Source organism: Cetorhinus maximus, chromosome 5 (genome assembly GCF_964194155.1).
Source record: "Cetorhinus maximus chromosome 5, sCetMax3.hap1.1, whole genome shotgun sequence".
In the NCBI taxonomy this organism is placed as follows: Eukaryota; Metazoa; Chordata; class Chondrichthyes; order Lamniformes; family Cetorhinidae; genus Cetorhinus; species Cetorhinus maximus.
Window position 1 is genome coordinate 157,692,622 of NC_135883.1, and position 72,089 is coordinate 157,764,710.

General features: G+C 45.2%; 1 protein-coding gene across 1 annotated transcript; it reads right to left on the reverse strand.

Moving 5' to 3' along the window:
* Window positions 1-11,033: 11,033 nt before the first annotated feature.
* Window positions 11,034-49,127, reverse strand: LOC144680386 (heme-binding protein 2-like). The gene is made up of 4 exons (XM_078541353.1): window positions 49,005-49,127; window positions 35,243-35,372; window positions 18,409-18,583; window positions 11,034-11,211 (listed from the first exon to the last, which is right to left on the reverse strand). The coding sequence occupies exons 1-4, from the start codon at window positions 49,125-49,127 to the stop codon at window positions 11,040-11,042; spliced, it is 600 nt and encodes a 199-aa protein (XP_078397479.1). The 3' UTR covers window positions 11,034-11,039.
* Window positions 49,128-72,089: the final 22,962 nt, after the last annotated feature.

Consider the following 72,089-nt stretch of genomic DNA (forward strand, 5'->3'; position numbering starts at 1 on the left):
AGGGTGGATGTGGAGGTTAAGTTTCCTCTTGTGGGAGAATCTAGAATAAGCGTCACTATTTAAAAATAAAGTGTCATCCATTTAAAATGGAGATGGGGTGACATTTTTCCTTTCAGATGGTCGTGAGCTTTTGGAACTCTCTTCCTGAAAAGGCAGTGGAAGCAGAGGCTTTGAATATTTTTAAGGCTTATGTGGATGGTTCTTGATAAGCAAGGTGGATGATAGGTTATCGGGAGTAGGCGAGATGCAGATTTGAGGTTATTATCAGCTCAGCTGTGATCTTTTTGAATGGCAGAGCAGGCTCAAGGGGCTGAATGGCCTACTCCTGCTCCTTGTTCAGATGCTCGTATGTAACATTGTGCAATCATCAGGGAACATCCCCACTTCTGACCTCATGATGAAAGAAAGGTCATTGGTGAAGCAGCTGAAGATGGCCAAGGACACGACTCTGATGAACTCCTGCAGTGATGTCCTGGGACACAGGTGATAGACCTCCAACAATCACAACATTTTTCATTTGTGCTAGGTATGACTCCAACCATTGGAGAGTTTTCCCCCGATTCCCATTGCCTCCAGTCTTGCTCGGGCTCCTTGATGCCATACTCAGTCAAATGCTGCCTTGATGTTAATGTCAGTCACTGTTGCCTCACATCTGGAGTTCAGCTCTTTTATCCATGCTTGAACAAAGTCTCTAATGAAGTCAGAAGCTGAGTGAAACTGCTGGAAAGCAACCTGAGCATCAGTGAGTAGGTTATTGCTAAGCATGACCCACTTGGTAACACTGTTAATGACCCCTTCCATCACTTTACTGATGATCGACAGTTGACTGATGGGACTGTAATTGCTCAGGTTGGATTGGCCCTGATTTTTATGTACAGGATATGTCTGGGAAATTTTCCACATTACCGGGCAGATGCCAGTGTTGTAGCCGCACTGGAACAGCTTGGCTAGGGGAGTGGCAATTTCTGGAGCACAATTCTTCAGTCCTACTGCCAGAATATTGTCAGGACCCACAGCCTTTGCAGTGTCCAGTACATTCAGCTGTATTGTGATATCAGGTGACATGAATCGACTTGGCTGATGACTAACATCTGTGATGCTGGGGAATCCATAGGGGTCCGAGATGGATCATCCACTCGGCTCTTCTGGCTGAAGATTGTTGCAATGTCTTCAGCCTTGTCTTTTGCACTGATGTGCTGGGCTCCCCCAACATTGAGGATGGGGATATTTGTGGAGCCTCCTCCTCCAGTGAGTTGTTTAATTGTCCACCACCATAGAACTATAGAACCATAGAACACTACAGCACAGAAAACAGGCCATTCGGCCCTTCTAGTCTGTGCCGAAATATTATTCCGCTAGTCCCATTGACCTGCACTTAGTCCATAACCCTCCAGACCTCTCCCATCTATGTATCTATCTAATTTATTCTTAAAACGTAAGAGTGAGCCCGCATTTACCACGTCAGATGGTAGCTCGTTCCACACTCTCACCACTCTCTGAGTGAAGAAGTTCCCCCTAATGTTCCCCCTAAACCTTTCCCCTTTCACCCTAAAGCCATGTCCTCTCGTGTTTATTTCTCCTAATCTAATTCACGACTGAATGTGGCAGGACTGCAGAGCTTCTGATCTGTTGGTAATGGAAGCACTTCGCTCTGTAAATCACTTGCTGCTTCTGCTGTTTGCCAATCAAATAGTCCTGTGTTGTAGCTTCATGAGGCTGCCGGGGACATTTTCAGGATGGCAACCTGTATCTACCAGAGTGTCACAGGGATCAGTGCTGGGGCCACAGTTATTTACAATATATGTTCATGACTTGGGTGAGGGAAATGAATGTACTGTTATGACCGATGCAGTTGTTAAAGTGTAGTTATTTAAAAATCCCAGAGGGAAACTTGAAACAACTGTGATAACCGATAATTTAAGTGTTATGTTTAAGATGCAACTCTAAATTCAGGAATCAGACCACAAGTTCTTGAGGTTTTACATTAAACTAAATGAACATTTTATTAATCAACACAGTTTAATATATATATATATATACACATGGCTTCAAATTACTACTAACATAACTTTTAACAAATTCCCAAACTAATCTCCATCAAGGCAACAGCAACCCATAGACTAAACCAAACACCAGGCAAAGCATTTTCATCTTACAAATTCAAAATGAGGTTATTTTCACGTTAGTTCCAGTGGAGACAGTTGGAGTCTGACAGCTGCCGTGTGATCTCACGTTGCCTCTGCCATGCACACCCGAAAACTGCTAAAGTTGTACCTAGCACTGCCCATTTAAAGTTAATTCTCATTGTATCAACAACCTCTGAACTAAACCTCTCTAACAATAAAACCTCTTTCATCATACCAATTTTATTAGCATTATAAACATATGGCTTGGTATCCGCTGGATCGGTATCATTTTTCACCCCACTTCTTGAATGCTCTATTCAAAAAATGCAAATGCACGCTCTCTCTTACATATCAAAACCAGTACACATCAAAGCACCCAGACTAGCTGGCTTTAATCCAATTAAGACTCACCCACAAACTAAAGCTCTATTTTAAAAGAAAAATCTTTTCCAATAATATTACAGACATTAATAGCTTCATGATCATTGCAATAAATATTAATGAATGTGAAGAGAGTGCTAACTGGTTAGCAAGTGGAATCTGATTGGTAGAGGCATTACCATGGAGAATGCATCGGTAAAGATGACTGACAGTTAACTGCCACGCATTGTTTGAAATTTAAACCATTTAAGTTATCTTGAGCCTGATTGGTTGAAGCATTATCCTGAGGAATGAGTCAGCGAATAGCGTCACTTATCTTGTTTAGATGAAACAGGTGCAATGTGTGTACATGCTCTTTCTGTCTGCAAAGGACAGGGCCTTTAATATTAATATCTGTAGCTTCCAGCACACACAAATGCTCCATACTGTGAGCCCGACTGACAACCTTAAATTGGTTGTCAGTGTAATTCTTAGCACACAGAGGATTAATTAACAAATGTTGTCCAATCGCGGAATCACATCTAATGTTGGACACGGTGTCTTGAATTTTACAAGCACGGGCTGGTCGGGTACGGTCTGGACTTTGCCCGTTCTAAGCAGCGTCTGGGACAGACTGTTTGATACGATCTGACAGCCTTTGGCATGTACGGCCCACATACCTTGCATCACACTGGCACTGAAATTCACAGACCACATTACTGGTTTGTGTGATAGGCAGAATGACTTTTTGGCTTGATGCCAGCATCCTGCTACTAGTGAATACCACTCTTGTTGCTGCTGCACAAATGATTGGGGTACTTTGCCCTTCCAGGGTAATCAGAGGTAGACTGGGCACTTTCCAGGGATGTAAGCGACAACCTTAGCACCATTCATCACTTTGCGTGATGAACTGATCTGATCAGGGTAGCCATTCTCCTGCAGGATATCTTTGATACGCCCTATTTCAGCATCAAGCTTGCATGGGGAGCAAATGACTCGGGCCCTATTAAGAAGGTTGCAGATAAGATCAATCTTATAGCGTATGGAACTGTAAGAATCCCAACGCTGTAACTGACCAGTGCAGGTAGGCTTGTGGTAGATCTTGGTAGAGAAACTCATGGCAGATTTCTGATCTGGCACATCAAGGAAGGGGAGTGAATTTGACTGCTCCATTTCTCAAGTGAATTTGAGGAAAGGATGGAGCCTATTAAGAAATGTTAGGAAATTATTACATGCAGCTAAGGACTTAAATGTAGCAAACAGGCCATCCACATATCAGGAAATTGCAATGGTGTTATGGCACAGCGGACGGTAAATGCTGAGCTGTTCAAATCCCAGAGGGAAACTTGAAACAACTGCCACAACTATTTTACAATTTCTATTTATTTCAAGCTGTGTGATTTAAATTCAATACTTATAGGACCACCAAGTTTTATAGGTTCCTTGTACATCCAAATTAAACCTTTCTTTTTAAAAATGATTTTAAGCACATATATCGGTTTACAAATTGCTACTATGAAAGCTCCAGGATCCGTTGGTTAATCAAACTCCCAGTTACACTTCCATTAAGGCAACAGTAAAACACAGAGATTTTAAGTGACCCAGGCAAAGTAACATGATGCCCTGAACAGTCGAATTCAAAGTGAGTTTTCTTCACTTCAGTTCATATAGAAGCAACTTGAGGCTAAGAGGCTGGAGGCTTTTCACACTTGTTAGATCTTAGAATGCCTTCCTCTTACACAGAACCGCATCTCCTCTGTACAGGTTTCTCCCATTTTAATGAAAATCCCATTGTCCCAATATGCCTTTCAACTCTATTTTACTAATAAAAATATTTTTTAAAGATCTTTCACAGTTCCTATTTTATCAGTAAGCTTTGGGGAAAATAAACACACTGTTTGGCTTCTTCTGGTTAAGTATAACATTTTAACGCCAATTTTGAAATTCAAACTACTCTGGTTTATCTAAAAATGCAAATTTCCCTTTACACATCACATTCTAAAACTTCAGCCATGTTTAACTATTTATAATTTCAAACCCAGTTTTTCTTCAGTTACATCAAATCCTTCAGACCAGCTATCTTTAATTCAATTAAGTCCTACCTTACAATAAATTGCGATACCAAACAAAAAATTATTATAACAAAAACAAAATACTGTGGATGCTGGAAATCTGAAACAAAAACAGAAATAGCTTTAAAAACTCAGCAGGTCTGGCAGCATCTGTGGAGAGGAATACAGTTAATGTTTCGAGTCTATATGACTCTTCATCAGTTAAAATTATTATATTTTCCTAACAAGGGGTAGGAGGCTCAGTGTCACTCCATCAAAGACACGTTTCTCATGGAAACCAAAAAAGATGTTTGAGAGAGCTGGGCCTTGAGTTGACCCCATGGCAACACCATCTATTTGGGCTTACATGATGTCATCAAAGCTGAACTCAACTGCGCGAGTTGTCACGGTCATAAGTTCAATGAAAACTGATTCACGTCTTGGCAACGCCTCTAACAGTCAGAGTCCACTTGCCAATCAATCAGCACTCTCTTCTCATACAGTATAAATTATTGTTTTCCCCTTATATTGCTATTCTTGAGAAGAGTCCTGATGAGTATAAAATGAAAAACTTTGACATGTCTCTGTTTTCAGCAATAATCATGTTCCCTACTACCAATATTGTAATACTAATAAGACTGCATTTTCTATTAGAGACAAGATTATACTAAGTTTCCTCGAACTGTCAATGTTGTGATTGATTTACCATAAAAATGAATTGCATGCTCAGTTCCTGAATAAACATTTATATAATTAAGAAAGTATATTGTCTCATATCAACTTCTATATCCAAACCCGGAAACACATCTCTGTACAGCCTTCAGTGGAGAGTTATATTGTTGAGGAGAGATGCACGAACCTCAATAATATCTGGGCTGTTATAATCGAGTTTAAACTTGTTAAAAAGGCTATCTGGAGGACAGCAATATTCTCTGGTAGTTCCTTTCACTCAGGGAGAGTTAGATCAGCTCTAAATATCTGTGAGGCCTCATTCTCTTAACCTGATGTGAAAGTAATCATCTGAGGAGTGTGTCTGATCTGGAACAGCCTAAAGAGGGTCGAGGATTATAATCCACTTCATCCTGATCCAGTTTTGACCCTGATGGAGGCTACACTCAAAACACAATGTCAGAACCCTAGCTCCCAATCTCTGGGATTCATCCTTCAATTCAGTGATTGCTTCCTGGGAATGATCATCATGGAGCAGAATATCCGGCTGCTTCATGGATATGCTGCTGTCCCTGCCTGGAATTCCAGGATCAGGACGATTGGAATATATTGGGGCTGTGGCTGTGATTTCCTCACTAACTGGTGTGTCTGTCTGAGTGGGGTTTGGAGGGATATCACTGTGTGATCTTGCTGCTATGTAAGTGGGGCCTCTTCCCTGGAACAAAGACCCTTAAAAAAATAACAACACTTGATTTTAAATGTTCTGTTTTTGCAGCAGGGAAAGTGTCCTTTAGATGGAAAGCAGGTCTCACTCCAGCCAGGATCAGGCCCTGGAATGCTAGTCTCCCAGTTTCCTACAGGGAGAAGCAGCTTTCACACGATGGAAGTGGAACTGACAGAATTCCCAATTGATGAGATTCTCCCATCAGTTCAACATCTTCCTGTGACCCCTGCAATGGAAAGTGTGGAGGGAAGGAGTTCCGGACCCTTCTTGGGTGGAAATTTGAACATGTGAGGAAAGGGGAATGAGACCCGGATTAACCAGGTCCCTCCCCAGAATCCCCCCTTACCTGCCCAGATTGGGAGAGTTTCCAAGCGAGATGAATTTCACAACACCCGACCGATGATTGATCCATGAATTGTTGTGTGTCGGACTCTGTCTATCCTGGGAGTTTATCAGTGAAATCCCATTGAGAGAGTTTTGAACCCTGTTCAGAGTGGAGTTTGACAGGTTGAAGTGTCAGGCTGCACGGGGTCTGAGCTGTCACCTGGAGAATATGGAGCTCACTCTCCAAGTGTCACATCTCTCAAGAAATTACTCTCTGTCTCTTCATCCCTTCTCATTCTTTCCTCGTACACCTTAATAGTTTGACAGAATCATTTCACTGAAATGTGGAGAGTTTATCTAAGATTTTTATTTAATCTTTTTTGGGATTTGGGTGTTCACAGAGTCACTGAATCACACAGTGCAGAAGAGGCCCTTCGGCCCATCAAGTCTGCACCGACATGTGAGAAACACTTCATAAAGCTACCCAATCCCATTTATCAGCATTTGGCCCATAGCCTTGCATGTTATGACGTGCCAAGTGCTCATCCAGGTACTTTTTAAAGGGTGTGAGGCAACCCGCCTCCACCACCCTCCCAGACAGCGCATTCCAAACCGTCACCACCCTCTGGGTAAAAAAGTTTTTCCTCACATCCCCCCTAAACATCCTGCCCCTCACCTTTAACTTATGCCCCCTTGTGAGTGATCCTTCATCTAAGGGGAACAGCTGCTCCATATCCACCCTCTCCATGCTTCTCATAATCTTGTCCACCTTGATCAGGTCGCCCCTCAGTCTTCTCTGCTCCAACAAAAACATAACTTAAATGTTTCATCCCAGGCAACATCCTGGTGAATCTCCATCTGCACCCCCCACAGTACAATTACATCCTTCCTATAGTTTGGCAACCAGAACTGCACACAGTGCTCCAGCTGTGGCCTCACCAAGGTTCTATACAACTCCAACATGACCTCCTTACTTTTTTAATCTATGCCTCCTTTTATAAAGGCAAGTGTCCCATATGCCTTTTTCACCACCCCACTAACATGCCTCTCCGCCTTCAGAGATCTATGGACACACACACCGAGGTCCCTTTGTTCCTCGGAACTTCCTAGTGTCATGCCGTTCATTGCATACTTCCTTGTCAAATTACTCCTTCCAAAGTGTATCGCCTCACGCTTTTCTGGTTAAATTCCATCTGCCGCTTAGCTGTCCATTTGACCATCCCGTCTATATCATCCTGCAGCTCAAGACACTCAACCTCACTATTAACCATACGGCCAATCTTTGTGTCATCTGCAAACTTACTAATCCTACCCCCACAAGGTCACCTATGTCGTTTATATAAATGACAAATAATAGTGGACTCAGCATAGATCCCTGTGGCATGACACTGGGCACTGGCTTCCAGTCACGGAAGCATCCTTGTGTCATTGCCCTTTGTCTCCTAGAACTAAGCCAATCTTAGTTTGAATCCACCTTATCAAATTACCCTGTATCCCATGTGCATTCTAAATCTCCCATGTGGGACCTTGTCAAAGGCTTTGCTGAAATCCATATAAACTGCATCAACTACACTGCCCTCATCTACACGCCTGGTCACCTCCTCAAAAAATGCAATCAACTTTGTTAGGCATGACCTCCCTCTGATAAAGCCATGCTGACTATCCCTGATCAAATCTTACCTCTCCAAGTGGAGATAGATTATCTCCTTCAGAATTTTCTCCAATAGTTTCCGTACAACTGATGTGAGACTCACTGGCCTGTAGATCCCTGGCTTATCTCTACTGTTGCTGGCAAGGCTCACATATTGTTGCCCATCCCTAATTGCCCTTGATCTAAGAGGCTTGCTCAGCCATTTGAAAGGGCAGTAAAGAGCCAACCACATTGCTGTAGATGTAGACCAAACCAGGTAAGGGCATTAGTGAAGCAGATGGGTTTTTGCAACAATCAATGTTAGTTTCAGAGTCACTATTACTGAGAGAAGAGCAGTACTTCTTCAACACAGGCATTCCTGGAAGAGAAGTGGCACTGAATTAAACACTAAGATAAAAGCAAAACACTGCGGATGCTGGAAATCTGAAATAAAAACAGAAAATGCTGGAAAAATTCACCAGGTCTACCAGAGAGAGAAACAGAGTTAATGCTTCCCATCCATATGATCTTTAAAGAAGGGGTGACAGGTGCTGTCAGACCTGCAGATATTTTCCAGCATTTTCTGTTTATATTACAAGCATCTGCAGAATTTTGCTTTTATCACTATTAAAAGCTTTCAATTCCAGATTTTATTAACTGAATTTAAAGTTCAGAAGCTGTTATGGTGAGATTTAAACATGTGCTCCCATAGCATTAACCTGGGTCTCTGTATTATTAGTTCAGTGATATTACCACGACACCACTATCTCCTCAAAAATAATAAATGAGTGACCCAGACTTATTTTTGAGTAAGAATCTAACATGAGACCAAATGTTGAAATGCATCACCCTCTTTATTTCACAGTGAGAATACATTCCCAGCAGTTTGAAAAACAAAAGACAAACAGAGGCAAGATGACAATGGCTAATTTACTCCATGAGAGAAGCCTGTGAATGGGTCACCTGTTAACAGGGGTAATATCTGAATAGATCATGTTCTCAATCACTGGTTCAGACTGTCGATGTTCCGAATGTGACCTCCCAGAATGGGTGTGAGGAGATGGGAATCTGACCTTTTTTCCATGTTCAGTCTCTGGATTCTAATTTTAGATTGGGATTCTTTCTCAGTTTTATGCTGCTTCAAACCAGAGTCGTCAAATCTTCACCTTCAGTTTCCTCATGATTCTAATGAAAATGGTGTGCATAAGAGACGTGTGTGACCATGCTGCGGGGAAGCTTTTCAGTGGTGAATACTGTTGTCAGCTGACAAGGCAGCAGGTACAGGCGGGTTATAAAAGAGTCTCCTGGACAAAAAGGGAGGATCTTCATCATGACCACAACATTCCCGCCCAACTCTATTGTTACTAACAGGAGATTTATTGAGAGCAGAAAGGTGGGCTGCGTGTTTTTCAAATTTAAACTTCACTTGTAAGTATTTCACATTACATTGGTTTCTCTTTATTCATGACGGCACCATCGTTATTTGTTGAGGCTAATTTAATCAGAAAGCTCAATGTCCTGGCACAGCTCATAGTTGGCACACCTTGATGGTTACAGAAGAATTAGGGAGACACAATATTATCTCTTCCACAATAAAGGTGTTTTTTGGTCCACTCTTTATTGAATGTTTATGTTAGTGTCCAGTGTTGCACTCACCGCTCTGTGGAACATGGCTGAAGTTGCTGGCTCAGCTGGGTCTCCCTTCTATGCATTGTAAAGGAGATTGTCTGAGATCACTCTCAGCAGGGGTAATTGGAATGTTGTAGGTGAACTCAAGGGGCTGAATATTTTGCCTGTCGTGCGGGCGGGACCGACCCAATCTCCAGCAGGCAGGGAGCCAATCCCCACCGGAGAAGAGGGTCCCAAATAATTTGGAATTGAAGGAGGAACCTAATTATAAACAATATGAAAAGCAACAAGAGCAGTCAGGACTCCTCTGTCAGGGACAGTCAGATCTGCCAGGGCTGGATCCTCATGTCTAGTTAACGTGGGGGTAGAAGACCATGTGGTTTCTCCAAATTTGGTTGGTTAAGTGAATGGGTAAGAATGTGGCAGATGGAATCTTATTTGGGGATGTGTGAAGTCAGCCAAATATAGGAAAAATATAAAAGTGGAATCTTTTGCATGGGTGAGTGACTGGAAAATGTTGGTATTCAGAGGGACTTGGGTGTCTTTACACATGAAGCCTAGGAAGGTAATATGCAGTTACAACAAGCAATTAGGAAAACAAATGGTATCTTAGCCTTTATTACAAAGAGAGTTAAGAGAAAATAAATTTTGCTTCAATTATATAGGTGACACCACACCTGTAGTTTTGGCCTCCTTACCTAAGGGCGGATGAACTTTCCTTAAAGGGACTGCAATGCCTGTTTATTAGACAGATTACACACTCGAGGGATAGTGTGGGAAGGTGGAATTGAGGTAGAAGATCAGCCATGATCTTACTGAATGGTGGAGCAGGATTGAAGAGCCTCTGTTTTATTTGACTTTGGGAAAGACAAGGAGGGACAGCCCCTGGTGAGAACCATGATCTGTCTGTCACTGGATAGTGTGGGAGACATTGAGCTGGACACCCGGAAAGAGCCATTGTTTAGACAGTGGAGTTAAGGTAGACGATCAGCTCTGATCTTTATGAATGGTGGAACAAGGTTGAAGTGCCCCTGTTTTTCGTCAAATTTGGTGAGAAACAAGATCTGTCTGTCACAGGACAATGTGGAGAGACATTGAACTGGACACCAGGAAAGAGCCGTTGTTTAGAATCACTGAACAAAACAACTAAAGGGACCAGTTTATGTAAATGGGGAAGGAATGCTCACTGTTGATGCTAACGTGTTGGTATAATTTTGAATGAAGATTAAATGCAGCAGTGTGTGTGGGAGTCAGAGTTATCTGTCAGTAGAGGGCAATATTCTAAACAGGGTCCCAGTGCTGAATGTGTCCCAATACCAATCCCAATCCCAGCACATATATGTAATCTGTCTAATGAACAGTCATTGCATTCCCTCTAAGGTAAATATATCCTGCCTTAGGAAAGGAGACCAGAACTTTGCACAGTACTCCAGCTTAAACCCAAAGTGTAATTAGTGGAAGGTTCAGTCAGATTAAGAATAGAGTTAAGCACATCTCACTGTTGATGTCTACAGAGATAACCAAACCTACCCGAGAGGATGTACTATCTTTCTAAAAGCGATATGCATGAGCCCATGTGTGTTATAAAAAGAAATGTGAAATCTTGGACCAAAGTTTTGATTGTCTTGTTCCAAGTCCTTCAGGAATTCAGTCACAAGTTTTTCATATTGTTGCCCATCAAGTTTCTGGTCAAAAGCTCTGCAACAGAATTAAGAATATATAATTTTCATTTTTGTTCCTCCTGACAAAGCCCTTATGGAAGCCAAATGGATTGTCAGGACATTCAGTACACTGAGGACCCTCCACCATCCAGTTCATCCACAGCTGTAGTAACATGATAGATAAGCTAGCCCAATGGGCAGACAAGTGGCAGATTGGATTTAATACAGAGAAATGACATTCAATGGCATTACCATCACTGAATCCCCTACTATCAACTTCCTGTGGGTTACCGTTGACCAGAAACTGAACTGGATTAGCCATATAAATACTGTGTCTACAAGAGAAGGTCAGAGGTTGGAAATCCTGTGGTGAATAACTTACCTCCTGACTCCCCAAAGACTGTCCACCAATTACAAGAATGTGATGGAAGACTCTCCGCTTGCCTGGATGAGTGCTGCTCCATCAACACTTGAGCAGTTTGACATTATCCAGGAGAAAGCAACGCACTTGATTGGCTTCCCATCCACAAACATTCACTCCCTCCACCACTGGTGCACAGCGGCAGCAGTGTGTATCATCTAAAAGATGCACTGCAGGAACTCACCAAGTCTCCTTAGACAGCATCTTCCAAACCCACAATCGCTACCATCTAGGTACAGTGATAATCATGGGTAATTTTAATCTACATATAAATTGGATGAATCAGGTTGGCAAGCTGTTCTCATCAAGTGTTTTTGGGACAGTATCTTAGAGCAGCACATTCTACAGCCAACCAGAGAGCAGACAATGCTACATCTGGTCATGGGCAGCAAGACAGGATTATTTAATGGTACGTAACAGTAAAGGCACATCTAGGCAGCAGTGACCATAATATGATTGAATTTTGCTTTCAGTTTGAGGCAGAGAACTTGGGCCAGAACATCCGAGAATTGACAACGACTATTTGATTGCCACTCTGATCCTTTTTCCGACCTTACTCAGCAGCTGCACCTTCCTCTCCCGACCTTTCACCTCGGGCCAGGTGAGAAATGTACAGTGCAGCGTGTTCCCGAGGCCTTCAGTCGAGGGCAGCAGAATCATTCGAGAGGAGGCCAGACCCCTTTTTATGGCAGCAGCTGCTATAAAGCAGGTAAGATTAAAGTATAATGAGCTGAAGAGGCTGAGCTGCAAAATACATTCAAGGCTGAGATAGACAGATTTTTAATCAGTAAGGGGATCAAGGATTATGTGGAAAAAGCACAAAAGTGGAGTTGAGGAGTATCAGGTCAGCCATGATCTCGTTGAATAGCTGTGCAAGCTTGATGGGCCAAATGGCCGACTTCTGCTCCTACATCTTATGAAGTTTTGGACCCAGCCATTTTGAGAAGCCAGAGAGAAGGTAAGTGTGCAAGGTAAGTGGGTAGGATCGGGGGAGGTCTGGTGGTCAGTGGGGATGGTGGGATTGTAGGGTGAGCCTGGGGCAGGCACGGGAATGGGAGTTTATCCGGGGAGGATGGGAGTTGGTCATGGGAAGGGGAGGGTTCTACCAGTTGCTGGGTGAGTAGTTGGGGGTGGGTAGGGAGTAGTTGAGAGATTAGGAGAGTAGCGGGAAGGTGGTAGGGGTTTGTCAGGGGGGTCGGAAGGGTGTCTGGGGGTGGGGGAGGGGGTTGTTAGAGGATTAGTTGGTGGGTTGGGATTGTAGTCAGTGTACTGCCGTTTTGTCGGGGGTTTGAGATTGTAGTCAGTGTGCTGCCGTTTTGTCGGGGGTTTGAGAGTGTAGTCAGTGTGCTGCCGTTTTGTCGGGGGTTAGAGAGTGTAGTCAGTGTGCTGCCGTTTTGTCGGGGGTTAGTGAGTGTAGTCAGTGTGCTGCCGTTTTGTCGGTGGTTAGTGAGTGCAGTCAGTGTGCTGCCGTTTTGTCGGGGGTTAGTGAGTGTAGTCAGTGTCCTGCCGTTTTGTCGGGGGTTAGTGAGTGTAGTCAGTGTGCTGCCGTTTTGTCGGGGGTTAGTGAGTGTAGTCAGTGTGCTGCCGTTTTGTCGGGGGTTAGAGAGTGTAGTCAGTGTGCTGCCGTTTTGTCGGGGGTTAGTGAGTGTAGTCAGTGTGCTGCCGTTTTGTCGGGGGTTAGAGAGTGTAGTCAGTGTGCTGCCGTTTTGTCGGGGGTTAGTGAGTGTAGTCAGTGTCCTGCCGTTTTGTCGGGGGTTAGAGAGTGTAGTCAGTGTGCTGCCGTTTTGTCGGGGGTTAGTGAGTGTAGTCAGTGTGCTGCCGTTTTGTCGGGGGTTAGAGAGTGTAGTCAGTGTGCTGCCGTTTTGTCGGGGTTAGAGAGTGTAGTCAGTGTGCTGCCGTTTTGTCGGGGGTTAAAGAGTGTAGTCAGTGTGCTGCCGTTTTGTCGGGGTTAGTGAGTGTAGTCAGTGTGTTGCCGTTTTGTCGGGGGTTAGTGAGTGTAGTCAGTGTGCTGCCGTTTTGTCAGGGGTTAGAGAGTGTAGTCAGTGTGCTGCCGTTTTGTCGGGGGTTAGTGAGTGTAGTTAGTGTGCTGCCGTTTTTTCGGGGGTTAGTGAGTGTAGTCAGTGTGCTGCCGTTTTGTCGGGGGTTAGAGAGTGTAGTCAGTGTGCTGCCGTTTTGTAGGGGGTTAGTGAGTGTAGTCAGGGAAGTGGTGTGTGGTCGGCGGGTCTGGAGTGCAGTCGGGGCAATGGATGGGACCTCGGTAATTGGTTGGGGAGTAGTCAGGAGTCTGGGGACAATCAGGAGATTCAGGGGGTAGTTGTGGGTTGTGGGTGACAAGGGCAGCCCCTGGCTGTTTCTGGGCAGGGAGGAGAATGTTAGTACGATAGTTAGCCAGGATTTAGATGTGGTTTTAATTATTCTAACTTTTCCTGAGTAACTATCCTGCTGAGAGAGTTGGAACCATCCAAAGTCTCTCAATTAAATTGGAGTATATGATGTTTCCCAGTGCAGGGTAATTGCCAATGGGAAGTTTGAACTTGAATACAATGTTTGATTGGGGACTTCCGCTGGATGCCCCAGTGCATCTTCTGGGCTATCTCCTGGGTTTGACGCCCCGGAGAACAGAAGTTATGTGCCAGAGGGTCTAAGACTGATGCTTTAAACTCAAATAAGGGCAATTATGAGGGTATGACGACAGAGCTGGTTAATGTGAACTGGGGAAATAGGTTTAGAGATAGGTCAATGGAGATCAGTGGCAGATATTTAAGAAGATTTTTTATAACACTCAGCAAAGATACATTCCAGTGAGCAAGAAAGATTCTAGGGGAGGAACATACCATCCATGGCCATCTAAAGAAGTTAAAGATAGGATCAAATTGTAAGCAAGAGCATAGAAGTCCACGAAGATCAGAAAATTGGACTGAGTATGAAATCAACAAAGAATGACTCAAAGAACAATGAAAATAATAATAAGAATAATAATAAAGAGAAATTTGAATATGAGAGAAAATTTGCTGCAAGCATAAAAATGAATAATAAGCATTTCTACAATTATTTTAAAAGTATTAGAATAACTAGGGTGAATGTTTGTCCTCTATAGAGTGAATGTGGAATTAATAACGGAAAATAAGGACATGGCATGTGAATTTAACAGATATTTTCCATCCACCTGAGTTGTAGAGGAAAACATAATATCCCAGGGATAATTGTGAACCAAGACATGAAAGTGGGGGAGCAACTTAAAACAATTACAATCACCAGGGAAAGATTACTGAGGAAATTATTGTAAGTAAAGGCAAACAAGCCCCCAGGCCCTGATGGACTTCATCCTACAGTCTTAGAAGCGGCTGCTGCGATAATAGATGCATTAGTTTTGAGTTTCCAAAATTCCCTGGATTCTAGAAGGGTCCCATCAGATTGGAAAATAGTGAATGTAATTCCTCTTGCCCATTTTGGTACTTGTCCACTTTGGCAGGAAGAATGGAAAAGCAGCAGATTGTTTAAATGGAGAGAGATTGCGGACTTTGAGGTGCAGAGGGATCTGGGTGTCCGGGTGGATGTATCAGAAGAAGCTAGTATACAGATATAGCAAGTGATTAGAAAAGGGAAATGGTATCGTTATTAGAATATAAAAGGAGGGATCCTTTGCTACATTTCTACAGGGCACTGGCAAGACCACATCTAGAGTACTGTGGACAGTTGTGGTCTCCTAAATTAGGAAAGGACATAATTGACTTAGAAGCAGTTCAGAGAAGATTCACTCTAATGATTCCTGGGATGAGTTATCTTATGAGGAAAGCTTGGGCATGTTGGGCCATTTGGAGTTTCGAAGAATGAGGTGATCTTATTGAAACATAAAAGATGCTGAGGGGGCTTGACAGAGTGGATGCTGAGAGGATGTTTCCCCTTGTTGGAGAGACCTGAACCTGAGAGCAAAGTTTAAAAATAAGAGCTCTCCTATTGAAAATGGAGATGAAGTGAACTTTTTTTCTCTCAGAGGGTCTTGAGTTAGTGGAACTCTCATCCCCAGAGAGCAGAAGAGGGTCATTCAATAGTTTTAAGGTAGAGGGAGATAGATTCTTGACTGTTAAGGGAGTGAAAGGTACAGGGGGTAGGCAGGAAAGTGACATTGAGGCCGCAATCAGATCAGACATGATCTTAGTGGATGGCAGAGAAGGCTCCAGGGGCTGATGGCCTACTCCTGCTCCTAATTTGTATGTTTGTATGATCTTGCTGTGCACAAATTGCCTGCAGCATTTCCTGCTCTCTACAACTCTACCACATACTGCCAACCCATATAAAGGATGACCCACACCCAGCTGATATCTCAGAAACTCCTCCCACCCCAACTTTTCCTCTTTGAAGGGAACACTACCATTTTCTTTGATTGTTTAAAATATGAGGACAGAATCTGTGATCGGGAATTCCTGGAGTGAATTGTTGTTCACAGGGGTCACTGGTTGGGAATTCATAGGCCCCAAGTCTGACTTTCTATCAATAATTTAAACAGAGTGAAAACTAGGCCGTAATTTTACCAAATAGCAATCTCTGTGATCACAACTGCTCACTGTAAAAGCTCAATGTGCAAACACTACAGATGACAAAATAGCATCACTGTCCATTGCAGCAGGAGGACAATGTCTACATTGGAGATCGTCCTGTGTAGTGACCCTCACTGATAGTGTGAATTAGTGAATGTTGAGTGAGGAAAGGACTGAGCCCAGCTTGATCCTCTCTGAGATCAGCAAATCACACCGACATTCATCATCCAGACACATATTAGGAAAATGTCCCCTCCAAAGGGTATGGGAGGGAAGCCAGTAACATTGCAACTGTGCCATTTATGACTAAGCACAGAAAGAGCAGATAAAGAGACATTTAAATTAATTAGAATAGAACATCAGATATCTCAATGAGATGATGAAATGAAATGGTTTTGTGTGAGGCACTGATTAACCATAGAACCATAGAAAAGTTACGGTGAAGAAACAGGCCATTCAGCCCATCATTTCTGTGCCAACCAAAAAAGAGGAAAACAAAACTAACCGCTCATTTTAATCCCACTTTCCAGCAATAGGTCCGTAGCCTTGCAGGTTACAGCGCTTCAGATGCAGGTCCAGGTACCATTTAAAAGAGTTGAGCTTTTCAGCCTCAACCATCAACTTAAGCAGTGAATCCCAAAGATTTTCCACATGTCCCCTCTCATACTCCTACCAATCACCTTAAATCTATGTCCTCTGCTAATTGACCCCTCAGCCAGGGGAATCAAGTCTTTCCTGTTTACCCATTCTAGGCCCCACATAACTTTGTAAACCTCAATTAGGTCACTCCTTAGCCTCCTCTGTTCTAAGGAAAACTACCTGAGCCGATCCAATCTCTCCTCATAGCTGCAATTTTGAAGCCCTGGCAACATTCTTGTAAATCTCCTCTGCACTCTCTCCTGAGCAATTATGTCCTTCCTGTAATGTGGTGTCCAGAACTGTGCACAGAATTCCAGCTGTGGCCTCATCGGCATTTTATAAAGTTCCATTCCTGCTTTTATATTAAATAGCTCGTCCAGTAAAGTTAACCACATTGTCTACCTGTCCTACCTTCAAGGACCTGTGGTCATGCACTCCAAAGTCTCACTTCCTCAACCCTTCTCAATAACTTCCCGTTTATTGAATATTCCCTTGCTTCTTTTGCCCTCCCCAAATCCATTACCTCACACTTTTCCGGATTGAATTCCATTTGCCATTTCTCCACCTACTCAATGAAACCATTGATATAGTTCTGGAGTCAACAGCTGTCCGCTTCATTATCATCTGCACTGCCAATTTCTGTGTCATTTACAAATCTCCTCATTATGCCTCCCACATTTACATCTAAATCATTAATAAATACAACATACAGCAAGGTCCCAACACTGAGCCCAGTGGAAAACCACTGGAAACCCTTTGTTTCCTTTCACTGAGCCAATTTGGGATCAAACCAGCCACCGTCCCCTGTATCCAATGGGCTCTCACTTTTCTGAACAGTCTTCCACGTGGGACCTTGTCAAATGCCTCACTAAAATCCATATAGACAACATCCACCGCACTACTCTCGTCAATCCTCCTTGTTGCTTCCTCAAAAATTTAATTAAGCCAACAAGACACAATATTCCCTGACAAAACCATGCTGACTATCCAAGATCGATCTGCCCCTTTCTAAGTGACAGTTTATCCTGTCTCTCAGAGTTGTCTCCAATAATTTGCCCACCACCAAAGTCAGACTGACTGGCCTGTAATTTTCTGGCATATACCTCACAACTTTTAAAAAAAATGGTACGACATTTGCAAGCCAACAATCTTCTGTGAGCTCGCCTGTGTCTAGTGAGGATTGGAAAGTGATCCTCAGAGCATCTGCGATTTCTTCCCTGTCTTCGTTCAACAGCCTGGATACAATTCATCCGGCTCTGGTGATTTATCCACCTTCAAGAATGCCAGTCCCTCCAATACTTCCTCTCCCACTATGCTTATTGTATCTATATATAACAAGGATGTGAATTTGTTCTTCCAAAAATGCACAAGGTGGTGGATGTGAGAATGTCGGAAAAACAGGAGCCAACTCCATATGAACCTGACTAATGTGAATGGGGAGGTCTCGCTGTGTTCTCAGAAGAAGGAACTGCAGATTGTGAGATATGAATCACTCCATTATACAATTAATATTGACCAATGTTCCTATGTACCCGGATAAGCCCATTTATCACAGTCCGACTCTAGGTTGAGTGATGTTGACACGAAAGCTGAGTTAAAGCAATATCAAACACAATGTATCAGTAACTGAATTCACCTGACATAGTACCAATCAGAAGATCCACTCCATAGTTGAACTGTTTGATCTGTTGGTTCTGGTGGACTGATGACTTCAGCAACTATCAAAACAGATATAACGAATGTCTGTTCCATTGTGCCATTTTCCATGGATCCAGAAACTGTCCAAGGTGCAGAGATGGGAACAATTGTACCTGTAGACAAAGAAACACAATGTTACAGCATTGCTAATAAGAACATAAGAACAAGGAGCAGGAGTAGGCAATTCAGCCCCTCGAGCCTGCCCTGCCATTCATTACGATCATGGCTGATCTCATTTTGGCCTCAAATCCAATTTCCCACCATCTCCCCATAACCCATTACTAATTAAAAATCTGTCTATCTCCTCCTTAAATTTATTCAGCATCCCGGCATCCACTGCACTCTGAGGTCGTGAATTCCATAGATTCATGACCCTTTGAGAAAAGTAAATCAAAGTAATCTCTGATTTAAATCTACCACCCCTTAGCATAAAACTATGGCCTCTCCTTCTAGAAAGCCCCAGAAGGGGAAACATCCGCTGCACGTCTACTTTGTCGGTCCCCTTTAGCATCTTATATACCTCAATTAGATCTCCTCTCATCCTACCAAACTCTAGTGAGTATAGGCCTAAACTGCTCTATCTCTTCTCATAAGACAAGCCCCGCATCTCTGGAATCAATCTAGTGAACCTCCTCTGAACTGCCTCTAGTACAACTACTTCCTTCCTCAAGTTAGGGGACCAAAACTGTGCACAGTACTCGAGGTGCGGCCTCACCAATGCTTTGTACAGCTGCAACAACACTTCCCTATTTTTATACGCTATTCCTTCAGCAATAAATGCCAAAATTCCATTTGCCTTCCTTATTACCTGCTGCAGCTGCATACTAGCTTTCAGCGATTCATGCATGAGGACAACCAGATCCCTCTGCACTGAAGCATTCTGAAGTTTCTCTCCATTTAAATAATAAGTCGCCTTTTTATTCTTCTGACCAAAATGGATAACCTCACACTTATCCACGTTAAACTCCATCTGCCAAATTTTGGCCCATTCACTGAACCTGTCCATGTCCATTTGTAAATTCCTTATTTCATCATTGCAACTTACTTTCCCACCTATTTTGGTGTCATCTGCAAATTTAGCTATAGTACCTTCTAACCCTGAATCCAAGTCATTAATAAGGATTGTAAATAGTTGGGTCCCAAGGACCGAACCCTGTGGCACCCCACGAGTTACAGCTTGCCATCCAGAAAAAGACACATTTATCCCGACTCTCTGTTTTCTATTGGTTAGCCAATCCTCTATCCAAGATAATATATTACCCCTAGCTCAGTGTGATCTTATCTTGTGTATTAATCTTTTGTGCAGCACCTTATCAAAGGCCTTCTGGAAGTCCAGATATCCTACATCTACAGGATCCCCATTATCCACTTTGCCTGTCACATTGTCAAAGAACTCTAGCAAATTAGTCAAACACAATTTATTCTTCGTAAAACCACGCTGACTCTGCTGGATTGCATTTTGGTTTTCCCAATGCCCCATTGTTACTTCCTTAATAATGCATTCCAACAATTTCTCAACAACAGACGTTAAACTAACTCGTCTATAGTTTCCTACTTTCTGCTTCCCGCCCTTTTTGAATAAGGGCGTTATATTAGCATTTGTCCAATCCACGGGACCTTTCTAGAATCCAGGGCATTTTGGAATATTATAGCCAATGTATCTACTATCTCCGCTGCCACTTCCTTTAAGACCCTGGGATGTCGGCCATCAGGTCCTGGGGACTTGTCAACCTTTAATCCCAATAGTTTGCTCAGTACTTTTTCTCCAGTGATGGTGATTGTTCTAAGTTCCTCCTTCTCTATATCCTCTGCACTACCTGTTCCTATTGGGGTGGTACTAGTGTCCTCCACTGTGAAAACTGAGGCAAAATATTGCTAATGGTGAGTCAGGGAAACTTTGCTGAGATGTGGAAAACACTGATGTGGTTACATTGAATCATAGACACACAGAATGATACAGCTTCCAGGCAGGCTGCTCCTGTGTTGTTTGGTAGACATATCCCACTAATCACCCTGACCTCCTCTTTTCCCACAGACACACAAAAATGTTTCCCATTATCTCAAGAATTGTCTTTTGAATTTTACTCTTGAATTTGCTTCACCACCAGTTCAGGCAGTGCTCTCCAGATCACAGTGACTCATTGTTTAAATAAATGTTGCACCTGATCCTTTTGCCAATCGTCTTAATTTTATGCACTCCGGTTATCGACCGCTCTACCACTGGAAACAGTTTCTCCTTATTTACTCTGTCAAAACCCTTCCTGGCTCTGCAAACCTCTCTCAAATCACCCGGCAACTTTCTCTGCTCTAGTGAAATGATCTCCAACCTCTCCAGCCTCTCCTTGTAACTGAGGCCCATCCACACTCCTATCATTCTCGTAAATCTCTTCTGCACCCTCTCCAAGGCCTTGATTTCCTTCCTATTGTAAAGAAACAAAGATGTGCCTGGAGGAGGTGTGATTGACAGAATCTGAACAGCTACCGCCTGAAACCTTTGACTCCCTTGTTGGTCACAAATTTACTTATTTCTGCCTTAAAAATATTCAATGACCTGCCTCTACCCATCTCAGGGGAAGTGGGTTAGACAGACACACAACCTCTGAGAAAAAAAAAAATTCTTCTCATCTCTCTTAAATGGGAAACCCATTAATTTTAAACTGTGTCCCCCAATTCTGGTCTCTCCAAAAAGGGAAAATATCCTCTCAACATCCACCCTGTCCAGCCTCCTCCGGGTCTTATATGTTTCAATAAAATCACCTCCATCTTCCAAACTTCAATGGATACAGTCCCAACCTGCCCAACCTTTCCTCATACGATAATCTGCTCAGCCCAGGAATCAGTCGTGTGAACCTTCTCTGAACTGATTTTTACGCAACTATGTCCTTTCTTAAAAAAGGAGACCAGAACTGTACACAGTTTCCTCGATGTGGTCTCACCAATGCCCTGTAAAGCTACATGAAAAACATCCCTACTTTTATATTCCATTCCATTCCTCAAGGAGAGTCTGCGGAGGAGGAGTGGGCCTGGGCATGCTGGAGTTTGAAATTAAATAGGAGAGAAAAAAATAAACCAAAATGTCACATCACTGGAAAGTATGAATTGATTGGCTTGTGACTACTGTAGCTTGTTTCCCTGTCTCCAAATTTAAGGAGACAGTTTAAGCAGCTGGGAAATTAAAAACTGAAAAAAAAAATTGAGGCCATTGACAGGGTCAATTAAGTAATTAATGGACCTGCCCGTCCAACCTTAAGGTTGGCGATCAGGCCAGGAGCCCCAGCGGGAACTAGAAATAACATGAAACCTCAACCACGGACGGGATGAAGTTTCATGTAGGTTTTAAAAAAAATTAATAAAGTTTTTGTAAAAATTATGGACATGTTCCAACTCATGTAACATTGTCACATGAGGGGACATGTTAGGGATATTTTATTTTTCTATTTTTATCTTTTTTCCATTTACAACTGATCTCCCTGAGGCTGCACTTAGCCTCAGGGAGATGAGTGCGCTCTTTTGTGCGCGTGCGCCAAAGAGCGCACTCTCGAATTTGGGATATGCCCCCGCACAGGGAGCAGATAGACACGTAAAATGGCGGTGCGTCTCCGATCAGGGACGCTGATCGGAAGGGCGCCTCTACACACCTGCCCTTCAACTTCACCCCCCCCCTGAAAGGGGGGAAGATTCAGCCCATGGAGTGTGCTTAATAAGATTGGTGAGTTACAGGTGGAGATAGCCTCATGGTAATGTGACATTGTGGCTATAACAGAGACCTGGCTCAAGGGAGGGCAGAAGTGGGTATTAAATATTCCTGGATACATGGTGTTCAGGAAAGATAGGAAAGGGGGAGGGCTGGCAGCATTGTTTAAGCAGAACATTGCAAAGCTGGATGGGAGTGTGTCCCAGAGGGGTCAAGGACAGAATCTATCTGGCTAAAGCTAAGGAAGAAAAAGTCTTGTGATTTCCATTGTTTGATGTAGTCTAAAGGCCACCAACTAGTGGAGAACATGTACATTTTGCAAGGAGATTATAGAGAGGTGTCAGAATTACAGAGTATTTATAATAGGGATCTTTATCAGAATATAGACTGGGATAGTAGGAGTGGAAAGGACAGTGAGGGGCAAGAATTCCTAGATTGTCTTCAGGAGAATTTTCATCAGTCGTAAGTTTCTAGTCCAAAGAGAAAGGAGGAAATGCTAGATCTGGTTCTTGGGAATGCGGTGGGTCCAGTGGGTCAGAAGGGGAACATTTAGGAGACAGTAATCATTGGGAATAGGTTGATGATGGAAAAAGACAAAGAACAATCCATAGTCAGAATAATTACAGGGGGAAGCCAACTTCAGTGGGGTAAGAATGGATCTGGCCCAGAAAACCTGGAGTCACAAGTTAGCAGGTGATTGAACAACAGGCTGCCTTTAGAGAAGAGAGCGTTCAGTCACCATCAAGGTATATTCCCACAGAAGGGAAAGTTAGAGCTAACAAATCCAGAGCTCCTTGGATGATAAAATGGATAGAGATTAAGCTGAAAAAGAAAAAGTGTACACATGACAGGTGTCAGGTTGGTAATGCAGCTGTGAACCAGGCTGAATATAGAAGGTTCAGAGGGGAATTGAAAAAGGAAATGAAAGAAGCAAAGGGAGAGAATGAGATGAGGCTGCCAGCTAACATAAAATGGAATCCAAAAGCCTTCTGTAGGCATATAAATAGTAAAGGAGTGGTAACAGGAGGAGTGGAGCCAATTAGGGATCAAATGGGAATGAATGCGTGGAGGTAGAGGGCAGGGTTGAGGTATTACATGAATAGTTTGCATCTGTCTTTTCCAAAGAAGAAGTTTCTGACCAGGTCATAGTGAAAAAGGAGGTAATTCAGACACTTGGAAGCTTTAAAATTGATAATGAGGAGGTGTTGAATAGATTGCCTGTATTTATAGTTGATCAGGCAACAGGACTAGATGAGATGCACCCAAGAAGACAGAGGGGAGTTAGGGAGAAAATTGCAGACGCAATGGCCATAATTATCCAGCCGACCTTAGACTCAGGGGTGGTGCCAGATTACTGGAGAATTGCAAATGTTACACTATTGTTCAAATTAGAATATCAAGATAAATACGACTACAGGCTAAACTCGGAGGTGAGGAAACTTCCAGAAACAATAAATTGCGACAAAATTAATGGCCAATTCGGCAAACGTGGGTTAATGAAGGAAAACCAGCCCAGACCTCTTAAGCACTAAACGTGTTTAACTAACTTGCTTGAGTTAATTGACGAGGTAACAGAAAGTGTTGATGAGGTTAATGCTTTTGATGTGGGTGTACATGGACTTCCAACAGACTTGTGAGCAAGGATTTATCTCGTGGAATATAAGGGGCAGTAGCAACATGGATACAAAATTGGCTGAGTGACAGGAAACAGAAACAGCCTGTTCTTCGGACTGGAGGAAGGTGCATAGTGGAGTTCCCCAGTGGAGGTTTTTGCTACCTGTGTGGATGAGGAGAAGGGTTGCAAGTTGGATGAGCAAATTGACCATGGCACCGTGGTGAGGGATGTCATTCAAGTGGGTGAGCAGAGAGGAATGTGGTGGTGATAGGAGACAGTATCGTCAGGGGGATAGTTACAGTTCTCTGCAGTTGAGAACATGAATCCAGGCAGCTGTGTTGCCTGCCTGGTGCCAGGGTTCAGACTTTCTGCTCTGGGCTGGAGAGGAACTTGCAGTGGGAGGGAGAGAATTCAGTGGTTGTGATCCATGTAGGTACCAATGACATAGATAAGAGGTTCTACATTTTTGTTCATACTCATTCGTGGGATGAGGGCATCGCTGGCTAAGCCAGAATTTATTGCCCATCCCTAATTGTCCTTATTCTGAGGGCATTTAAGAGTCAACCACATTGCTGTGGGCCTGGAGTCACATATAGGCCAGACCAGGTAAGGATGGCAGATTTCCTTCCCTAAAGGATATTAGTGAACTAGATGGGTTTTTACAACAATCGACAATGGTTTCTTGGTCATGATCTGTGTTTTAATTCCAGATTCATTCTGAATTCAAATTTCACCATCTGCTGTGGTGGGGTTCGAATCCTGGTCCCCAGAGCATTACCCTGGGTCTCTGTAATACCAGACAATAACACTATGCCACCCCCTCCTCCCTCCTCATGGATTATGAGCAGCTGGGGGCTAAATTAAAATGCAGAACATCAAGTTAACAATCTCTGGATTATTACCTGAGCCACGAGCAAATTGGTGCAGGGTAATTGCGATTAGAGATATGAATTCATGGCTCAAAGAATTGGTGTGTGAGAAATGGGTTTTGATTCATGGGGTGCAGGCAGCGGGAGACGTACCATTGTGATGGTTTACACTTGAACCGTGCTGGGGCCAGTGTTCTAGTGAATCATATAACTAAGGTGGTAGAGAGAGAGCGTTAAACTGAATAGTGAGGGGAAGGGGTCATATGTAAGGATATACAGTAAAGTAAAGGGAAACAACAATGCAATGGAGCAGGGCAGAAATTTGGGGAATGAGTTCCAGAGTGTGGCAGGAAGGGACAGAAAATGCAATCATAAGAGTGCACCAGCAGATGAAGCAGAAAATGGGAAGGAAAGCAGAGTTTCAGGCCTAGCATCTGAACGCACGCAGCATTTGTAGCAAAAGAGATGAATTGTTAGCACAACTAGAGATAAATATGTATGACCTGATAGGGCTTACAGAAACATAGTTGAAACGGGTCCAAGGCTGGGGCCTGAATGGTGAAGCACGTTTGATAAATCGGAATGAGAGGAAGCTAAGAAAAGGTGGTGGTGTATCCCTGTAAATTAAATAGGGCAATAGTTCAATACTGAGAGAAGAGCTTAGCTTGAAAAGGCAAGATGTAGAATCAGTTTGGGGAGAGATAAAAAATAGTAAAGGCAAGAGGTCACTTGTGGGAGGAGTTTATAGGCCCCCTCACATAATGATACTGTAGGACAAAGCACACAGGAAGAAATAAATGGGGTGTGTAAAAAAGATACTGCAATAATCGTGGATGTCTTTAATCTACACTTATATTTGGAAAATCAGGTTGGCAAATGTAGCCTGGAACCAAGAGTTTTCGGGACAATTTCTCTGAGCAGTACATTCTCGAGGCAACCAGGGAACAGGTAAAATCTGGTAATGTGCAGTGACACAGGGTTTACCGCATGGTAAAGGAGCCTCTAGGGACAGGGATCATTTGATAGAATTTCATGTTCAGTTTAAAATGGAGAAGTGTTGGTCCATGCCTAGTGTTTTACACCCAAATAAAGGTGAGTGTGAAGGCAGAATTGGCTTAGGTGAACTTGAAAACTAAAACTTAATGCAGTAAAGTTGCAGTAACAAAATTTAAGGGAATATTAAAATGATAGTTTCAAATTGAAAGAAACACTGTAGAAATCTGCAAGATTAGTGGTAGGCCAGAGGAATGGACATATTTTAACAACCAGCAAAGAATGACTTAAACGAAAATAAATTGGCAGAAAGCAGAGTATGAGAGAAAGCTCGCTAGTAATCTAAAAACAGTTAGCAAAAATAACTAAATCTAGAGAGTGATTGTGAGGAATCAGTAACAGAAAGCAAAGAAATGGTGGAGACGTTGAACAGGTATTTTGTGTCTGTTTTCAGAGTAGAGGACTTAGAAAACTTTCCAAGGAGTCTTGAGAATCAAGAAATGATAGGGAGGGATGAACATAATACAATCACCATCACCTGGGAAAGGGTGCTAGGAGAACTATTCGGCCTGAAATAACAAGGGAAAATGCTAGAATAACTCAGCAGGTCTGGCAGTGTCTGTGGTGAGGGAAACAGAGTTAACCTTTTGAATCTGTACAATTCTTTCTCAGAGCTGAATCATGTGGACTCGAAATGTCAACTGTGTTTCTCTCTCCACAGATGCAGCTAGACCTGATGAATTTTTAAAGCATTCTCTGTTTATATTTCAGATTTCCAGCATACATAATATTTTGCTTTTAAACTATTAGACTATGATGATAGGAGTACATTTTTATATTCCTGTGTTTATGTGTATATTCTGTGTAGGTAAGGGTAACTTGTGTCTGTCTGTGTCCAGAGTTAATCAATGTGAGATTGTTGGAGTCAGATTCTCTGTAGAGTCTAAGGCACAAAAGACTAAGGGTGTTATCTTCTTGCATTTCGTAAAGAGGCCTTATAGTGAGTGTTAAATTACAAGGAAACAGAGTTGGTCTGAAATGAGCATTTGGGGATAAGTTTTGAAATTGATTTGAAGTTGCTGCATTTCATACGAGGCTCAAAGATACAAGAACATTTGCATTTTACAGGAGATTTGTGAGTAAACAGGGGCAGGCATTTTAAATTTTATGGATCCAAAATAGAGGTAAAATAGGAACATGCAAGGTTTTGATATTTGGGAGCCTGAGTTTTCAAGGAGATAATTAAAGACAATGGAGAACTATGAAGAAAGGGATGAAAAGGTATTTATACAAATGGGTTTTCAGCTGTAGCAGTTGCTGTGGGGGACGTCCCACCGAAGGCCAATCCCAGTGTTTTGGAGTGTGCAGAAAAGCTCTGAAAACCTTTTAATTGAGGAAAGCAGCTCAGTTTTGGGCCAGGAGAATATGTGTCCTTAGAAACAATTTGTTCGAACTCTCCCTTTGGAAGAACCACAGAAGCATGGATTTGTTATGGGAAGTCATGGATTGTACTTCTGTTTAAAGCAAAAGCAATTTTTCGGTTTGGGGAATATTTCCTGGTTTTAATGGTTAAGAATCTATAAGAGTTGTTGCGGAAAAATAGTTTTTTTGTGTAACTTTGATCAAGCATTTTGGGTGTCATTTTGTACAATTTATTTTCTTACTGTAACTTTTACCTTGTGTGTTTAAGTTTTACTTTATCTTTTTTTTCAATAAACATGTTAATTTTTAAAATTTTAAAAGTAATAACTGAAGTCCTGTACTTTTGTGTTCTGCAGCTTTCCCTCCTCATTTCTACAATACAGAAAAAGAAAATTACAATCAGCCGAGATGGGTTTCAATCTGAGATCTGGCTTGCTGAGCATTAACATCAGCTGCAGCTGAAACAAGACCTAAAGGCTGAGAAGCCCCCAGTACCGGATGGCCTGCACCCGAGGGTCTTAAAAGAAGCGGTGGCATAGATTAGAGATGCATTGGTTATAATCTTGTAAAATTCTTTAGATTCTGAAAAGGATCCAACGGACTGGAAAATAACTAAAGTAACACATTAATGCAAGAAAAGAGGATGACAGAAAGCAGGGAACTATGGGACATTTAGCCAAATATCAGTCAAAGGGAAAGTGCGAGAATTCATTATTAAGGAGGCAACTGCAGGATACTTGATCAGGCAGAACCAACATGGCTTTGTGAAAGGGAAATCGTTTTTAACAAATCTGTTCGAATTTTATGACAAAGCAACGCTCAAGGCAGATGAAGGGGAACCTGTGGATGTGGTGCACTTGGATTTCCAAAAGGGATTTGATAAGGGACCACATCAAAGGTTACGACACCAGATAAGAGCACATGGTTTAGTGGGTAACATATTAACATGGATAAAAGATTGATTGGCTAACATGAAACAGGGGGTGTGGATAAATGGATCGTTTTCCATTTGGCAAGCTGAAACTAGTGGAGTGCCAGAGAGTTCAGTGCTGGGACCTCTACTGTTTACAATCTATATCAATGACTTGTATGAAGGGAGTGAATGCAAATCCATTTCTCTCACTGTGGCTGGGTCAAAATCCTGGAACTCCCTCCATAACAGCACTTTGGGTGTATCTACACCACAGGAACTGCAGCAGTTCAAGAAGGCAGCTCACCACTACCTTCTCAAGGGCAATTAAGGATGGGCAATAAATGCTGGCCTAGCCAGCGATGCCCACATCCCTTGAATGCTTTTTTAGAAATGTATGTCAGCTAAATTTGCCAAGGTCACCAAGGTATGTAGGAAAGTAAGTTGTCAAGAGGAGGTAATAAGTCTGCAAAGGGATATAAACAGATTAAATGAGTGGGAAAAATTACTGCAGATTGAGTGTAACATGGACAAATGTGAGCTTGTTCACTTTGGCAGGAAGAATAGTATTATACAGTATACTATTTAATTGGAAAGAGATTGCATAACCCGATCCTACAGAGGGATCTAGGTGTCCTCATACATAGATCACAAAAGGTTAGTGTGCAGGTACAGCAAGTGATTAGGAAGGCAAATGGAATGTTGGTGTTTATTGCAAGAGGAATGGAATATAAAAGTCAGAAAGTTTTACTACAGCTGTACTGGGCCTTGGTGAGGCCATATCTGTAGAACTGGGCAGTTTTGATCTCCCTTTTTAAAATAAGGCATAAGTGTTTTAGAAGCAGTTCAGAGAAGGTTCACTGGAACCCTCTGGCATGAGGGAGTTGTCTTATGAAGAAAGGTTGAACAGGTTAGTCCTATACCCAGTGAAGTCTTGAAGAATGAGAAGTGATCTTATTGAAACATACAAGATCCTGAGGAGATGTGATAGGTGGATACCCAGAGAATGTTTCCTGTTGTAGGGCAGCTAAAATGAAGGAACAGAGTTTAAAAATAAGAGATCTCCCTTTGAAGGCAGAGATGAGGAGAAACTTTTTCTCCCAAAGGATCGTTGGTGTGTGGAATTCTCTTCCCCAGAAAGTAGAGGAGGCTGGGTCTTTGAATTTATTTAAGGCAGGGTTAGAAGATTTCTGTTAGTCAAGGGAGTCAAGGGTTATGGGGGAGCAGACAGGAAAGTGGAGCTGAGAGCACAGCCAGATCAGCCATGATCTTATTGAATGGTGGAGCAGACTCAAAGGGCCAAATGGCCTGCTCCTGCTCCCATGCTCCTACGTTCATATTGGATGTCCTGTTAGAACCTCCTTATTTTCTACTGCATTTCCCAACATTAATATCATCTGCAAATGTTGGCATTATGCCTTGCATACCCGATTCTAGATCATTAATATTTATGAAATGTGTAATAGTTCCTGACCCCTGGAGAACACCACTGTAAACTTCCTTCCAGTCTGAAAAACAACTGTCCACCACTACTCTCTGTGTTCTGTCACTTAGCCAATTCTGTATCCACACTGCCAATCCCCTTAATCCCATGGGCTTTAATTTTACGAACAGTCTATTATATATTAATTTTTCAAACATCTTTTGAAAGTGTATAGACATAATATCAACTACCCTCATCCAACATTAACCATTAAATATCTCAATGAAGCTAGTCAAACATGATTTATCTGTAACAAGACAGAATTTCCTGCCACTGAGCCTCAGTCTGGACCCAGCATTCCAGCAGCATCCAGTAACCTGAGAGAGATGCAATGTATCAGCTTCCACAAGGGTACATGTCGACTCCAGTAGTGGGATTCATGCCTGGCATATGGAGCCTTTATTATACTAGGAAAATTCAGCAGCCACTGCTGGAGTAGGAACATGAGTTTGGAATCCCATCCCACCATAGGCAGGATTGTCTGTGCCCGCTGGAGTCGGCATGATCGGTGGCGTGAGCGGATAATATGGCGCGATTGGTTTCATGACAGCAGTAAAGCAGTTTGCGATTGCCCGCTCAGCCCGCTATCGGACATCATTGTAACTCATTAGGAAACTCATTGTAATACATCTGCATATCATTATCATCCAGCCCGCCAGAATCGTACCCCCCTTCCCCGGGTCATCCGTCCATGTCAGCAGGATAGTCCGCCAATGTGTTTCACTACAGCACATAAAAGGAGTGAGCTTGGCGGCCTGCACTTTGAGGGGAACTTGGAGGTGAGTACACAGTAACTTTGTACAGCTCTCGCCAGGGTCACCTGTTGGACTTTAAGCTTCAGGAGAATCGGGGGGTTCGGGTTTAAGGGCGGACCTGCCATTGAGGCAACTGGTGGCTGGAGGACGGGCAAGGGCAGGCCTGGCATTGAATATAGTGCCCAAGTATTCGGTGTGGGTGGGTAGGGTGGGTGAGGGAAGTGGCTACACATTAGGGAACCTGCATAAAGTGGTCATTCCTCTGCAACTGAGACAGCTCAGGTGCAGCCACATTGATATGGTTGGGGTCGGGCTCCTGGCTTACCTGCCCACTCAAGCAACACAGAGGCAGCAAATTACCACCAAGTACCCCAGAACTCCATGTACACCACACCCGCCCCACCCACCCTCAGCCCACCCCACAGGCAGACTGCAAATTCATGAGCATTTTAGTGGGCTGCAGAGCAGTTGGATGACTGCGCACGTTGTACAATCTCCTCGCTAAAGCTGGCCGTGGAGCAGTCACTGCAGGAGACGCTCACAGCTCCTTGCAATGTCAGCATCCCAGTTTAGACCTATCTCCCCAATAGCTCAAGCTAATAGGGCAGCCATGCAGCGCACTATTCTCTGACCATCCAAGTGGTGGCCAGCACTCTCCGGGAAGTGTTATGGGGCCATTACACTTAACCAGGACAGGTTCTTAGTGCACCCATGCTAACCACATGTCTCTCACTTTCATCCTGCAGGCTGAGTACATCAGGATCATGGAGCCTGGTAAACTAGCTGTATGCCTGATGGCCTACAGGATGCAAAGACGATGGAGGAGAGAGCGACTGAGGATCCTGGCTGCATAGAGGCAGGAGCAGCAACCTCATGAAGAAGCGGTGGCTGGTGCTCCAACAAACATCACCCAAGAGCCCCAACGAGCCATTGCAGGCCAGTGCCTAGCCACACCCAGGGTCTATAGACGCTGCCTATCATTCCTGCAGATGACCAAGAACCAGTGTTGCCGAAGACTGCACATGTCTAGGGAACTGGTCGGTCCCATCTGCCGGCTCCTGTAGGATTTGGTGCCACGAGGACATGGAGGGTATCCGCTGCCAGTGGCCGTGAAATTGACAGTGGCGCTCAATTTCTATGCCAGTGGCTCCTTTCAAGGCTCCACAGGTGACCACTGTGGGGTATCACAAGCTTCCACCCACAAATGCATCCATGAGGTCACGGATGCCATCTTCACGAGGGCACACAACTCTGAGCATTTCACCAGGGACCAGGACAGCCAGGAAGCAAGAGCGATTGGATTCACCCAGATCTCGGGTTTCCCATAGGTGCAGGGTGTGATTGACTGCACCCGTGTGGTGCTCAGGTCTCCATTGCAACATAGTGGACTATATAAACCACACGTGGTTCCATTCGCTGAATGTGCAGCTAGTGTGCGACCACCAGAAACACATCCTGCAGGTTTGCGCACGGTTTCCAGGGAGTGTGCACAATGCCTACATCCTCAGTCAGTCACAGATCCCTGGAGTTTTGCAGGGTCCACAGAGGCTGCAGGATTGGCTCCTCGGGGACAAGGGCTACCCGCAGAGGCCGGGGCTGATGACACCCGTGCGGCAGCCTCAGACTGCAGCAGAACAACGGTATATTGAGGCTCATGCTGCAACTCGTAACTTACTGGAACAGATCATCAGGATGCTGAAGATGAGGTTCCGCTGCCTGGACCAGTCTGGTGGAGCCCTGCAATACAGTCCTCAGCGGGTGACACACATTGTTATCGTCAGATACGCCCTTTACAACCTGATCCTGCAACATGGAGAGGAGCTGGCTGAGGAGGAAATGGAGGAGCTGCACGTCTCCTCTGATGAGGAGGACGCCGACAGGGATGAGGGTCAGGGGGTCCTGGGAGGCGACAATGATGGGGATGAGGCCCTCGCACTGACTAGATGAGGCAGGCGTGCTCAGGAGGTCCTCATAGCTGCTAGATTTGTGGAGGATGGTGACGACATACAGTGAGGAGACACCATAGATCCTCACATCGCATCTGTTAACGTTTGACTCCAGTCTGGCTTATGGCAGTGCAAATACCCTCTGTGATAATGCTCCTGTCATGGAGACACAGTGGAGGCCCTAATAGTTGCTTGATTGCAGGAGGATGATGATGACCTGCAGTGAGGACACTCCATAGATCTTCACATAGCCTCTGACAATGTCATCTCCTGTCTGGCTGAGGGGCAGGTCGGCTGTGCTCTGTGATCAGGGACATATCATAGAGACGCAGCCATGTAACTTTAGAAACATCTAATCATTTGTCCGCCTTCAGCACCTGAGCCCTTCAGGAGCACAGCGTCACTGGTCACAGATGCTGAAGAGACGGGGGTCAGCCCCTCCTTAAAGGTGCTGAGAGCACACTGAGAGAATGAGCGAGCTCTGTGGCACCTGCCCACTACATTCTGGCAGCAATGACAAGCACTGTCGAGGTGCAGACATCAGTAATATTTCCCGGGGTAGAATTTTCCGTTCGTCGTGCGGGTGCGCGCCCGATCTGAACGTGTGTAAAATGATGCAGGATGACATCAGGCGAGCATCCCGACGTCATCGCTCCCTCACGCGGTATTTCAGTGGGCAGGCGCGTGCAGCAGTCGGCAGCTCACCCGCCGACAATTAACAGGCCCATTAAGGACATTAAAGGTCCAATTGAATGAAATGTTTCACCGCCCGTCCGACCTTACGGTTGGTGGGTGGGTGAAAAGGCCAAGCGGCCTTTGGATTTTTTGTGAAACCTCATCCACGGGCGGAATGAGGTTTTAATCAGTCAACAAAAAATATTTAAATGTTTAAACTAATTTCTAACACATCCCTGCTCATCTCACAGAGTCACATGAGCAGGGACATGTTATTAAAATTTTTACAATCTTTCTTTTCATTCCATGAATCTCCATCTCCGTGAGGCAGCTCTGAGCCTCAGGGAGCTTTTCCTTTGCTTAACCGTGTGCATGTGTGAACTTCTGTGCTGGCCCTCCTCTCCCCCTCCCCCTACACAGGCAGTGCTGAGCGCTGTCCTGCACCTTTCACACCGGGCAGGCCTTAGTTGGCCCGCCAGCGTCAAATAACGATTATGGCCCATTCACGGGCGGCTGTTGGCTCCCCGACCACTTCCACTTGCCCCCAGCCAGCCCGCCCAATGAGGGCAAATTTCTGCCCCAGGGAGTGTGAGGCCGGACCATCACTTTGCTCTGAGGGCTGCACAGAGCAGAGGGAAGAGGCCCTGGACTGAGACACCTGCCTTTATCTTGTGCAGAAAGGTTTCATATCTGAGTGACAAAAACACTGCTCATCAGAACAAGGGGCCATAGGCAGGGAAATATTCTTGGGAGTCGGGTGGGCAGGATGCTCCATGGGCCACTTGGATGGATGGGCCTGGAGAGTGCACCTGCTGGTCCTCCTCCCTGTCGGTGCCTAGAGGTCCCAGGCTGACCCCTTGAGGAGCAGGGGTAGCCAGGCTGAGATCGAGCTGCCTGGCACCCATCTTGGGTGCATTGTTGGAGGTTCACTATGGCATCAGCGATGGAGTTGCGCCCACATAGCAGTGCAGGAGCAACATCCTGGACCAAGGTCTCCATGGTGGCTGCCGTCCTACCTGTGTTAACCTCAGTGCATTGGCATGTCGGCACTGTCACCTCAGGCTGAAGGCAGACGGACTCCTCCATCATGCCTTTCAAACTGAGGAGTGCAGCGGACATCCCTTCCTGTTGTTCCCGAGCCTGCCTTTGCAGCTCCAGCAACTGTGACATGACCGAGTCCAGAGGCTCATCATCTGACTCGGGCTCAGCACAATTCTGGCCTCCAGCCGTCCTCCAAGTGCCAGAACCCTCTGGATGTGCAATGGGTTTGTGAGTGTGTGAGTTGAAAATGATGAGTGACCTTTCTATTTTTATTCGTTCATGGGATGTAGGCGTTGCTGCCTAGGCCAGCATTTATTGCCCATCCCTAATTACTCTTATTCAGAGGGCATTTTTAAGAGTCAGCCACATTTCTGTGCGTGTGGAGTCACATGTAGGTCAGACCAGCTGAGGACAGCAGATTGCCTTCCCTAAAGGGCATTACTGAACCAGATGGGTTCTTATGACAATTGACAATGGTTTCATGGTCATCACCGGACTTTCAATTCCAGATATTAATTAAATTCAAATTTGAAATTCCACCATCTGCTGCGGTGGGATTTGAACCAAGTCCCCAGAGCATTACCCTCTGGATTACCAGTCCAGTGATAATACCGCTACACCACCGCCTCCCCTAATTACCCTGGCAGAAAGGAGGAGGTATTTCATCCTCTTGCGGTACTGGGTGGCTGTCCTCTATTGAAGGGCGTTGGCACTGCCAACTGCTGCCACTGCCTCCCAAGCCGGGTTAGTGCTGTTGATGCCCTTGCTGTGGCCAGAGTGGTGGAAAGGACATCCCGGGAGCCCCCACGGCATCCAAACGGTGCTCGAGGGGTGCGTCGCTGAACCTGTGGGCTGCAGTCTTTTCCGTTTCAGGGCCATGTCTTAGGTGCAGCAGTTGTGGTCTGGAAGCACTGAGATGTATGCCTGCAGCTGGACTTTAAATGTGGTGCCCGGCGTGATGCAGCGGCGGGGTAATGGTGGGAGGGCGAATGACAGCCCTCCCGTCATGGAAATAGCGCGTTTCCCGGGAGTACATAAATAATGTGGTGGGCTTGGGATGATACGGTGTGAAAACCCATCATCGTTTTACCTGCCTGCTTCGGCACTGAGTGCAAATCTGGGATGATTCCGCCCCATATGTGGGAAACCTTCCGATTCTGGGAGCATAAAGTCTGCAAATATCAAAGAAATAGCCCAAGTGGCACTTCTACCCACTGGGAACAAGTGAACACGGAAGCCTCTGGGATTGACAATGGGGGGATTTTTCGGTCAGTGTCTCAGTCTACACACTAAGTTTGAAACAAGACAGATCAAAGATCGAAAGGTTGTTTTCTATTCTTTTGTTATTTTGAGGGAACATTTGATGTACCTGCAGCATTAGAGAAATGTGAATAATTGAAAAGTCTCTCCAGGCCGGTCTCTATTGCACGATTCATATCCATTCCAGTAACCACTGTTGCAACAGCTTGAAAGTGTAGGAATTTTTTCTCTTCATAATTCTAAGACAAAAAGAGGAGAATGTATTACCATATGACACAACTGAAGTCCCTCTGTAAAGCGTCAGTGTTCAGAGGACATGCTAATTTCCCAGGTGTGGTAGCAGCATTCATGTCCTGGATGGACTGGGATTGAAAGAGAGTTAGGGGTTTTGATGGAATTCTTGGCATTAACACTTCCTGGTTCATTTTCTATTCTCTTTCACTCTTTCAACTTTAGCGTTTCCTGCACTATTGGCCTTGCTCCTCCCCTTGGGTTTTCAATAAAGAAAGTAGAGATTGTTATTGACAGCCTTTCACACTGAGTCACCTCCCTCTTAGTGTTCTCAGGGCCAGAGAGAGGAGACATGAGCCCTAGTGCTCCACCTGTCTCCGTGCCCCTTAATCCCAACACCACCTACACCCCATGCGCTTCCCCCACCACCACATCATTCCCCCCTCAATGATGCATGATCATTTATCCCCATTCAAGATTCATCAATTAGTTCACCAAATAATCACAGAAAGGTCCCAGTAAAATGGTAACTCACGTTGTTGGCATCTGGTTGTAAATATCCCCAAATACTTCTTAAATGTTATGATGGTTTCTGCCTCGACCACCTTTTCAGGCAGTAAGTTACAGATTCCCACCGCCCTCTGGGTGACATAATTCTTCCTCACATGCTCTCTAAACATCCTGCCCCTTACCTTAATAGATTTTACTTTACCAGTAAACTCACAGGATAGAAATATCAAATACCTCCTTGTCAATAAAGTGGAATGATGGCACAACATGGTCTTCACTGTCAGTGAGAAGCATTGGAGCCCTAATGTGTCTCTGTGCAATGCAACATTTAAGAGGCCAAAGGACAAAGTCTGAATGGCTCACATTTGTATTTTTATTTTCTTGTTCAGGAAGTCTGAAGACTCTTCTGATTGCTGCTTCTTACTAGGATATATATTTTAATATCTAGTATGCAATACAACTTTATCATGATATTTCAATGCCTCAAGAAACTCATAAAAGCACCAAGACAGAGTGAGGTAATAGGTAAGTAGATTAAAAGACAAGATTGAAGTCAATGGAAAAGACTTTTGAGAATCATGTAGAGTGTAAAACAGGTTACAGATTCACTATGAGCCCATTACGCTCTTGTGTCCTTGCAATTTCACCCCACAAAGCCTGCTCACAGTAAACTTCCATTGGCAAAAAAATAAACAGAACTCCAGCAATGATTGAACTCCTTGACGACAAGATAATTATGGATGATAAAGGTAATCTAGACCAGCTTATCAGATCCATCCAGAATGACACACAAACATACTATTAGGAGCAGGAGTGAGCCATTTGGCCCATTGAGCTTGCTCTGCCATTTAATAACATTCCTTAAACTATAAAAATGATTACCTCTCAAAAGCACTTAATTGGCTAGAAGGTGATTTGAGACATTGTGAAAGGTGCTGTATAAATACATGTTTAACGTTCTTTCATTACACCTGCATTCAGTAGGCAGAGTGACTGTAGCAATGGTGATATTGCAGGACCAATGCTGATTCTCTTAGGATAATTAATCACAGAGCAATCGACTAGTATTAGCAAAGTGGCTACAAAGAAAACACTACATTTACAAAACAAGTTAACTCTGTAACAATATAACCTTTCCATCTGACTTCATTGGCACCAACTCATATTATACTTTAAATGGCATTGGTCCCTTGTATGCTAATGCCACTATCCAAGGGTTTGTCAATCAGACATTTACCAGCAGCTCAGAAAAAATGTAGAGAGAATCGTTGATCTGAATGTTTCAGAGTAGAATGATACATGGTACAAACATTCCGTACGGCCATCACTCAAGAACTGGATTGATTCCCTTGCGCCCAGAAGCTGTCGTACAAGTTGTGTTGAATTTACAGCCTATCCACAGGTTCAATGTGATGTTGCATTTTATTTCTATGAAATAAATGTGCAAATAGTATCTTTTTTTTAATTCTGGTTGCTTTTGAGATGTGTGAAAAACAGGGAAATTAAGTGGAAAAGTGTAATTAATAAAGAAGAATCTCCAAAAGGAAAAAAAAAAATGACAGCAATTTTCAGTGTGACCGAGTACTGGAGTGTGACCTCAACAGAGTCCCGAGAGTTTGGTGAGTTGAGAGAACATTAAATCCCTTTCTAAACGTCTAATAATGTTTATATTTAGCATTTAACATTTAACTGCCAATACTGTTTAAATTCTAAATCTCATCCAGGGGCCCCAAGCAGGGAGAGAGTATCTAACCACTGGGGCACAGCTGTAGATAGCTTGCAATGTTTTTCTGTACCTGGGCTCAGCTAGTGCCTTTATTTTCAGAGCACATGAATTCAAACATTTCAGTGCAACTTAGCACTGGAGTGTGACCTCAGCGCACTGCTGGGAGTTCAGTGAGGAAGGGAGGAAGGTGCAATTCTGCTTTTTCTCACTTTTTCACCTGTAGGATCTGGTTCTTGCTCGACTACAGGGGAAGGATCGATAGAAAAGCTGCGGCAGACATTTAAGGGGATATTTCTGAATACTCAGAATATAATATAATAATATATTCCTACTCTAAGGAAAAATTCTAAAGGGAGGACCGATTGTCCGTGGTTAACTAAAGAAGTTAAGGAAAGTATAAAACTGAAGAAAAAAGCCTATAACAGTACAAATTTGAGTGGCAGTCAGGTGATTGGTCAGAATACAAAGAATGGCAGCGAATGACTAAAAGGCTAATCAGAGGCACTTGCTTAGCAATCATCTGCTCACTGATGCCCAGTTTGTGTTCCACCAGGGCCACTCAGCTCCTGACCTCATTACAGCCTTGGTTCAAACATGGACAAACGAGCTGAACTCCCGAGATTGACTGCCCTTGACACCTATGCAGCATTGACTGGGTGTGGCCCTGGCAAAACTGGAGTCAATGGGATTCAGGAATAAACTCTCCACTGGTTGGAGTCATACCTGGCACAAAGGAAGATGATTGTGGTTGTTGGAGGTCAGTCATCTCAGCTCCAGGGCATCAGTGCAGGGGTTCCTCAGGGAAGTGTCCTAGGCCCAACGATCTTTAGCTACTTCATCAATGACCTTCCTTCCAGCATAAGGTCAGAAGTGGGGATGTTCGCTGCTGATTGCACAATGTTCAGCACCGTTCGCAAATCCCCAGATACTGAAGCCGTCCAGGTCCAAAAGCAGCAAGACCTGGAAAACGTCCAAGCTTGGGCTGACAATTGGCAAGTTACATTTGAGCTTCACAAGTTTCAGGCAATGACTATCTCCAACAAGAGAGAATCCAACCATTGCCCCCTCATGTTCAATGGCATTACCATCACTGAATCCCCCACGACTATCAACACCCTCGGGGTTACCAATGGCCAGAAACGGAACTGAATGAGTCATATAAATACTGTGGCTACAAGAGCAGGTCAGAGACAAGGAATCCTGCGAGGAGTAGCTCACCTCCTGATTCCCCAAAGCCTGTCCACTACCTGCAAGGCATAAGTGAGGAGTCTGATGGAATAGTCCCCACTTGCCTGGATGAGTGCAGCTCCCACAACACTCCAGAAGCCTGACACCGTTCAGCTTGGTTGATTGGGACCACATCCACAAACATTCACTCCCTGAAACATTGACGCACAATAGCAGCAGTGTGTACCATCTACAAGATGCATTGCAGTAATTCACCAAGGCCCACATCCCATCAATGAACAAAAAATAAACTGCCACCCAAAGGCTTTTGCAGAAAATAAAAACGCAAAGTGTAGCTGGTAACATATTAGGATTGAAAGAGGATTGGCTGGCTGACAGAAAACAGAGAGTATGCATAAATGGGTCTGTTTCTGGTGGCAGGATGTGATGAGTGGGCTTCTGCAAATCTCTGTGCTGGGGCCTCAGCATTTTACAACTTATTAATGGCCTCGATGAGGGGAGTGAAGGCACGGTAGTTAAATTTACAGGTGATAGGTAGGAAAGTATGTTGTGAAGAGGACACAAGGAGTTTGCAGAGAGATATATATACAGGTTGAGCGATTGGACAAAAATCTGGCAGATGGAATGTAATGTAGGAAAATATGAAATTGTTTACATTTTGGCAGGAAGAATAAAAAAGCAGAGTGTTACTTAACTGGAAGACGGCTGCAGAATTCCGAGGTGCCGAGGGATCGAGCTGTTCGAGTGCAGGAGTCACAAATAGTTAGTGCGCAAATAAAGCAAGTAATTAAGAAGGCTAATGGAATGTTATCCTCTAATCCGAGAGAGGTTAAACATAAAAGTAATGATGTTTTGCGTCAGCTATACAGGTCATTGGTGAGACCACATCTCGAATACTGCTGCAGTTTGGGTTGTTTTCGTTGGAGCAGAGAAGACTGAGGGGCGACCTGATCGAGATGTACAAGATTATGAGGGGCATGGACAGGGTGGATAGGGAGCAGCTGTCCCCCTTAGTTGAAGGGTCAGTCACAAGGGGGCAAAAGTTCAAGGTGAGGGGCAGGAGGTTTAGGGGGGATGTGAGGAAAAACTTTTTTACCCAGAAGGTGGTGACGGTCTGGAAAGCACTGCCTGGGAGGCTGGTGGAGGCGGGTTACCTCACATCCTTTAAAAAGTACCTGGATGAACACTTGGTGCGTCATAACATTCAAGGCTATGGGCCAAGTGATGGTAAATGGGATTAGGTAGGTAGGTCAGGTGTTTCTCACGTGTTGATGCAGACTCGATGGGCCAAAGGGCCTCTTCTGCACTGTGATTCTGTGATTCTTTGATTTGGTCTCCTTATTTAAGGAAGGATGTAAATGCATTGGAGGCGGTGCAGAGGAGATTTACTCGATTAATACCTGGAATGAGCAGATTGTATTACGAGGAAAGGTTGGGCAGACTGTGTTTGTTTCCAATGGACTTTAGAAGAGTGAGGGGTGATTTGACTGAAGTATATAAGATCCTGAACGGCCTTGACATGGTTGACATGGAAAGGATGTTTCCTCTTGTGGGTGAGAGCAGAGCTAGGGGGCACTGTTTTAAAATTAGGGGTCACCCTTTTAGGACAGAGATGAAGAGAATTTTTTTTCTCTCAGAGGGTTGTGCGACTTTGGAACTCTTTGCTTCAGAAGATGGTGGAGGCGGGGTCATTGAATATTTTTAAGGCAGAGGTAGATAGATTGCTGTTAGGCAAGGGAATCAAAGTTGTCAGTTGTAGATGGGAATGTGGAAATCAAAACACAAGCAGATCAGCCATGGTCTTACTGAAAGATAGAGCAGGCTTGAGGGGCCAAATGGTCTACTTCTGCTCCTATTTTGTATTATTGCATCTTCATATCCTGAGAGAAATCATTTCTAGAAGCACTCCAGTCATAGGGTTGTTTTCTGTAAAGACCCTTTTTATAAAAGCACTTTATGCTGTTTCTCTGGGATTTCAATTAATTTTTTTTTGCCAAAGCTACAACGAATGATCAGGAATAGTCCTCCCCAGGGACATTTTAGTCCCACAGTGTGACCACATTCTGCTAGATTTTAAACAGGATGGTGCAGGGTGGGATGAATCTAGGATGGAGCAGGGATTTGTAAAACCTTCCTTTAACCCAGGCTTGTCCAACCTTTCGACTCCGAGGGCCACATTTGCATATTTTTCACACTCAAGGGGCCCATGAACAAATTTCAGAAAGATAAGATTTGGCACAAAAATAAACTGAATTTCATTGAAAATTTTCAGAAAAGAAACATTTGCTGAGTGGATTAGTGATAGCGACCACAACATGGTACAATTTAAACTTCTTATGGACAAAGAAATAGACAAGTTGCAAAAAAGTGTTTTGGATTGGGGGAGAGCAGATTTTAGTAAAATAAGGCAGGATCTGGCCAAGGTAGACTGGGAACAGCTACTTGTGCAGAAATCTACAGAAGAGCAGTGGGGAGCGTTCAAAAAGGAAATGGGGAGGGGTCCAGGCTCAACATGTTCCCTCTAGGGTGATAGGAAAGAGTAACAAGCCCAGAGAATCATGGATGACCAGAGATATTCAGGATACGATGAGAAGGAAAAGAGAGGCTTTTAGCAGGAACAAGGGGAGTAAAAGAGCGGAGGCATTAGTGGAGTACAGAAAGTGAAGGGTGGAGCTTAAGAAAGCAATTAGGAGAGCAAAGAGGGGATATGAGAAAGCTCTGGCTGGGAAAAGTAGGGAAAATCTCAAGATATTCTACAAGTATATCAATGGGAAGAGGATAACCAGGGAAAGAGTAGGGCCCATTAGGGGCGAATGTGGCAATCTATGGGTGGAACCAGAGGACATCGCTGGAGTGTTGAACGAATACTTCACATCCGTCATCACCCAGGAGAATGAGGATGAAGGTGTGGAATTCGGGGAGAGAGACTGCGAGGTTCTTGAGGAAATTGATTTAGGGAGTGACAAGGTATTGGAGGTGTTGGCGGGCTTAAAAGTGGACAAATCTCCATGTCCGGATGATTTGTGTCCCAGACTGCTGAGGGAGGCAAGGGAGGAGATCATAAGGGCGCTGACCCAAATTTTTAATTCCTCTCTGGCCGCGGGGGAGGTGCCAGAGGACTGGAGAACAGCTAATGTGGTTCCGCTATTTAAGAATGGTTTTAGAGATAAGCCAGGGAACTACAGATCAGTGAGTCTCACGTCAGTGGTAGGGAAACTTCCAGTGGTGTCTGGAACATTACCTTTCAGGTCTGATTCTGTGAGGATGACTATGTCAGGCTGTTGCTTGACTAGTCTGTAAGACGGCTCTCTCAATTTTTGCACTAGCCCCCAGATGTTAATAAGGAGGACTTTGCAGGGTCGACAGGGCTGCGATTCCCACTGTCGTTTGTAGTGCCTAGGTCAATGCCAAATAAGGATTTAATTCCCAGACTTTGCAAGAGCAATAAGTGAGTCAATGTCCTCTTTTATACCACTCGTTTCAATGAGGTCCAAGACTCTCAAGCCTCTGGTACACCACACAGCATGTCATTCGAATTGTTCCTACTTTAGGACATCATGAAAAGTTATAACGCTATTGGAATGTTGGTTTCAATTGAAAAGGGAATTTTTAGAAATGTACAGTATTAATTTTTGGTACTAAACCTTAAAAGTGACCTCCCAACCCACACCACCCTCCCGCACCCCTAGCTCAACTTCACTTTCCCACCCAGCCCCCATCTGTGATGTTCCTAGAATCCAGAAATCTATCTCAATGACTAAACATCCATAACCCTCTGGGATAGAGAATTCCAAAGATTCACAAGCCTTTGAGTGAGAAATTTCTCCTCCTCTCAGCCCTAAATGATTAACCCCTTAACCAGGGTCTGTCCCCCCGTGTTCTCGGTTCCCAATCAGGGGAAACAGCCTCCCTGTGTTTGCCCTGCCAAGCCCCTACACAATCTTGTAGCCTCAATGAGATCACCTCTCACTCTACTAAACTCCAGAGAGCATGCCCCAATTTATAATTCCTCTCATCACAGGACAACCCTCCTCATCCCAGAAATCACCCCCGTGAATCTTCATGCATCACCTTTAAAGTGTGTACATCCTTCTTTAGATAAGGAGATCAAAACTACACACAGTATTCCAGGTGTGGTCTCCCTAATGCCTTGTACAATTGGAGCAAGACTTCATTATTCTAGAACTCCAAACCCCTTTCAATAAGGGGCAACTTACTATTTGCCTTTCTAATCATTTGTTATACCCAAATACAAACTTCCTGAGTTTTTTGGATTAAGAAACCAAATGCTTCTAAATACCAAAATGGAAATGTTCTTCATACCAATTAAAAAATTAGAGTTAAAGAGTCATCGAGGCCCATCGAGTCTGCACTGGTCAAACAGTTACCTTACTATTCTAATCCCATTTTCCAGCACTAGGCCCATAGCGGTGTATGCCATGGCATCGCAAGTGCACACCCAAATACTTCTTAAATGTTATGAGGGTTTCTGCCAATACCAACCTTTCAGACATTGAGTTTGCAGATTCACACCACCCTCTGGACAAAAAAATTCTTCCTCACATCCCCTCTAAACCTCCTGCCCCTTACCTTAAATCTATGCCCCCTAGTTATTGAACCCTCCACCAAGGGGACGAGTTCCTTTCTGTCTACCCTATTCTATGCTCCTCAAAATGTTATGCAACTTAATCATGTCCCCCTCAATCTCCTCTGCTACAAGGAAAATAACCCCAGCCTATCCAATCACTCCTCATAAGTAAAACTCTCCAGCCCAGGCAACATCTTGGTAAATCTCCTCTGCACTCTCTCTAGTGCAATCAGATCCTTCCTATAATGCGGATTCCAGAACTGCATGCAATACTCTAGCTATGGTCTAACCAGCGTTTTATACAGTTCCAGCATAATCTCCCTGCTCTTTTATTCTATGCCACGGCTAATAATGGCAAGTATCCCATATGCCTTATTAACCACCTTATCCACCTGCCATCCTACCTTAAGGGACCGGTGGACATGCACAGCAAGGTCCCTCTGATCCTTTATACTTCCCAGGGCCCTACCATTCATCGTGTCTTCCCGTGCCTTGTTTGTCCTGTCCAAGTGCATCACCTCACACTTATCCGAATAAAATTCCATTTGCCACTGATCAGCCCATCTGACCCTCCTGCCTATATCCTCCTGTAATCTAAGGCAACCCTCCTCACTAATTACCACCCCACCATTCTGGTGACCCTCCGTTTTTCTTCTTATCAAAGTGAATAGCCTCACACTTGCTCACAAAATATTCCATCTGCCAACTTGTTGCCCTGTCACCTAACCGGTATATATCTCTTGGCAGCAGAACAGACAGCACAACCTTCAGAACACCCGGTCATAGCTGCAGAGAATCGTATCGATCCACTGAACTGACCCCAAGGATATAAACTATCAAGTACAGTGAATTGGTCAGATTTTACTCCCATTAGTTTCCCTAGTGCTTATTTTCTTCTAGATAGATTACTTTAAATTCCACACTCTCTTTCACCCTTTCGCTCCCCATTATTTTATGTGGTAAGCCATGGGTGGACCAGTATTCCTGCAGAATTTATTGTTTTTCAATGGAATGTGTTTTCACTGAGAATTTGTAATTATTTCTTTAAATGTTGACCACAGTTTATCAAAATCCCATAGCTCTGTCTGTCCATTATCCAATCCCCTATTCATGTTAATGGCTCACAACATCCGGGGAGTGATAATCACCTTCGGATGCCACTCCGCTCCTTTTCACTCACCCAAGTGTGGAGAGGGTCAGGATGTCGGGAAGGGTAGGGAGCAGTGAGGGGAGGTGGGGGTTATTCATGGAGGGATGGGAGTTCAGGTGATAATCAACGGGGCTGGTAGGAGAGTTGGGTCAGTGTGGGTTAATTGTAGAACAAAAACAGAATTACCTGGAAAAACTCAGCAGGTCTGGCAGCATCGGCGGAGAAGAAAAGAGTCGACGTTTCGAGTCCTCATGACCCTTCAGCAGAACTGAGTATAGTTAGGAGAGGGGTGAAATATAAGCTGGTTTAAGGTGGAGGGTGGGGGGGGGGCGCAGTGGGGAGAGAAGTTGACGGGGGGGTTGGTTGTAGGGACAAGCAAGCAGTGATAGGAGCAGATAATCAAAAGATGTCACAGACAAAAGGATCAAAGAGGTGTTGAAGGTGGTGATATTATCTAAGAAAATGTGCTAATTAAGAATGGATGGCAGGACACTCAAGGTACAGCTCTAGCTCAAGAGAGCAGGGTGGAGTGTTAAAATGGCAAGCGACAGGGAGGTTTGGGTCTTTCTTGCAGACAGACCGCAGGTGTTCTGCAAAGTGGTCGCCCAGTTTGCGTTTGGTCTCTCCAATGTAGAGGAGACCGCATTGGGAGCAACAAATGCAGTAGACTAAGTTAGGAGAAATGCAAGTGAAATGCTGCTTCACTTGAAAGGAGTGTTTGGGCTTTTAGACGGTGAGGAGAGAGGAAGTGAAGGGGCAGGTGTTGCATCTTCTGCGTGGGCATGGGGAGCTGCCATAGGTGGGGGTTGAGGAGTAGGGGGTAATGGAGGAGTGGACCAGGGTGTCCCAGAGGGAACGATCCCTACGGAATGCCGTCAGGGGGGGTGAAGGGAAGATGTGTTTGGTGGTGGCATCATGCTGGAGTTGGCAGAAATGGCGGAGGATGATCCTTTGAATGCGGAGGCTGGTGGGGTGATAAATGAGAACAAGGGGGACCCTATCATGTTTCTGGGAGGGAGGAGAAGGCGTGAGGGCGGATGCGCGGGAGATGGGCCAGACACGGTTGAGGGCCCTGTCAACGACCGTGGGTGGAAAACCTCGCTTAAGGAAGAAGGAGGACATGTCAGAGGAACTGTTTTTGAAGGTAGCGTCCCTTCCCTTCCCTTCCTTGACCTCTCTGTCTCAATTTCTGATGATAGACTGTCCACCAATATCCATTACAAACATACCGACTCCCATAGCTACCTCGACTACAGCTCCTCACACCCCGCTTCCTGTAAGGAAGCCATCCCATTCTCTCAGTTCCTTCGCTTCCGTCGCATCTGTTCTGATGACGCTACCTTCAAAAACAGTTCCTCTGACATGTCCTCCTTCTTCCTTAACCGAGGTTTTCCACCCACGGTCGTTGACAGGGCCCTCAACCGTGTCCGGCCCATCTCCCGCGCATCCGCCCTCACGCCTTCTCCTCCCCCCCAGAAACATGATAGGGTCCCCCTTGTCCTCACTTATCACCCCACCAGCCTCCGCATTCAAAGGATCATCCTCCGCCATTTCTGCCAACTCCAGCATGATGCCACCACCAAACACATCTTCCCTTCACCCCCCCTGGCGGCATTCCGTAGGGATCGTTCCCTCCGGGCCACCCAGGTCCACTCCTCCATCACCCCCTACTCCTCAACCCCCACCTATGGCACCTCCCCATGCCCACGCAGAAGATGCAACACCTGCCCCTTCACTTCCTCTCTCCTCACCATCCAAGGGCCCAAAAACTCCTTTCAAGTGAAGCAGCATTTCATTTGCATTTCCCCTAACTTAGTCTACTGCATTTGTTGCTCCCAATGCGGTCTCCTCTACATTGGAGAGACCAAACGCAAACTGGGCGACCGCTTTGCAGAACACCTGCGGTCTGTCCGCAAGAAAGACCCAAACCTCCCTGTCGCTTGCCATTTTAACACTCCACCCTGCTCTCTTGCCCACATGTCTGTCCTTGGCTTGCTACATTGTTCCAGTGAAGCCCAACGCAAACTGAAGGAACAGCACCTCATCTTCCGACTAGGCACTTTACAGCCTTCCAGGCTGAATATTGAATTCAACAACATAAGATCTTAAGCTCCCTCCCCCCATCCCCACCCCGTTTCTTCCCCCTCCCTTTTGTTTTTTTCAATAATTTATATAGATTTTTCTTTTCCCACCTATTTCCATTATTTTAAAATCTACAACTAATACCTTGTCAGTCTTTCCACCCCACCCCCACTAGAGCTGTACCTTGAGTGTCCTGCCATCCATTCTTAATTAACACATTTTCTTAGATAATATCACCACCTTCAACACCTCTTTAATCCTTTTGTCTGTGACATCTTTTGATTATCTGCTCCTATCACTGCTTGCTTGTCCCTACAACCAACACCCCCCTCAACTTCTCTCCCCACCGCACCCCCCCCCACCTTAAACTAGTTTATATTTTACCCCTCTCCTAACTATACTCAGTTCTGCTGAAGGGTCATGAGGACTCGAAACGTCGACTCTTTTCTTCTCTGCCGATGCTGCAAGACCTGCTGAGTTTTTCCAGGTAATTCTGTTTTTGTTTTGGATTTCCAGCATCCGCAGTAGTATTTTGTTTTTATCTCTGGGTTAGTTGTAGCGTCATCAAAGTAGAAAAGGGGTGTGGTGGTTGGGGGATAGTCAGGGGTGAGATGTATTCAGAGTGTTTTGGGATAGTCATGGATTGAAGGAGGGGCGGGGAGTCCAGTGTTCAAAGGGGTGGGATGTGGGGCTTAGTCAGGGGGTTGTGGCGTAATCAGGGAGTGGGAGGGTCAGAGGATAATGGTGGGGGGTGGTGGTGAGTGGTCAGAGTGGTGGAAGGTCTTTCTGTCCTCTTTCTGTCTATTATCCAAACCCCCATTCGTGCTAATGGCTCACAACTTCCTTGGGGTGGAGGGGGGCTGGGGCGGGGGTGGGTCCTGTCGTTGGGGCGGTGGGAGTAGTCAGGGTGTGGGGGTTAGTTTGTGGAGTTGTGGGGTAACCAGGGGGTGTGAGGGCCAGGGGGTATTTGGAGGGGGTGGGGTTTAGTTGAGGTGGAGGGAGGTATTTGTGGTGTGGGAGGAGGGTCTGGGGTTTGGGTGGTGGGGGTATCAGGTAGAGTAGTGGGTCGGGGGGGTAAGTCAGTGCATCATGGGCAAACCATGGGGTGGGAGGACCAGGGGGTTGTCGGGGGGTAGTGGGGAGTAGATGGGTGGTTGTCGGTGGTCATGGTATGAGGGAGGATCTGGGGATTGGGTGGAAGAGTTGGGATCCAGTCAGGGCATTGGGGTAGTCAGGATGGTGGGCTAGTTTGGGGTATGGGATAGTTGGGGGTGAACGGCTTGGATGCTAATTGGGGGCTAAATAGGTGTGGGGGTAGTCGGAGGTGGGGGAATGGTAATTTGAGAGGTGGGGGTAGTCAGGAAATGTTTGGGGGTGGGATGGTTAGTCCGGGGGTGGAAATTTGAGGGGTGAGTGCAGTTGGGAAATGGTTGGGGGTGGGATGGTTAGTCCAGGGGTGACAATTGGAGGGGTGGGGTAGTCAGGGGTGGGAGGTTTAGTCAGTGGGTGGGGGGTTAGTTATGGTTGGTGGGTAGTTTGGGATTGGGGATAGGGGTAGTTGGGCAGTGGGGGGGTGGTTGGTGTTCGGGGGGATGTGTTTCAGTGGGGAGTTGAAGGGTCAGTACCACAGGGGGTAGAAGTGGGTTTAATCTGTCTAACTTTTCCCAGGTAACTATTCTGCTAAGAGAGTCGGAACCATCTAAAGTCACTGATAGAAGTTGGAGTATCGGATAGTTCCCAGTACAGGATAATTGCCCATCACAAGTTTAAATATTCCCGGACATATCCCATGCAGTCCTTGCATGGGGACTTCCGGGATGTCCCCGGCACATCTTCAGGGGAACCTCTTGGGTAAAACTCCCCGGTTTATATTACCCTAGCAAGGACGGAGTGTAATTCTCATAGCCAAACCTGCTTTAAGGACACTGCTGTATTGATGTGACTTTCCAGGTATCTGTGGTGTGGGGGTATCACCTAAAACAAGACTTGGCTTCTTACAGATGTAACATAGTGATCTTAAGTCTGTTATAAATTTCAGAAATTGGGTTAAATTCAGTGAATACAGGAGTAACAGGAATGTGTCCCGACTCTACAGTCCTTCGCATTGTCCCTCTAACCTCTCTGTTTCCACACCAACCCCACTTTAGACCCGCTGCTGGAGACAGAAACCCTGATATTCTCACTACACAAGCTGGCAGTGGAGACCAATCAGCCGACAGCAGCTCATGTATAAAATGTTACCGAGATGCAAGGACCAATTTCAGCCCAGCCTCATGTTTCAGGGTTGGGGGATGCGCTGTCGATTCACCGCAGGTTATTTACCCCAAAAACGGGCATTGAATAATTTCCCCTAGGACAAACATGACAGAACGCAGTAAACTCTGAACAATACTTACCTTGTCCACAATGACTTCTGCGGGCTCAATGCAGTCATTTTCATAACAGAAGTTCTCCACCTCATCCTGACCAGCAAGTTGCTGCCAGAAGAGGAGAGACACAGTTAGGAAGAGTCTCAGCATCCTGGTGTCCGCTCAGATCACTGGTGAACGCACTGAATGACTCTCAGCACCTTCAGGTGGATCTGCAGATTGAGCAGCGAGCTCAGGTCTTCTTATACTGTTTTATGAAGATGATTTTGAATAAAGTTAAGCTGCAGGTAGCAACATTATGTGTTGAAGAAACGCACTAGCTGATTCATTATGGAAATGTTACTTGAAGTTAGAAACTATTAACTCTCTGAGTGCCGGTTCCCGGGAAGTCTGAACACTCGGGAAGCTATTTTACAATTGATTCCAGTTCACACATTCAGGATTGTCAACCCTCCCTGTTTGGGAGTCGCCTGGAATGGAAGATTGATCTGCCGGTCGCTGGTGTTAGTGACCCGGGAGAAAAGAATTTCACATTCGGGTTTCATGTCTGCACAGTTTCATTTCTTGGGTTTCCTGCACTGGCGGAAAGTGGGAACCCAGTGGCCAGGCTGCACTCCAACCGCGGGACAGACCACCATTTCCTCACTGAGTAGGTGAAGCTGGTGTGGGTCTCACTGCCCAATGACTTGAGCATTTCACACTGTTCCTATTTATTTCTTCCCCTCCTCTCCTGAGGTAACTGAGACTGGCTGAGGTACATAACCCTTGGTAACAACTCCCACTGAAGTCCAGTTCCTGACACTGCCTTGGGTTCGCTGATGATTACACGATGTTCAGCAACACTCGCCGCTCCTCAGATACTGAACCAGTCCCTGTCCAAATGCAGCAAGACCTGGATAATGTCCAGGCTTGGGCTGACAAGTGGCAAGTAATATTTGTGCCACACAAATGCCAGGCAATGACCATCTCCAACAAGAGAGAATCTAACCATTGCCCCTTGACGTTTAATGGCATTATCATCACTGAATCCCCCACTATCAACATCCTGACCAGAAACTGAACTGGACCAGCCATATAAATACTGTGGCTGCAAGAGCAGGTCAGAGACGTGGATTCCTGCCACATTTTACTCACCTCCTGATTCCACGAAGCCTGTACACCATCTACAAGACACAAGTCAGGAGTGGGCTGGAATAGTCCCCAGTTGCCTGGATGAGTGCAGTTCCCACAACATTCAAGAAGCTTGACATTGTCCAGGACAAAGCAGCCCGCTTGATTGGCACCACATCCACAAACATTCACTCCCTCCACCATCTACGCACAGTAGCAGCAGTGTGTATCATCTACAAGATGCATTGCAGGAATTCAGCAAGGTTCCTTACACAGCACCTTCCAAACCCACAACCACTACCTTATAGAAGGACAAAGGCAGCAGATAGATGGGAACACCACCACCTGGAAGTTCCCCTCCAAGTCACTCACCATCCTGACTTGGAAATATATCGCCGTTCCTTCGCTGTTGCCTGGTCAAAATCCTGGAACTCCCTTCCTAATAGCACTGCAGGTGTTCCTGCACCACACAGACTGCAGTGGTTCAGGTAGGCAGCTCACCAACATCTTCTCAAGCGCAACTAGGAATGGGCAATAAATGCTGGCTTAGCCAGCGAAGCCCACTTCCCTTAATGAATAATTAAAAAAAGCTTTCTAGGCACAGCCTCTCACTGGGTTAATTTATCCCTGGCACTGCCTCTCACTGGGTTTCTGTTTGCTGGGCACTGCCTCTCACTGGGTTTCTGTTTGCTGGGCACTGCCTCTCACTGGGGTGCAATTCCCCTGGCACTGACTGACTGGGGTAAAAGGGAACCTGGAATGGGAGGGTGGGGGGTGCACAGTGTAAAAATAAGGAGAAGCCTAGACATGTGCATCTTTTTAATGTTTTGAAGGCTGGGGAAAGAGGACAGGGATAGATAGCACAACCCCTCGAGACTGACCATCCATTCAGGCCCAACAGTCTATCTGAGTGTCACTCCAGGATCCACTCAGACCCCTTTTCCACCTCCGGTTCAGGCATCCCTTCACCTTCCCCAATTCCAATCATTTCCAGATATTTTCCCTGACCACTTTCCCAATACCAGGGATCATTCTCTCCAACCTCAAGTGGTGGCCTTTTTAATGGTTCTACTATTTTTAGCTCCTGGCAAGGTAAGCCAATTCCCTTCAACTTATTGCACGTTTAAAGTCCCAAGTAAAAGAAATTCTAAACATTATCGGAACATAGTCTTAGATTGAGTCTTCAAATACAAGCCCTGTCCCCCAGGAGTATCAAAGCCCACAAAATTATTTTAGGATGGGGCATAAATTGGGGCATGTCTTAGTTGGCCAAGTTCCTTGAAAGTCAACCAATGTCAGCTCTTAGAAATCTTAGTAAGTGTTCTGGAGTAGTGTATTTATGAGGATTGCCGGGATAATAAATATTTTAGATTACATGTTGCACATGCTTCAAAAAAATACACGTTTTATTGAAGCCCATTATGCTTTATAGCTTATACATGAAGTTATAAATGATAATTAAAGCAAAACATAACGTGTCAATAATAGTTGAAAATACATGAAATTTATAAATCCAACTTACCTGCAAATATTGTTGGATAACTCAAACAAACAGGAGCAATTAAGAAAGATATTTACTCACAAATTCAATATGGTGATATTGAATTTTGATATATCTCTGTCTCAACCCGGGGTAATTCTCAAAAGGGAACACTGACCCTTTATGTTCCAAAGGTGCTTGACTGACCTAATCCTCATGGTGTGAACTTTTAAATACAGTGGGTGGAATCGTCTGTGCCCGCTGGCATCGGGCGTGTTCGGTGCTGTGAGTGGATAATATGGCAAGATGGCCAAAAATGGGTTCCAGGGAGTTGTGAAACCAGTTTGCGATCGTCCTCTCAGTCCATCGATGGCGGGCCGCATTTCCATCCATTGGACATGGGGAACCTCAATGTCGTACACCAACATATCATTGTAAGGCTCACCTGTCAGACTCATTCCTCCCCCAGCCGGATCGTCCACCCACGCTGATGTGTTTCACAACAGCATATAAAAGGCGTGCACTTGACAGGCTGCACTTTGAGGCAAACTTGGAGGCGAGTGCACAGTAACATTGCAGAGCACTCACCAAGGACACCTGTTAGACTTCAAGGTTCAGGCGTGTTTTTCAGGGGGTTTGGGGCAAAGGCTGCCCTGCAGTTGAAGGTAGTGCACAAGCCCATGTGGGGTGGTGGGTGGGGGAGTGGGTGAGGGAAGCGGCCACGCATTAGGGACACCTTGTATAAAGTGACCCTTACTCTGCAGCTGAGACGGTTCAGGAGCAGCCACATTGATATGACTGGAGTTGGGCCTTGAGCTTATCTGCCCACTCAAGCAACACAGAGGCATTAAAGTGCCACCAAGTGCTCCAGAGCTTATTACCCCTCGGGCACAGTCTGTAAACTAATGAGCGTTTTAGTGGACTGCAGAACAGTTGGACGACTGGGCACATTGTACAATCTCCTTGCTAAAGCTGGCCATGGAGCAGTCACTGGTGGAGGCGTTCACAGCCCTTTGCATTGTCATCATCCCGGTTTACACCAGTCTCCCCCATGGTTCAAGCTAACAGGGCAGTTTTGCAGCACGGGTTAGAAGAATGTCTGCCCCTGAGCTGAGAGCATAGCATGCAGTCCAATGGGCAAAGCTGCCGCCAATCGGCCGGGTGGAGTGGGGCGGAGGAAGGTGGGGTTTCGGGCAGCCATGCAGTGCAATAATCTCTGTCCATCCAAGTGGTGACCAGCTCCCTCCGGGATGTGTTAAGGGGACTTCAAACTTAACCGAGAGGTTCTTTGTGCACCCATACTGTCCCACGCCTCTCTCTCTTTCATCTTCCAGGAGGAGTATATCAGGATCATGGAGCCTGGTGAACTAGCTGTATGTCCCATGGCTTATAGAGAGCGAAGACAATGGAGAAGAGAGTGACTGAGGCACTGGCTGTGCAGAGGGAGGAGTAGCACCCTCAGGAAGAAGGGGCGACTGGGACTCCCGCTCACGCCGCTGAAGGGCCTCAGTGAGTCATCGCTGGTCGGCACCTAGCTAGACCAAGGGACTATACGAGAGCCAGAATGCAAGAGTGATTAGATTTGTCCAGGTCTCAGGTTTCCCACAGGTGCAGGTTGCCATCGACTGCACTCATGTGGCGCTCAAATCTCCGTCGCTACACACGGTCCACTATGTGAACCATAAGGGATTCCATTCGCTGAATGTGCAGCTGATGTGCAACCACCACAAACACATCCTGCAGGTCCGTGCACCGTTTCCAGGGAGTGTTCACAACTCCTAGATTCTCAATCAGTCACAGATCCCTGATGTCTTCCAGGGTCCACAGAGGCTGCAGGGATGGCTCCTCGGGGACTAGGGCTACCCACAGAGGACTTGGCTGATGACACCCGTGCGGCGGCCTCAGACTGTAGCAGAGCAACGCTATAGTGAGGCTCATGGAGGTTCCACCTGGTGTAGCAAACCATCGGGATGCTGAAAAGGAGGTTCCGGTGCCTGGACCGGTCTGGAGGAGCCCTGCAACACAGTCCCCAGTGTGTGTCTCCCATCATCGTCGCCTGCTACACCCTTTACAACCTGGTGCTGCAAACAGGAGAGGAGCTGGTTGAGGAGGAGATGGAGGAACTGGAGGTCTCCTCCTCCTCCATCACCTCTGAGGACATCGACTGTGATGAGGGTGAGGAGGGCCTTGAAGGCAACCATGACTAGGATGAGGCCCTCACACTGGCCAGAGCAGGCAGATGTGCTCGGGAGGCCCTCATAGCCTCTAGACTTGTGGAGGATGATGACAACATGCTGTGGAGAGACACCATAAGATCCTCACATTACAGCTATGAATATTTGAATCCAGTCTGGCTTATGGCAGAACACATGGCAGTGGAGGCCCTAATAGTCACTTGATTGCAGAAGGATGGTGACGAAATTCAGTGAGGACTCCCCTAATATCTTTACATAGCCTCTGAGAATGTCTGACTCCTGTCTGGCTAAGGGCAGCTCGCTTCCGCTCTGTGATCAGGGTCAAATCAAAGAGACATAGCCCTGAATCTTAAGGAGCATCTGATCCTTTGTCCACCTTCAGAAACTGAGCCCTTCAGGAGCACAGCATCACTGGTCACAGATGCTGAGGATATGGGGGCCCGCCCCACCTTAAAGGTGCTGAGAACACACAGAGAGAATGACGGATCTCTGGGATGCCTGCCCACGACATTCCGGCAGCAATAACAAGCACAGCCGAGGTGCAGGCATCAGGAATGTGTCCAGGGAACGTGAGGATACACCATTACTTTAGTCTGAAGGCTGCACAGAGAACAGGGGAGAGGCCATGGACTGAGTCTCCTGCCTTTATCTTGTGCAGAAAAGTTTCACATCTGAACAGTGCTCATCAGAACAAGGAGACAGAGGATTGGCGTCCTCTGGAGGCTGAGACCTGGAGGGCCCCGGCCTGCTTTCGGGGTCCTGCTGTGTGGCAGTGGAACCCTCCTCAGCCTTTGCCGCTGGAGCTGCTGAGGCCACAGGAAGAGGGGATTCAGATGTGCCGGACACTCCCATAGTCACCTGGATGGATGGCCTCAGGGTGTGCACCTGCTGATCCTCCCCCCTATGGGTGCCCAAGGGCCCCTGGCTGACCCTGTGAGGAGAAAGGGTAGGCTTACCCTGGTGGAATGGGGAAGGTCATTCATCCTCTTGTGGCACAGGGTGGCAGTCCTCTTGTGCAGGGCATTGGAACTGACCACACTGCCACAGCCTGCCAAGCCGGATTGGTGATGTTGCTGCCCATCCTGAGGCCAGAGCGGGGGTTAGAGGACATCACGGTGAGTCTCCACTACGTCCAAAAGGTGCTCGAGAGACATGTCATTGAACTGGGAGGGCTGCAGTCTTTTTTCCATTCAGGACTATGTCTATGGCAGCAGCCGTGGGCTGGAAGCACTGAGAGGTTTTGCCGCAACTACACTTTCAATATGGTGCCGGGTGTGAAGCGGTGAGATGATGGTGTGGAGGGCAAATGAGAGGCCGCCTGGCATGGAAATGGTGTGTTTCCTGGGAATGCATAATTAACACGGTGGGTTTGGGACAATAAGCTGTTTTCCGGCCGATGGGTAAAATGTCGTTTTACCCGCCCGCTACCGCACTTAAAGCAAATCTGGGACGATTCCGCCCAGTGCCTGCAGAGACAAAACAAGCTCCTATTGTCTATTTTATTAATAAATCTTATCATTGAAGAGTTAGTGAAGGCTAAATGTTTTCTTTCCAACCTGTGTAATGGGGTGTTTTGAAGTGACTGGCTGGTTCGCTCCCTTCCAAAAGTAATTTAGCTTCAGGGTTTAGCTGTACACTGTGCTTCTTTCAATTTTGGCTTATACAAATGAACATACGAATTAGGAGCAGGAGTAGGCCACTCAGCTCCTCGAGCCTGCTCTGCCAATCAATAAGATCATGGCTGATATGAATGTAAACTGAACCTCACATTCCTGTCTACCCCTGATAACCTTTCACCCCTTTTTTAAATCAAGGATCTATCTTGCTCTGCCTTAAAAATATTCAAAGACACTGCTTCCACCGCCTTTGGAGGAAGAGAGTTCCAAAGACTCACAACTCTCTGAGAGGAAGAAATCTCCCCTCCTCTCTGTATGAAATGAGCTGTCCTTATTTTTAAACAGTGACTTCTCATTCTTGATTCTCCCACAAGGGGAAACATCCTCTCCACATCCACCCTGTCAAGGCTCCTCAGGATCTCAAAGGTTTCCATAAAGTAAATTCTTACTATTTTAAATCCCAGTGGATACAAGCCTAACCTGTCCAGCCTGTCCTCATAAGACAAACTGCCCATTCCTATCATTAGTCTAGTAAATATTCTCTGAACTGTTTCTAACGCATTTACATCTTTCTTTAAACATGGAGACCAGTACTGTACACAATACTCCAGATGATTCATGCATTAAGATCCCCAGATCCCTCTGAATGTCAGAGATCTGCAATCTCTCACCATTTAGATAATGAGCTTCTTTCTTATTCTCCCTGACAAATTGAACGAGTTCGCATTTGCCCAAATTATATTCCATTTGCCAGATCTTTGCCCACACACTTAACCTACCTATGTCACTTTGTAGCCTCCTTACATTCTCTTCACAATTTACTTTCCGATCTATCTTTGTGTTGTCAGCACATTTAGCAACTATTCCTTAGGTCCCTTCATCAAAGTCATTTATATAAATTGTGATAAGTTGAGGCTCCAGCACTGATTCCTGTGGCACAAGAAACATAGAAACGAGGAGCAGGAATAGATCATTCGGCCCTTCGAGCCTGCTCCACCATTCAATATAATCACTGCTGATCCTCAATCTCAACACTTTCTCTCCATACCCCTTGATGCCCCTAATATCCAAAAAATTATCAATTTATTTCTTGAATATACTCAGCGGCCTGGCCTCCACACCCTTCTGTGGTAGAGAATTCCACAGATTGAGCATCCTCCGAGGGAAGGCATTTTTCCTTCTTTCAGCCCTAAATGGCCTGCCCCGTATCCTGAGAGTGTGGTCCCTGGACTCCCCAACCAGGAGAAACATCCTCTCTGCATTCAGTCTGTCTAGCCCTGTTAGAATTTTATATGTTTCAATCAGATCCCCTCTAATTCTACTAAATTCTAGTGAATACAGTCCCAGTCGTACCAATCTCTTCTGATGCGACAGTCCTGCCATCCCCGGTATCAGTCTAGTTAACCTTCGCTGCATTCCCTCTATGGCAAGTACATCCTTTCTTAGGTAGGGAGACCAAAACTGCACACAACACTCCAGGTGTGGTCTCACCAAGGCCTTGTATAACTGCGTAAGACATCCCTACTTCTGAACTCAAATCCTCTTGCAATGAAGGCCAACATACCATGTGCCTTCCCAATTGTTTGCTGCACTTGCCTGTTTACTTTCATTGACTGGTGTACAAAGACACCCAGATCCCTTTTTATATCTACATTTCCCAATGTATCACCATTTAAATAATACTCTGCCTTTCTCTTCTTCACACCGAAGCATATAACTTCATATTTATTCAAAAGATGCTGCATCTGCCATATGTTTGCCCGCATACACAACTTCTCTGAATCGCCCTGAAGCCTCCTTGCATTCTCCTCACAACTCACAACTCCATCCAGTTTTGTGTCATCAGCAAACTTGGAAATATTGCATTTGGTGCCCTCATCCAAGTCATTTATATTTTTCCTGAATATCTGGGGCCCAAGCATTGATCCCTGCGGTACACCACAAGTCACCACCCACCATCCGGAAAAAGATCAATTTATTCCCACTCTCTGTTTCTGGCCTGTCAACCAATTCTCAATCCATGCTGGTATATTACCACCAATCCCTTGTGCTTTAATTTTGCCCACTAGCCTCATATGTGGGACCTTATCAAAAGCCTCCTTGAAATCCAAATGCATCACATCCACTGGTTCTCCCTTATCTATTCTACTAGTTACATCCTCAAAAAACTCCAGTAGATTAGTTAAGCATGATTTCTCATTCATAAACCAATGCTGACTTTGTCTAATCCTGTTAATGCTTTCCAACTGTTCTGTTAACACGTCTTTTAGAATAGACCCTAGCATTTTCCCCACTATTAATGTTATGCTAACTTGTCTGTAAATCTCCGTTACAAAACAAAAACAGAAACAGAAATACCTGGGAAAAACTGAGCAGGTCTGGCAGCATCGGCGGAGAAAAGTACAGTTAACGTTTCGAGTCCTCATGACCCTTCAACAGATCTAAGTAAAAATAGGAGAGGGGTGAAATATAAGCTGGTTTAAGGGGGTGGGGGTGGGAGAGAAGGGGGTGGGGGTGGTTGTTGGGACAAGCAAGCAGTGATAGGAGGAGATAACCAAAAGATGTCACAGACAAAAGAACAAAGAGATGTTTACCACCTTGTCAAACACCAGGAGAGAAATGGAAAGCAATGAAGGTCAACAAAGCAAAAGAGAGATTCGAAAATCTTGACGGAGAGTAGGATGAATTTTACGAGTGGAATATTCGACAAAGCATGAACTTCTTCAATAATTCTATGGACACGTAAGAATTTTTCCTGTTGATCTGGGATTTGAGCTAATGCCTTTTCAGTCTAATTTAATTGCTGAATCGAAATAGCTGCACAATAGGCTCCTGTGACCCAATTTCCAGTTACGGTCATTTAAAATCCTCCCTATTTCATAGGTTGTAGACAGTCCACGTTCATCTGTTATTCTTCCTAACATAGGAGTAATCTCAGAAATGAGAGGCTTTCCATGTGCTTTATTATAAACAAGGCCATAAATTGGCTCCCAGGATGTACAGCTTAGGGACTGTCGCAGGGCCAGGAATTAGACTGGCCACTGTGTGTAAGTCTTCATTTCCCCAATGTTTTGTACAAGCTTAAATTTAGTTAAATTCTGTAATATCCATTCTAATTTTTAAATATTCATCCTGCCTTCTGGCTTCCCAGAAATTTCTAAGTATTTTGTGTGATAATGTGACCATCTGAATGTAGTGGCCTGTTCTGGCCTTTTCAAAATTTGAAGCATCTTTACTGGCGTAATAAACCCTTTAAGACTGCATAAGCTTGTCTGACAGCATTTAAATCACAATTTGCCACTCATGGGGTTTCTCTGTAACCAAACCCTCCAGGGGCGAAAGCTGTGCCTTGCCCTTCGATAAAAGCTGGGGCCCCTGTCCTGCCTGCATCTTATGGGCTGTAACCTAATGCCTGTATATTTGTTAAGTAGACACCCTATTGGTCTAAAGGCTGTAAGGTGACTTTCGGCTGCCAGTTGATTTGTGCTATTCCAGCATCATTTGCAGTAAATTGGCTGAGGGATAGGAAGCAGAAAGCAATGGTTAAGGGGTCGTTTTCAGGCTGGAAGAAGGTTTGCAGTGGAATTCCCCAGGGGTCGGTATTGGGATACTTACTTTTCCTGATATATATAAATGATCTAGATCTTGGTGTGCAGGGCACATTTTCAAAGTTGTCGGATGACACAAAACTTGGAAGAATTGTAAACTGTGAGGAGGACAGTGTAGAACTTCAAAAGGACACAGACACATTGGTGGAGTGGGCAGATAGGTGGCAGATGAAGTTCAATGCGGCGAAGTGTGAGGTGATGCACTTTGGAACAAAGAACATGGAGAGACAATATAAAATGAAGGATACTATTCTAAAGTGTGTGTAGGAGGAGAGATACCTGGGTGTATTTGTACGTAAGTCATTAAAGGTGGCAGGACAGGGAGAGAGAACTATTTCTAAAGCATACAGTATTCTAGGCTTCATTAACAGGGGCATAGAGCAGGGAGCTAATGATGAACTTATACAAGATATTGGTTAGATCTCAACTGGAGTACTGTGTACAGTTCTGGGCATCACACTATAGGAAGGATATGAACGCATTGGAGAGAGTGTAGAAGAGGTTTACAAGAATGGTTCCAGGCATGAGACACTTTAGTTATGAGGAAAGATTGGAGAAGTTGGGACTGCTTTACTTGGAGAGGAGAAGGCTGAGAGGAGACTTGATAAAAGTTTTCAAAATCATGAGCGGTCTGGACAGTGCAGATAGAGATAAACTGTTTCTGCTCGTAAGCAGACAAGAATCAGAGGGCATAGTTTTAAAGTGTTTTGAAAAAGAAGCAAATGTGAGGTGAGAAAATACTTTTTCATGCAGCAAGTAGTTAGAGTTTGGAATGCACTGCCTGGAGGTGAAGTCTGTGATTCTGTGAAGTGTGGTGGAGGCAGGTTTGATTGAGGCATTCAAGAGGGCATTGTATGATTATTTAAACAGAAACAATGTGCAGGGTTATGGGGAAAAGGCAGGAGACTGGCCCAAGTTAAAATGCTCAAAGAGCTAGTACAAACATAATGGGCCGAATGGCCTCTTTCTCTACTGTACCAATAAATAAATAAGTTCAACAATCCCTGGTGGTCTAACTGTGTCCCGTCTTATCCTGCCTCCCTCCACAGCAGAAATTACTACATGATCGGCTTCTGGAAGTGCAATCAGATTTTGTTGACTGCCAAAGCAGTTGCCTGGGTCACCTAAAGAGTGAATCAGCCCTGTTCCATGCTGTGTTGCCATGGTTATTACACCAGGCTAAAGCCCTATCTAGGTAAGTGCTTATAATTGAGGTTTTTTTAGGAATTCCTTTAAAATATCTTATCTCAATGAGGATAACTCTAGTTTAGGATGGTTTTAATTAAAATTATCTCGAGCCCCACGTTGGGCGCCAGCTGTTAATGGTTCTACAAGTTTAACTCCCAGCAAGGTAAGCCAATTCCCTTCAACTTATTGCCAGCTTAAATTCTCAACTAAAAGGAGTTCTAAGCATTAAGGGAAGATAATCTTAGACTGGGTCCTCAAATACAAGCCCTCTCCTCCAGGAGTCTCAAAGCCCACAAAATTATCTTAGGACAGGACATACATTGAGGCCTGTCTTAGTAGGCGAACTTCTTTGAAAGTTAACCAGCATCAGCTCTTAGAAATCTGACTAAGACTTCTAGGGTAGTGTATTTATGTGGGTTGGCGAGATAATAAATATTTCAGACTACACATTCTATGTGCTTCAAAAACATAGACATTTTATTGAAGCCCATTATAGATCATATCTTATACATTAAGTTATAAATGATAACTAAAGCTAAGCATAACATGTAAATAATGTAGTCCTAAATGCATGAAATTTATAAATCTATCTTATCAGCAAATATTGTTGGGTAACTCAAACAAACAGTAACAATTAAGAAAGATATTTACTCACAAATTCACTATGGTCATATCGACTTTTGATATATCTCTGTCTCAACACAGGGGAATTCTCAAAAGACTGCCCTCTGACCCTTTATGTTCCAAAGATGGCTGACTGACTGAAAGCTAATGGTGTGTACTTTTTCTAGACAGTCTGCAGAGACGAAACAAGCTCCTATTGTCTATTTTGTTAATAAATCTTATCAATTTAAGAATTAGTGAAGGCTAAATGTTTTCTTTCCAACCTGTGTAATGGGGCGTTTTGAAATGACTGACCGGTTGGCTACCTTCTAAAAGTAATTTAACTTTAAGGTTTCGCTGTACTAAGTGTTTTTTAATTTTTGCTTATCTGAAGTAATTTCGCGTTCAGACTGACTCTGAGCACAGATGTCTATTTTGGATACATTCCAATTTCTTACCATCTGAAGCTTCCTTTGTTTTATAAATACATTGGCAATAATTCAAGTTATCTAGCCAAAGTTAATTCTGCCATTTTATGTTTCTAACCTGATGCTGCTAATCTTGGGATTAACAGTTTAACATCTTAGATTCGCCACCTAATATGTAACTTAATTGACACCTTCATGCCGTGTGCAATCGCACTGCTACCCAACACTCACCTCCTCATGTCTGCTAGATTCGGGTTTGACTACAAGCTTTGTAACTAACCCAGGGAATAAAGAGCCAGAGAGAATTACAAGTACATTTTGTGTCTCAGGTTGTAAAATCTCCAATTATTAAAATTCAGGTGTTTGGTTTGTCCAGGTGCAGATGAAGTCACTTGAGGTCTTGTGATGCTGTTTTTCTTCATCTCTCATGAGTTCTACATCAAAAGATGCAAAGCACATTGTAAATGTTCCTGAGAAGAGTGGCCAAGACATGACTTTTGGCTCTCTCAATGCAAAGTAATAAAATAAGCTGAGTACCTCACTCAAAAACAGGGTCATTGTAAATGTCAGTGAGATCTGGACCACCCAATGATCACTGAAGTAAAGCTGCCTCCAAAGGCAGATCTGAAAACACATCCCAATTGTCCATCTGCACATTTACAGGCCTACATTTCAGAGTAATAGATGGAGCTGATTTTTTATATTTTAAATTGTTCAAGTGCCCTTCAATGACATAGAAAAATGAAACTGTAAAAACTTTAACCAGGAACACGTTTAGTTGAGTCATTGCACATTATGGTCACATGGTATTTATTATTGCTTCTTGGGATGTGAGAGTTGCCGACAAGGTTGGTATTTATTACCCTTCCCTTGGTGCCCAAAGATGGTGGTGAGGCCTCTTTTTGAACGGCTGCATTCCATGTGGTGCAGGGAAACCAACATTGTTAAACTGGGAGTTCCAGGATTTAATCCAGCGACAGTGAGAAAATGGAGATTGAGAACTTGGAGGGGAACTTGGAGGTGAAGGTGTTGCATTGACCTGCTGCTCTTGTCCTTCTAGGTGGTGAAGATTGTGGAATTGGGAGGGGCTGCAGAAGAAGTCTTAGTAACTCGCTGTAGTGAATCTTGTAGAGATTACAGCCTGTAGCTACAACATACCGATGGTGGAAGGTGTGGATATTTAAGCTAATAGATGTGGTGCTGGTTAAAGGGTTTGATTTGTTGTGGACGGTTGTGTCAGCTCCTGGAGTGTTGCTGGACCTTCACACATCCAGGAAAGTGGTGAGGATTACATTACACCCAGACGTCTGCCTTGCAGTGAGTATTGGGTGTGCAGGAGGTGATCCAGTATGAAGTTTCTAATCTGGGCAGATAGAAACAGTGTTTGTGAGGTTGGTCACTTCAGTTTCTGCTCAAAGGTGATAACCAGGAGGTTGATGCTTGGGTCTCAGCAATGGTAATGCCATCGTTCATGGTCATTGCCTGGCACTTGGGTGGCATGAATTTTCCTTACCCCTCATCAGACAAGCCAGGGTGTTGTCTAGTTCTGCTGTATGCAGCTCTGAACTGCAACGGTTGTCCTGGAGGTGTAAGACACTAGAAGCAGGGAGTCTACAAGGTTCAGGACCTGTTCTCTGGGTATCAACAACACAAAACCAGTCTTGGATGCAATTTCTACTTCAGGTGGGAAACCTTTATTCATTCACTAGTGACAGCTCGTACTCACTGTACCGGGTGCTTGGTCACTCCCCGTGCACAGGGTCACCCTTGAGGTGGTCGGCCCGCTGGACGATGTCTCCCCATGTCTCCCAGTGAGTGACCAGGCCCCTATCCTCCACCTGCAGTGCTGATGTCTTCTTGGGCTCTGACGTTTATACACTTTTTCTGACTCCGGCCCTTTCCCCTTTGGCACAAAAGACAAAACCCTAAAACAGGTCATCCGATTGGCCTATGGATTGGTCTATGGATATTTAAATAAGAAGAGTTAACAAAGTAAGTGTTGGTCCTTTAGAGAGTGCGTCGGGGGAATTGATAGTTGAAAGTCAGGAAGTGGCGGATGAATTAAACAGATATTTTGCTTCGATCTTCTATAGAGGACACAAGCAACATGATGGGCTTAGCTGTAAATCCGGAATTGGAAGGGAGGAAGAACTCGGGAAAATTACAATCCCCAGAAAAGTGGTATTGAGAAAATTGTTGGGGCTGCGGGCTGACAAATCCCCAGGAACAGATGGAATTCACTGTGAGGTCTTGACAGAAGTGGCTAGTGAGATAGCTGATGCACAGGTTTTAATTTTCCCAAATTTCCTATATTTGGAGAAGGGTGCGTTAGATTTGGAAATAACAAATGTAACTTCTTTATTCCAAAAGGGAGGGAGACAGGGAGCAGAAACCCACATAGTGGACCGAGTGTTGCGACGGAGATCTCAGCGCCACATGAGTGCAGTCGATGGCACCCTGCACATGTGGGAAACATGAGATCTGGACAAATCTAATCACTCTTGCATCCTGGCTCTCGTATAGTCCCTAGGTCTAGCTAGGTGCCGACCAGTGATGGCTCACTGTGGCCCTTCAGCGGCGTGAGCGGGAGTCCCAGTCGCCCCTTCTTCCTGAGGGTGCTACTCCTCCCTCTGCACAGCCAGGAGCCTCAGTCACTCTCTTCGCCATCATCTTCCTTCCCTGTAAGCCATGAGGCCGACAGCTAATTCAGCCAACTCCATTATCCTGGTGTACTCCTCCTGCAGGATGAAAGAGAGAGACATGTGGGTTAGCATGGTTGCACAAAGGGCCTCTCTGGGTTAAGTCTGAAGGCCCCTTAACACATCCCGGAGCGTTCTGGCCACCACTTGGATGGCCAGAGATTATTGCGCTGCATGGCTGCCCGAAACCCCACCTTCCACCTCCCCACTCCACCCGGCCGATTGGTGACAGCTTTGCCCATTGGACTGCATGCTGTGCTCTCAGCTCAGGTGCAGGCATTCTCCTAAACCGCGCTCCAAGGCTGCACTGTTGGCTTGTACCATGGGGGAGACTGGTCCAAACCGGGATGATGACAATGCAAAGGGCTGTGAGCGCCTCCACCAGTGACTGCTCCATGGCCAGCTTTAGCAAGGAGATTGTACAATGTGCCCAGTCATCCAACTGTTCTGCAGTCCACTAAAACACTCATTAGTTTACAGTCTGTGCCCGAGGGGTAATAAACTCTGGAGCAGTTGGTAGCACTCTAATGCCTCTGTGTTGCTTGAGTGGGCAGATAAGCTCGAGGCCCAACTCCAATCATATCAATGTGGCTGCTCCTGAACTGTCTCAGCTGCAGAGTAAGGGTCACTTTATACAAGGTGTCCCTAATGCATGGCCGCTTCCCTTACCCACTCCCCGACCCACCACCCCACACCGGCTTGTGCACTACCTTCAACTGCAGGGCAGCCTTTGCCCCAAACCCCCTGAAAAACACGCCTGAACCTTGAAATCTAATAGGCGTCCTTGGTGAGTGCTCTGCAATGTTACTGTGCACTCGCCTCCAAGTTTGCCTCAAAGTGCAGCCTGTCAAGTGCACGCCTTTTATATGCTGTTGTGAAACACATCAGCGTGGGTGGACGATCCGGCCGGGGGAGGAATGAGTCTGACAGGTGAACCTTACAATGATATGTAGGTGTACGACATTGAGGTTCCCCACATCCAAGCTGAGAGGATGATCGCAAACTGGTTTCACAACTCCCTGGAACCCATTTTTGGCCTTCTTGCCATATTGTCCGCTCACAGCACCGAACACGCCCGATGCCAGCGGGCACAGGCGATTCCACCCACTGCTTTTAATAGTTCACACCATGAGGATTAGGTCAGTCAGGCACCTTTGGAACATAAAGGGTCAGAGTTCCCTTTTGAGAATTACCCTGGGTTGAGACAGAGATATATCAAACTTCAATATCACCATATTGAATTTGTGAGTAAATATCTTTCTTAATTGTTATTGTTTGTTCATGAGGACTCGAAACGTCAACTGTGCTCTTCTCCGCCAATGCTGCCAGACCTGCTGAGTTTTTCCAGGTATTTCTGTTTTAATATTTGCAGGCATGTTGGATTTATAAATTTCATGTATTTAAGGCTTTTATTGACACATTATGTTTAGATTTGATTATCACTTATAACTTCATTTATAAGCTATAAACTAAAATGGGCTTCACTAAAATGTGTATGTTTTTGAAGCATATGGAACGTGTAGTCTGAAATATTTATGATCTCGGCAATCCACATAAATACAGTACTGCAGAAGTCTTATTAAGATTTCTAGGAGCTGATATTAGTAAATTTTCAAAGAAGTTGGTCCACTAAGACATGCCTCAATATATGTCCCGTCCTAAGATAATTTTGTGGGCTTTGAGAGTTCTGGAGGAGAGGGCTTGTATTTGTGGACCCAATTTAAGACTTTGTTCATTTAATGCTTAAAATCTCTCTGAGTTGAGACTTTAAATGAGCAATAAGTTGAAGGGAATTGGCTTACTTTGCCGGGAACTAAAAATAGTTGAACCATAAAAAATGCCACCACTTGAGACTGGAGAGAATTCCCTGGCATTGGGAAAGCGCTCAGGGAAAAGTTCCAGAAGTGATTAGAATTCGGGAAGGTGAAGGGATGCCTGTACCGGAGGGTGGACAAGGGTTTTGAGTGGATCCTGGAGTGACACTCATATAGACTGTTGGTCCTGAATGGAGCGACAGTCTCAAGTGGTTGTACTATCTATCCCTGTCCTCTTTGTCCAGTAGGAAGCCCTCAAAACATTAATAAGATGCACATGTCTAGGCTTCTCCTTATTTTTACACTGTGCCCCCTCGTTCCAGGTTCCCTTTCACCCCTGTCAGTCCGTGTCAGGGAAATTGCACCCCAGTGACAGTCAGTGCCCAGGAAACAAAAACCCAGTGAGAGGCAATGCCAGTGAAAAAGTAACACAGTGAGAGGCAGTGCCCAGGAAACAGAAACCCAGTGAGAGGCAATGCCAGTGATAAAGTAACACAGTGAGAGGCAGTGCCCAGGAAACAGAAACCCAGTGAGAGGCAGTGCCCAGGAAACAGAAACCCAGTGAGAGGCAGTGCCCAGGAAACAGAAACCCAGTGAAAATCAGTGCCCAGGAAACAAAAATCCAGTGAGAGGCAATGCCAGTGAAAAAGTAACACAGTGAGAGGCAGTGCCCAGGAAACAGAAACCCAGTGAGAGGCAATGCCAGTGAAAAAGTAACACAGTGAGAGGCAGTGCCCAGGAAACAGAAACCCAGTGAGAGGCAGTGCCCAGGAAACAGAAACCCAGTGAAAATCAGTGCCCAGGAAATAGAAACCCAGTGAGAGGCAGTGCCAGGAAACAGGAATCCAGTGAGAGGACGTGCCAGGAAACAGGAACCCAGTGAGAGGCAGTGCCAGGAAACAGAAACCCAGTGAGAGGCAGTGCCCAGGAAACAGAAACCCAGTGAGAGGCAGTGCCAGGAAACAGGAATCCAGTGAGAGGCAGTGCCAGGAAACAGAAACCCAGTGAGAGGCAGTGCCAGGAAACAGAAACCCAGTGACAGGCATTGCCAGGAAACAGGAATCCAGTGAGAGGCAGTGCCCAGGAAACAGAAACCCAGTGACAGGCAGTGCGAGGGAAAGAGAAACCCAGTGGGATCAAAGCCAGGGGAACAGCGCCCCCTGGCAATGCCAGTGAAAAAGTAACCCGGTGAGAGGCCTGACTACCCTCCAGCAGCCACCCCCCCCCCCCCCCCCCCCCCCCCCCCCCAACCCACCACCCCGGCTACCACCTGAAACATCCCACCCCCCAACTATCCCTATCCCCAACTGCCCACCCACCACAACTAAAGCCCCCCACCCACCTGACTAAACCCCCAGCCCCGAATATCCCACTGTTCCAATTACCTCCTCCCCAACCCTGAATACCCCCACCTCTCCACCCTCGAATACCCCCACTGCTCCAATTACCACCCACCCAACGCTGAATACCCCCACCCCTCCAATTACCACCCCTCCACCCTCGAATACCCCCACTGCTCCAATTACCATCCACCACCCCCCCAAATACCCCCACCCCTCCAATTACCACCCCCAACCCCCAAATACCCCCACCCCTCCAATTACCACCCCCCATCCCCGACTATCCCCACCCCTCCAATTACCAATCCCCAACCGCCGACTACCCCGCCCCTCCAATTACCACCCCCCCACCGCCGACTACCCCTGCCCCTATCTAGCCCCCAATTCCCATCCAAGCCACCCAGCCCCAACTATCCCATACCCCAAACTAGCCCACAATCCTGACTACCCCCAAATCCTGACTGCAACCCAACCTTACCACCCAAACCCCAGATCCCACCCCAAACCGTTACCACCCCAACCCACCGGCCCCGACTACTCCCTACCCGCCCCCCGACTACTCCTTGGTCCTCACACCACATTGTGGGCCCACGACCCACTGACTAACCCCTCCACTACCCTAGCTCCTGCCCAACACCACCCACCACCCAAATCCCAGGCCTTCCTCCCACACCATGAATACCTCCCTCCACCCTGACTACTAACCACCCCCTCCAACTACATCCTGGCCCTCCCAGCCCGTGATTACCACACAAACTAACCACCACACCCTGACTACTCCCCCCACCACTGGAACCCCCAGCCCTCCATCACCCGAAGGGTGTCATGAGTCATTAACATGAATAGGGGATTGGATAATGGACAGAAAGAGCTACGGGAAGTTGATAAACTGTGATAAACATTTAAAGAAATAATTCCAAATTCTCAGTGAAAACACATTCCATTGAGAAACAATAAATTCTGCAGGAATACTGGTCCACCCACGGCTTACCACATCAAATAACGATAGCATTAGATGAAAAGATTTGTGACAATTGTTGTAAGTTTGACAACAGGGAGACTTTTAGAAACCAGCAAATGATGACAAAATTGATAAAAAGGGAAAATAATAGAAGATGAGAGTAAATTAGTCAGAAATATTAAAACAGACTGTAAGAGCTTCTACAAGTGAAAAGCGGAGAGTTTAGCAAAAGTAACTGTTGGCACCTTAGAAGCTGAGACCAGAAAAAATTAAAATGGTGAAGAGGGAAATGACCGAGATGTTAAACTAATATTTTGTATCTGTCTTCACAGTTAAAGAGTCAAAAAACACCAGAAATAATGAGGAACCAAAGCGCAAAAGAGATTGTGGAATTTAAAGTAATTAATATAGAAGAAAATAAGTACCAGAGAAACGAATGAGACTAAAATCTGACCAGTTCCCTACACTTGATAGTTTACATCCTAAGGTTCAGTCCGGTGGATTGATACGCTTCTCCACAGCTCAGACCGGGTGTTCCAACGGTTGTGTTTTCTGTTCTGCTGCCAAGAGATATATACCGGTTAGGTGACTGGGTAACAAGTTGGCAGATGGAACATTATTTGAGTAAGTGTGAGGCTATTCACTTCGATGGGAAGAACATCAGAATTTTTAAATTGGTAAAATAAACCTTACCATTTTGGTATTTAGAGGCATTTGGTGTATTAATCCAAGAAATTCAGAAAGTTTGTATACAGGTACAACAAATGATTAGAAAGGCAAATAGTAAGTTGCCCTTTATTGAAAGGGGATTGGAGTTCTAGAATAATGAAGTCTTGCTCCAATTGTACAAGGCTTTAGTGAGACCACACCTGGAGTATTGGGTACAGTTTTGATCTCCTTATCTAAAGAAGGATGTACACACTTTAAAGGTGACGTAGTGAAGATTCAAGGGATTCATTCTTGGGATGAGGAGGGTTGTCCTGTGATGAGAGGAATTATAAATTGACCTCGTTAAAATGAATGTAAGAAACTAAAAACCGGGAGTGATGTAAAACAGGACGTTGACTCACTATCGCCCATTTTATTATTCTTGCAAAGTTTGGGAATTAAATCCCGATTTGTCACTAAGAGATTGTTTAAAGCAGGCTTGTCTAAAGTATGGCCCATGGGCCGGATGTGGCCCCCCGGAGCCCCTTTATGTGCTCCCCTGAGCCAGTTTTCAAAATTCCCGTCAAATAGGTGACTTTCAATGGAAGATTCTGCATCAAGCTCCTCCAATCACAGGCCGTTTCTTTCCAAATGTGGGAAATAAACACCCTTTGATTGGAGGAGCATCAAACATCGGCCTCAGCGAGCATGCTCGGGGCTGCCGAGGTGTAGGTATGGTGGGGCTGGAGCCCGGGGAGCCATGTATGTCTGGCACGGGGAGGGCAAAGGTTTGGTGGCCTGGGGAGGAGACGACGCCATGGTGAGAATGTGGGAGTCAAGAGTGAGTGTGAGAGTGTGTGATAGTGTGTGTGTGTGTGCGTGTGTGTGTGTGAGTGTGTGTGTGTGAGAGTGTGTGAGTATGTGTGCGTGTGCGTGACTGAGCATATGTGTACATTTGCAAGAGTGAGTGAATGAGTATGTGTGTGTGTTTGAGAGACTGAGTAACTGACTAAGTGTGTGGGAGTGAGACCGAGTGACTGAGTGACTGTGTGGGAATAAGTGTGAGTGACTGACTATGTAGGATTAAGAGTGAGTAAACTGAACAATTTATTGCTATGACATTACTGTACTTCTGCTCAGCTAATGTTTCTTCCCTTAAAACTTCAGCTTTTAAAAAATATTCAGTTTATTGTTGTGCCAAATCTTATCTTTCTGAAATTTGTTCATGGGCCTCTTGAGTGTGCAAAATATGCAAATGTGGCCCCCGTGTGTGTAGAGGTGAGAGTGAGCGATTGTGTACGTGGGAGTGAGAGTGAGTGACTGACTGTGGGATTGAGAGTGAGCGACTGAGTGATTTTGTAGTATTGAGAGTGACTGACTGAGAGTGTGTGTTGGAGTGAGTGAGTGACCTTATCTGCTTGTGGGAGTGAGAGCGAGTGACTGAGTGTGTGTGTGGGAGTGAGAGCAAGTCACTGAGTGAATATGTGGGACTAAGATTGACTGACTGACTCTGTGGGAGTGAGAGTGAGTAACTGAACGATTGTGTGGGAGTGAGGGTGGGTGACTGAGAGTGTGTTTAGGAGTGAGAGTGAGTGACTGAGAGTGTGTGTGTGAGTGGGCGGCACTGTTTGTGTGCATATGAGAGAGTGAGTGACTGAGTGTTCATGTGGGAGTGAAATCAATTGACTGAATGACTCTGTGGGGGTGAGAGTGAGTGACTGAGTGTGTGTGGGACTGAGAGCGCGTGTCTAAGAGTTTGTGTAGGAGTAAGAGTGAGTGACTCAGTGAGCGTGTGGAGAAGGAGTGTGAGACACTGAGTGACTGAATGTGTGGGTCGGGGGGAATGCAAGAGACTTAGTGGCTGAGTGTGCAGGGGGCCAGTGTGAGAGATTGAGTGAGTGAGTGTGGCGGGTAGTGTGAGAGACTGAGTGATTCAGGAATGTGAGTGACTGAGTGACTGAGTGTGGGGGGTGGTGAGTCTGAGCCTGCCTTGCGCCCAGTCTCAGGTTTGTCACTCACTCCCACAACCACACAGCAACATTCACACACACAGTGGTTGAGGGTGGGTGAGTGACTGAGCACCCTGAGACTGGGAGTGAGACAGACACACACACACACACAATCTGACCCTCTCACACTCTGGTCATTTTTATTAATTACTCTTTTTTAACTGAACAGTTTATTGCTATGACATTACTGTACTTCTGCTCAGCAAATGTTTCTTCCCTTAAAACTTCAGCTTTTAAAAAATATTCAGTTTATTGTTGTGCCAAATCTTATCTTTCCGAAATTTGTTCGTGGGCCTCTTGAGTGTGAAAAATATGCAAATGTGGCCCCCGGAGCTGAAAGTTTGGACAAGCCTGGGTTAAAGGAAGGTTTTACAAATCCCTGCTCCATCCTAGATTCATCCCACCCTGCACCATCCTGTTTAAAATCTAGCAGAATGTGGTCACACTGTGGGACTAAAATGTCCCTGGGGAGGACTATTCCTGATCATTCGTTGTAGCTTTGGCAAAAAAAAATCAATTGAAATCCCAGAGAAACAGCATAAAGTGCTTTTATAAAAAGGGTCTTTACAGAAAACAACCCTATGACTGGAGTGCTTCTAGAAATGATTTCTCTCAGGATATGAACATGTGAACATAAGCAATAGGAGCAGGAGTAGGCCATTCGGCCCCTCAAGCCTGCTCCGTCTTTCAATAACGTCATGGCTGATCTGCTTGTGTTTCGAATTCCACATTCCCATCTATCCCCAATAACCTTTGATTCCCTTGCCTATCAAGAATCTACCTACCTCGGCCTTACAAATATTCAATGACCCCACCTCCACCATCTTCTGAAGCAGAGAGTTCCAAAGTCGCACAACTTTCTCTTCAAAATTCTCTTCATCTCTGTCCTAAAAGGGTGACCCCTAATTTTAAAACAGTGCCCCATAGCTCTGCTCTCACCCACAAGAGGAAACATCCTTTCCACACCCACCTTGTCAAGACCGTTCAGGATCTTATATACTTCACTCAAATCACCCCTCATTCCTCTAAACCCCAGCGGGAACAAGCCCAGTCTGTCCAACCTTTCCTCATCAGATAACCTGCTCATTCCAGCTATGAATCTAGTAAAACCTCCTCTGAACCGTCTCCAACACAGTTTTTGAGATGTGGTCTCACCAAGGCCCTGTATAACTGAAACATAATATCCTTACTCTTATGTTCAATCCCTCTCGTAATAAAGGAGAACATTCCATGAACCTTTTGAATTATTTGCTGTACCTGCAAACTAACTTTTTGTGACTCATGCACGAGAACCCCTAGGGCAGGATTTCCCCTTCGTCGGGCAGGCCAGGGAGAGGCCATGAGAAGGACCTCCGCCCGCGATCAGGCCCCGCCCCTGATTTCACGCTGACCGGCCAATGAAGGCCCGTCCTT

Bases quoted from the DNA above. Each gene is read 5' to 3' on its own strand.
- LOC144680386 (XM_078541353.1), bottom strand. From the start codon at position 49,127: ATGCTGAGACTCTTCCTAACTGTGTCTCTCCTCTTCTGGCAGCAACTT. The intron at 35,373-49,004 runs GTAAGTATTGTT...TTTTTGTCTTAG, and splicing joins CAGAAGTCATTGTGGACAAG to AATTATGAAGAGAAAAAATT. The intron at 11,212-18,408 runs GTGAATTCAGTT...ATTCTGTTGCAG, and splicing joins TCTGATTGGTACTATGTCAG to AGCTTTTGACCAGAAACTTG.